Genomic DNA, 72,089 nt, shown 5'->3' on the forward strand with positions numbered 1-72,089 from the left:
AAACCCTGGTGATCCCCGATGGCCGGAACACAGGCACAGCCACCCACACACGTACACTCACCCCTCAGGAGGCAGAAGGAGCTGTGGGGGGGACACAGCAGCAACAGGTCCGACTCCTGCAATAGACAGTCATGGCGCCGGTGGCATAAATTCTGAGTGCGCATGCGTGGGGTCTCGTGGAGGCGTCCTGACGGGATGCATGCTGGTCCCAGCTCGCAATGCACCACTAGGAACGGGTGCAGAAGACAGCATTGGGCTGGATAATAGATTCCATGTACCTGCCGGGACTGTGCATCACACTGCTGAGAAGGAGGACTGAGGAACCACCTAAAAATTCATGAAAACCGGTACATTCGGTATTCTTCTATTTAGCCGGTACAGACTGTTAAAAAACGGTACTGTACCGGCTAAATCGGTACAATTGGAGGGTATGCAATCAGAATCTACTTCTTATTTATTTAGCACCCTCTAGAACAGGGCTGGGCAACACCGGCCTTCCAGATGTTGATAAACTACACATCCCAGCATGCCTTGCATCAGTTTCAGCATGGCCACATAGCAAAACTAATGCAAAGCATCCTGGGATGTGTAGTTCACTAACATCTAGAGGGCCGGTGTTGCCCAGCCCTGCTCTAGAAGATAGTAGACAGGATCTGAGTGGTTGCCCATAGCAACATCACTTGTGAAGTAGAATACACATCTTAGTAAATATCCTCCTCTGTGTTCAAATGCACAATGTGACATATATGCATTCACAGAAATAACGAATCCACTACATCTCACATTGGTAGTGCATGTGACACAGAATCAGCTTCTATATTATCAACGGGATGCAGTTACCATCCCGGCGGTCGGGATCCCGGCGTTCAGAATCCCGACGCCGGAATCCCGACCGCCCGAAATGCCGACACTTTCTCCCTCCGTGGGTGTCCACGACACCCCTGGAGGGAGAATAAATTAGTGTGCCGAGCGTAGCGAGGCACCGGGCCCGCTGCGTGGCGAGCGCAGCGAGCCCGCAAGGCGGGGCTCGCCATGCTTCGGGCTCGGTGGCTCGCTGCGCTCGCCACACTTTATATTCTCAACTCCACTCCGACGTGGATAGTAGGGGTATGAAAAAGTCGGAGGACGCGTACCGCCGCCCCTCGCGGGCTCGCTACGCTCGCCATGCTTCGAGTTGGCGTCAATCGTGGGGTGACGTTCACAATGGGGGGTGGGGGGGCCGGACCTCAATATTGATTTATATTGAGGCTCAGCAAAATCAAAACAAATAAATCACCTGGGCCAGATGAGATTCATCCTAGGGTACTAATGAAATTAAGGGAGGAATTAGCTTCCCCTCTACATTATATCTTGGATAATTCACTATCATCAGGAAAGGTACCAAAAGACTGGAGAATAGCAGAGGTAGTGCCAGTATTTAAAAAAGGAAAAAAGGACGATCCCGCTAATTACAGACCTGTTAGTTTAACATCAATAGTGGGTAAACTATTTGAAGGATTTTTAAGAGATGGTATCCAGCAATATTTAGACCTTCATAGTTTACTCAGTTATAACCAGCATGGGTTCGTGAAAAATCGTTCATGACAAACTAATCTACTTGGTTTCTATGAAGAGGTTAGCAAAAACCTTGATAATGGAAACGCTGTAGATGTGATTTTCCTAGATTTTGCTAAAGCCTTCGACACAGTACCACACAAGAGATTGATAAATAAAATGGAGAACATGGGATTAGGGGCAAATATCTGTAGGTGGGTAGGGAACTGGCTGTGTAATAGAGAACAAAGAGTGGTCATGAACAGTGCCGTATCAAATATGATACCAGTACTAAGTGGAGTGCCACAGGGTTCGGTTCTTGGGCCCATTTTGTTTAACATTTTTATTAACGATATTGGGATGGGGTTACTCTGCAATGTATCCATCTTTTGAGGACGATACAAAACTGAGCAGAGTTATTAAATCATCAGATGATGTCACCACGCTTCAAATTGATCTTGACAATCTAGATGAGTGGGCAAAAAAGTGGAAGATGAGGTTCAATGTGGATAAATGCAAGGTCATGCACCCTGGGAGACATAACCAGTGTGCTAGTTATAACCTAAGCGGGGATGAATTGGGTAATTCAGTACTCAAAAAGGATCCAGGAGTCCAAATAGACAACAAACTGGGGTGTAGTGCTTAATGTAATATAGCAACAAAAAAGGCCAACAAAATTCTCACATGTATTAAAAGTGGCATGGAAACTAGGGACTCAAAAGTAATTATGCCTTTGTACAAATCATTGGTTAGACCGCACCTCGAATATGCAGTGCAGTTCTGGGCCCCGCACTATAAAAAGGACATCGTAGAATTATAAAAATCCAACAAAGCTTATTAGGGGAATGGAGAATTTAAGCTACAAAGAAAGATTAAACAATTTGGGACTATTTACACTAGAGAAGAGACGTTTAAGGGGGGATATGCTCAACATGTATAAATATATTAGGGGCCAATATAAGGAACTGTCAAACACCCTTTTTTCTACTAGAAAGAAGTCTAGGGCACGAGGGCACGAGTTTAGATTAGAAGAAAAAAGATTTTGTTCATCTAGAAGAAAACATTTTTTTTAAAGTCAGAGCAGTCAAACTTTGGAACTCTCTTCCTGGAGAAGTGGTGTCGGCAGACACTATAAATACATTTAAAATAAGGTTGAATAAACATTTATTGGTTAAAAACATCAATGGGTATGAATAAGTAACATAATCTGTCTTTAAAATATCAGAACATACTATACAACAAGGGATAAACTATTCTAAACATAGGTTGAACTAGATGGAGGCAAGTCTTTATTCAGCCTCACCTACTATGTAACTATGGGCCTTATTCTAGTTCAATCTTTCTGACAAAATCCTTCTTAGATGGACAAAACCATGTGCACTGCAGGGGGGCAGATGTAAAATGTGCAGAGATAATTAGATTTGAGTGAGTTATTTTGTTTCTGTGCAGGGTAAATACTGACTGCTTTATTTTTACACTGCAATATAGATCTTACTTTGAAATAAAACCCACACAAATCTAATTCTCTCTGCACATGTTATATCTGCCCTACCTGCGGTGCACATGGTTTTGTCCATCTAAGAAGGATTTTGTCAGAAAGAGTGAACTAGAATAACCCCCTATGTTACTATGTATATACCCCGTTGTCACTGCAAGGAAAATTCCTGGGTTTAGCATGTTGACCCGGTAATTTGCCTTTTAACACAGTTTTTTTTGCAGAGTGAACGGGTCAACCCGTGTCTGCATACCCGGATCTCATACACGGGTAAAACCCTTCTTTTTACGTGTTTGAGATTCGGGTATGCAGACAACGGTTGACTCATTCACACTGCAAAAAAAACTGTGGTAAAAGGCAAATTACCAGGTAGAACTGCTTTACCCGGGAATTTGCCTAGCAGTGAGAACGGTGGACTGTCGCTGCCACTCCTGGCATTTAAATGCCGGGTAAAAGCCGTGGTGTTCACACTCGCAGTGTGAACACGGCATAACTGAACTTCCCTCTTGATGTATAATTAGCATCACCTGTGGTGAAACACCTTTCTTATCAAAGGTGATAGCAATCATACATTAATAGGTGACAGCAATCATACATTAATAGGGAAGTTCAGGGACAGAGCATTGTGTCCCTCCTGGAATGGGTCATGTTGGGACATGTGTTTAAAAAAATAAAAAAAGCCATAAATTAAACTACTGTATGAAAATAAAAAAATTATGTAAATGCATCAGCATTCTCCTCCGACCAGTGACCATTAGGTGACTGAAAATGGGAGCGCGCAGGTAGGCAACACTCCAATCGCTGGTGATATGATCACTCAGCGACCATATTGCCAGCGATTTTATGCCCGTGTGTACGCACCTTTACCTGCACAGTCATAGTAACATAGTAATTAAGGCTGAAAAGACGTTAGTCCATCGAGTTCAACCTAACTTGTAACTACTGACTTGAATAAGTCATATCTATAGGATTCCATTCCATTAGTGTCCAAAAATTTATCCAGTTTTGATTTAAATTCATTAACAGTAGTTGCTGTAATCACCCCCACCGGCAATGAGTTCCACAATACTGCTCTAATGGTGAAGACTCCTCTTCTTAATTCAATACGGAATGTCTTTTCTTTGAGCCTCAGTACATGCCCGCGTGTATAGGCCTGTTAGTGAACAAATCATCTCCCAGTTCCATATGATTCCCAATCCTGTATCTGAACATACAGTACTCATCATATCACCTCTCAACCTTGGTTTCTCCAGTGAAAACATATTCAGCCTGGTTAACCTATCTTTGTATTCTAGTGATTCAAGACTTTTTACTAGCTTAGTTGCCCTTCTCTGTACCTGTTGCAATTAATTGATGTCCTTTTTAGGGTGCGGTGCCCAGAACTGAACACAATATTCCAAGTGTGGTCTCACCAATGCCTTGTAAAGAGGCACTATCACATTAGCATCCCTTGAATCCATGCCCCTTTTAATGCATGCCCAGTGTCTGTTTTGTTTTTGCTGCTGTCATTGAGCAGTGTGCACTATTACCCAATTTTTCATCTATGATGACCCTCAAGTCCTTCTCTATAGCAGAATTCCCTATATAATTCCCTATAGCACCATTTAGCCCAGGGCTGGGCAACATCGGCCCTCCAGATTTTGATGAACTACACATCCCAGCATGCATCAGTTTCAGCATGGCCACATAGCAAAACTAATGCAAAGCATCCTGGGATGTGTAGTTCACTAACATCTGGAGGGCTGGTGTTGCCCAGCCCTGATTTAGTCCATAATTAGCTTGTTCATTTTTGCTCCCATAATGAATTACATTTTCCAATGTTAAACTGCAGTCAATATATGCTAGACAATATTGACCAAGCAGGAGAAAAACTGGGAGATGTTGGCTAACCTTCTATCTAGTCAAAATGTCCTGCCATAATCTCACCGTGTGTACATCCCTTTAATTTCTATCCCTCGTTGAGGTGTAGAGTAAAGGAACATATTTGGCACTTTCGGCTTCAGATGCTGAGTTTTACTGATGGGTGCTTGCTCCCCAGATAGAACCTGGACCTTACACCGAAGTGAAAAGAGGAGGACAAATGAGGGTCCTCCTCTCTTTACCTGTTTACTCTGTACCTTGCGCTGTAGGAGACCTCATAGGCTCAGCGCTGCCTCTGATTTAAAACCCTTCCATGATGATGCCACTGGTGCTGCTGTCCTCCATGGGCATGAGAAGCATGTGATGAGCTCCACCAATCAGAGCTCAGCACAAACCTCTCAGCCTCTGACCTCCAATACAAAGTCTCATGAGACTTATTAAAGCACTGCACACTTGTGCAGTTGGTGTGCTTTGGCTCCCGATGCTCAGCACCATTAATCATTGTCACATTAGCAATTAGGGCGGCCTTCAGGATCTTGTTCAGTGGTTGCAGGGATGCATTGCGCGAGTTTGCAGACGCGCCGGTGACGTCAGTGGCATGCCCACGCACCCATGTAATACACTCCTGGGACCGCTAAAGATGCTGATAAAATCCTGAAGCCGCCGTGAACATCGGGGGACTTGGTATGTATAAAAAAGGGTCAGGGAAAACAAAGAAAAAAATCTGAAATATTCTGAGAAAAAAAACATAGTTTATCCGGATACGGACATATATATAGATAGATAGATAGATAGATAGATAGATATATTTGATAAATGTTTTCAGTTGACATTTTATTTTTTAAATCTCTCTATTTATTACACAGAATAATAAAATGCCACTTTCTAAAACAATCCAAAATATCTGAATATCACTGAATTTGATGTGGGCATTTTTGTAGCGCTTGTAATGCTGGCCACACCTCAGAAAGATATCGTTTCAACCAGCCAACTTCTAGTGTGTGGGAGCAAACGATTATCAGCCGTTTGCTCCCATACGGCCAAAGATGTTGATAAATGGCCCCAAATGGTCGTTCTAACTTGCTGAGAAAAATCAAACCTGTTTGATTTTTCACAGCTAATCGTCCTGATGTGTGGGGAAACTGTCCCCCAACTGCCCGATAAGTAGGCGGACAGTGTCCGGATGTGTCCGCCTACTTCTTCTCACCGGAACCATACCCAGTCCCCCCCGCAACGTGATCCGTGATCTCCGGCACCATCCCCAGTCCCCCTGCAGCGCGATCCCCGGCACCATCCCCAGTCCCCCGCAGAGTGATCGCCGGCACAGTCCCCCCCCCCCCCCCGCGGTGCCCCCCCCCCATCCCCCTGCAGCTTCCACCGGTCCCCGGAATTCACCTCTCTCCCCGGTGGCTTCCCCCATCCCCCTGCAGCTTCCACCAGTGCCTGACATTCACCTGTCCCCCTGCAGCTCCCCCCCCCCCAACAGCATCATCCACAATCCCCACCGCAATCCCCCATGGAGCAGTATCAACCATCCCCGTCCTCCCCCGGCACCCCAGCAGCCTACAACAACCCTCTCCGTCATCCCCCCTCCCTGCCTCTATCACCCGGCAGCCAGTCCCCCCTACCACAGTTATCACCCGGCCTGGCTCGCCTCCCTCCTCCTCCCGCCATGGCAGCCCGGCTATCTTCACTGGGGCGGTATCCCGGACCCCGCCGGGAAGTCCGGCCTGCCTGGCTCGCGTTCCTTCTTCCCCCTGAATACCACTCGAGCCACCGACCTCCCCCCTCCCACTCACGGCACCGACCTCCCCCTCCCACTCGTGGCACCCGACCCCCCCTACCCTATACCACTCATGGAACCCGACCACCCCTGTGCAAAACCCAACCTCCCCCCCTCCCCTTCCCCACTAGCAGCACACGGACCCCCACCCTCACCCTCAATAAACTCACCTTGGTGGTGGTTTCAGCGGGGGTCATGGTCTCCATGGTGGTGATTCGGGTCCCCCTCACCCATTGGCGCAGCAGAGCAGAGAAAATTTTTGAACAGAGAAAATAGCCGTGGCCAGCCAATCACGGCTTGCCGTGTCAAAAGAGCTGCAAAGGCTGCCGGCCCCACGTGAAGAGCACAAATGAAGAGGCTGAAGCCCTGGGAAGCAGCAGCCTTGCAAAAGAGCTTAAAAGGCTGCTGCCCCAGGTGAAGACTCAGCAGAAGCCCTGGGGGGGGGGAGGGGTCATGGGCCCCATGGGTGAAGACAAGATGCAGTTTAATAAAATATTTAAAAACCTGTGTTTGTGTTTTTATTAAATAAAATATTTAAAAACCTGTGATTGAGTATTTATTTTAATATTTCTTTTACAGGGGGGCTATAGGTACTGGCGGGCCTTTAATGCCCCACATGCTGGTACCTGTGCTTCTTCCAAGTACCTGTATGTGGGGCAGGCTTGCTGGGACCTGTAGTCCTATTGTAAAAGACAATATTCCTGTTTACACAAGCTATCAACCCTGCACCCACCGCCCAGGGGTGAAGGGGATAGCCCCGGGTTTCAGCCCAGGCCGGGGGTGCCCTGGAGAGGGGGAACCCTTTTATTTGGATGGGTCCCCACCTCCCCAAAAACTCCCGGCCTGGGCTGACTAGTTAGGGCAGTTAATGCTTTGGCCACGAGACCCCATCAAGCATGTCCCCTGGCTATGGCATTATACCCCCTGCTAGTGGAGGCTGGTATTGGTCTCCAAAAATACAAGGGACCCCCACTCACTTTGTCCACCGTATTTTGGAAACCAGGGCCAGTTCAAGAGCCTTGTGCTGGTACCCAAAATACGGGGGACCCCCACTCACTTTGTCCTCCGTATTTTGGGAACCAGGACCACTCAAAGAGCCCGGGGCTGGTAATGCCTGTGGGGGGGGGGACCCCACGCCATTATTTTTTTAAACTTATTTTTCTATTATAGAAGATGACACTCCACCAGGGGCTCTATTCCAACCCATTATTTCAATTAGAGGACTTTTTTTTTATTCCCCTGAAGTCGCCTAGACCCATGTCGACCTAGACCCATGTTGACCTTGCTGTATATCGACCCAACGGTGTTGACCTAATGACTGTTGACCTAGTTGGGGTCGCCAATTAGTTTGTATCCCTTTATAAATGGTATCATTTTTGAGAATTTAATCTAGTAGTTGGGTGTAGTTGGTGTTCCTGCTGGACAGTATTTAATATATATGCTTTACTCTTCATTTGATAATCTTGACTGACAAATTTTTTATTTCACTGATTTTTTTAAAAAACTTCTAAACAACTAAAAAACTGTGACATCAGAATTTGGACGGAAGTTGGCTGGACAAAAAAAAAACAACCCTTGTTAATAAAGGATTCATTACTGTAGCCAGCCAAATTTATCAGGGAAGACAAAGGAAAGTCAACACATCTTAAAAGAACGCACGTTTCAGTTATGCTAACACAACTGAGATTGCACCTTCCTCTTGATATCAATGCATTAGTTTAACTTGTCAGAGTAAATTAACAAAGTCATGTGTAGCCTTATTAAACATGGAACAAAAGTGAAGTATGTTAAAGGAGATTACATTGCCCATAAATAAGTTAACAATTGTTGTGAAAAGCTTTCAGGACTATTTAGCTAAAGTTATTTTAACGAAACGTGTTTTTCATTTTCAATGAATAGAAATATAATTATTTAACCAAAAAATGTGTAGCGTCTATTCTGCAGCACCACGTAATTGTATGCAAGGCTATGGGATTATGCATTCTGCATAATTCTACATTTATGTCTCAAAAGCATGAAATGAGTCAATGATTACACATAATTACAATGTGTATGACGTAATCAGTAAACGATGGGCCATTTATTTTAATAGCTAATGAGGCCCATATATCAGTGGAGTATTGGGGTAATTCCTGTCTCTCCCGATGCCTGTCCCAGGGGATCAGGGAATTCCAACATGGTGGAACCGCTCAATAGGATCTATAAATCAGGTGTGCAGAGGCACTCCGCCTCCTTGGCAGTGGTTGCACCTCACTTCCAAGCAGTATGGGAACTGCTATCTGAATCTTCAAGTGGCAACACAATGTAGGATGACAGTGATGAGATGATCGGCAACAGGTAGGTTGAGCTGGGACGTGTTGTCACAGTATAAGGGGGCAGTGGCGGATTCAGGGGGGGGGCACCTGGGCACGTGCCCCCTGTCATTCATTTTGTAGCTGAGGACCAGGGCTTTCCAACGAGCCCAGCCCTATGTCTCTAGCCCCCCGGGAACCAGAGATATCGCCTGGCAAAGCTGTAACGTTTTTTCCCCATAGGATAATATGGGACCCGTCAATTCTGACCCCCACCCGGTTCCGACGGCTGCCAGTTTCCCCCTGGCATCACAGAGGCTTGTGGTTGATCTCATTCAATTCCAAATCGCTGGGCCTTCAATATGATACCAGGCTGGTCCATATCGGTCAATCGGTTCCAGAGATAATACGTGTAAACTAATTTGGTACTTATGTAGTAACTGGGCTGCCGATTTTGAAATCGGGTCCATCGCATAGCATCGCACCCGACCAAATCGCATGCGATGCGATGCGATGCGATGCGATGCGATGGACCCGATTTTTCCATAGGATTCAATGTTAAAATGGACTGAGTCCATTTTAACATGGAATTCAATGGGAAAAAGGGGTCCTTTTCATACCCCTACTATCCAAGTGGGCATGGAGTTGGATATAAACCTGTGGCGAGCGTAGCGAGCCACCGAGCCCGAAGCGTGGCGAGCGTAGCGAGCCCCGCGAGGGGACACAGAATACCGTCCCCTCGCGGGGCTCGCTTCGCTCGCCACGCTTCGGGCTCGGTGGCTCGCTACGCTCGCCACAGGTTTATATCCAACTCCATGCCCACTTGGATAGTAGGGGTATGAAAAGGACCCCTTTTTCCCATTGAATTCCATGTTAAAATGGACTCAGTCCATTTTAACATTGAATCCTATGGAAAAATCGGGTCATCGCATCGCATCGCATCGTATGCGATGCGATGCGATATCGCATCGCATCGCATCTGATTGTATGCCTTAACTTAAGGCATACAATCAAAAAATCGGCAGCCCAGATACTACATAAGTACCACTAATTTTTTTATTTTTGAAATGTAATGTCATGGCTGATTATGTTCTTTGAGGGCAGATTACTCTGGAAGCAAACGTTCCAGTTTCACTGGACCAAAATCATTCAAAGTCCACTCAAAAGTTCTTAAATATGATACTTGTCTCATGTTAATGGGTCAGTTGGTTCCGAATATATAGCCGGTTAAATAAGATAGCTGGTTAAAGGGGGGGAGGGGTGGTTTTCTCTCCCCCTAACACCAGAAAATGCAGGGACTAGGCTGGTGTAAAAGGGGCCAACCTGGGAATGCATTTTCTGGTGTGAAAGGGGTATTATTTAAAATAGCCGGGACCTGCAGTGCTCTGAATACAGCCAGGTACTCTCTGTTGGGCCCTGGGCACCCCCTTCCCCAACAATCACATTATATGAGACATGTTTTTGCTGGTGACTGATTAAAGCTGAGTACACCCTACATGATGTGTTTAACAAGAGATGCCCGCAAGAGGGGGGGGGGGGGGCTGCTGAAGGAGCGGTTACATCGTTAATGACCAGCGGTAATGTGTGCATCATTGCCAATATTTTGCATACACACTAAGCAATATTTTAATCAATATCGCTCAGAAGGGGGTAAATGAGCAATATAATTTAAAATAAAAATATTGCTTATTATGTATTGGCCTTAAGTGAGAGGAAGGCCTGAGAGAGGGGGGATGGACTAGAGAGAGAGACAGATAGACAGACAATCCAGAGTCAGAGAGGGAGACCAGGATCAGAGAGAGAGAGAGAGAGACCAGGGTCAGAGAGAGAGACAGATTCCAGTCAGAGAGAGAGACAGACAGACAGACAGGCAGACAGACAGACAGACCAGGGTCAGACAGAGACAAATTACAGTCAGAGAGAGAGAGAGAGAGAGAGACAGACAGACAGACCAGGGTCACAGAGAGAGACCAACCAGGGGGATGGTGAGAGAGAGAGAGAGAGAGAGAGAGAGAGAGAGAAGCTCTAGGGAAAGTGTTCTGTACCTCTGGCTGCTCCTGCTCGGGATGGCACAGCTCCTCCTGATGAAGCCATGCTGTCTGCTTCCCTTCCCCTGCTCTAGTCACTCTGGGCGGGATTCTCTATTACAGAAATGCGGTAAAAACCCAGTTATCGGGGTTTTTACCGCATTTCTGTATTCTCTAACCCCCCTTCGCAGTGTCAGCGCTGCGGAGGGAATCGCCAGAAAAAGCTGGCGATCCCCTGCAGAAGCCTATGGGCTTCTTACCGCAGCGCTGTGTGAGGGATCCATCTCGGATCCCTCCAAGCATGCCCCGCGTCCGGAGCGTCGGTCTGCGCATGCGCAGACGGACTCCCGGGTCATAGACACGGAAGTCCAGCAACGGCGCCGCATCGCAAGGGACAGCTCTTACCGCAAGAGCTGTCCCTTGCGTTAATGACCGCATATTTTAGAGAATATGCGGTCATTAGAAATGTGAATGCCGGCGATACTGGGCTGCGGATTTTAGAGAATCCCGCCCTCTGTCTGAAATGAGCTTCATAGAGAACAGTCTCCGATTGGTCCAGTGTCCTGTGCTGCTGATCACAGTGCAGTCGCTGGGTCCTAGCTAGCTCCTGCACTTGTTTAGGGGTTGGCTGCTTCTGCTCTCCCTGCCAGCAGATCGTAGCTGCTCTGCGTGATGGGGAGAGGCTGCTGATTGCCCCATGAATCTTCTCCTGTGCTGCTCTCCCTGCTCCTCGGCGGCATGAAGACACAGACCACAGGGAAGGAGACACAGTGCAGGGTAATGACTCGGTCACCACGTCTGCAACGGAGCCTGGGGACAGACCAAGTGACAGGGTAATGGAGGGGGGGAGCTGGCTGTGGTATATTAATTTTTACTTGAGCTTATTAATCTTTACAGGTACTGCAGCTGAGGCACATTTATGCCTCGGATCCTTGGGGCCTGATATGGGTGACCCCCTCTGTCGCCGGGCCTGAGGGACTGTGTTCTGTGCCGCCCACACTGATCTCCGGCTGAGTGCTGTAATTAGATCTCAGTGCTGTTACTGTAGCCGCCTATGCTGGGGCAGGGATTGTCAGTGTTTCAGTTGGGCTGTCTGCCGCCACACTAGTAAGCCTGTTATTTTGGCTCACAGCGGGGGAGCAGGCGAGCAGGGCAGGGCAGCCGACAGTGCACGGCTGCGGCGCCATTTGATCTCTCTGCGCCCGGAGCACAAGCTCCGCCCTCCCTACGCCCCTGCATAAAGCTCCAGTGCTATGGCAGAAGAGGTTTTGCAGCGCTGTAGAAGTCTACAACAAAACCATTTTCTGCTTTGATTTTGATATTTTGCACTCTAATGTATATTTGTATTTCACAGAATGAATAGAACTGGAACAAAATTTATAATGCTGTGCAGTGTAGTATGGGATAGGACTGGGAACACGAAAGGCCAAAGTGCACCTGCAATATGTATTGCCCAAACACAGAAAGATACAATATACAATGGAACAGCTTTAAGCAAGATGATAAACTGAATTGACATATAGTAATATAAAGTTTCTTAACAGTTCCATAACAGCTGGTGACCTAGACATATTTTATAGTGGAAATTTGTTAGTGGAGTAACGAGGCGCTACTTCAGGCGATCTGCCTTGAGGTGTATCCCAAGATTCACCCCGCAAAGTCAAATGACAAAATAAAAGTCAACTGATAAAAAAAAAGGGTGTTGGGATAGACAACTGGGATAGACGGTACTTCACATTGACATTTTATTCCACCTTTTCCATCTCTCCATATTTTTCCTGTCATCATCGATTGCATGTGAGGGGGAAAAGACACAGGAGAAAATGTGGAACAGTAGAGCACACTGCAGATGGTTAAGGGAAGTATTAATCCCGTTCCCCTCACACTCCCCCCTTTTTAACAAACAACCTCGTGTCCACTTAAATTAAAAAGGGGAGCGCCCAGTTGTCTATATCCCAACACCCCTTTTTTTTACACATATTTTATAACTTCCTTTGGTATTTTGTGGCTGTATTCATTTAACTGTTACTCTATTTTACAACAATAGTGAAATGGTTAAAACACACACATACAGCTTTGGGACAGATCCAATGTCATTAATCATCTCACTATTTTGAATAACTTGGCAGAAAAAAGTTGTTTTGTAGAGGTGAAACAGGAAACTAGCAATTGAAACACACATTACACGTTTGCCTGCATTCCTCTATTTCCAATCTCTGCAGGCCTATTCTCAGTAATCTTTTGAGAACATTATATAATTATAGAGTAAAAGTAGAAAAAAAAAGATGTACATTATGTTGGATTTCTTTTCTATTCCTCTGCATGTGTAGTAGTGCATTTAGGTCTTTTTTCAGATCTGATCGCAGTACAAATTTGTTTGGAAAATGGGCAAAATCATGTGCACTGCAGGTGGGGCAGATGTAACGTGCAGAGAGAGTTAGAGTTGTGTGAGTTATTTTGTTTCTGTGCTTGGTAAATACTGGCTGCATTATTTTTACACTGCAATTTAGATTTCAGTTTCAACACACCCACCCAAATTTAACTCTCTCTGCACATGTTACATCTGAACCCACCTGCAGTGCACATGGTTTTGCCCATTTTTCAAACAAATGTGTACTGCGATCAGATCTGAATAAGGGCCTTAAGGTGCCCATACACTGCCTGCGACGTCTCGCAGCAGTGTACGGACACCCGATGGACTGCAAGCCGCCGGGACCTTCCGGCGGCAGGGACACATGCGATCCGTTGTGTTTGATCACATGCGTCCCTGCTTAGCGCCCGTCCCAGAACGGGTGGTCGTACAGCCAGCCGGTCCGACCGCCTAGTCGGGTCCGATGCGCACGGGACCGCGCATCGGACCCGACTACATGTCAGGGAGAGGCGATTTGGTCCAATTTAACGGGCCGATTGGTTGCAATCAGCCTAAATCGGACCAAATTGCCTTGATGTATGCCCAGCTTTAGAGCACTTTTATTGCAGTTTTGCTGTTGCTTGTATTTATTTATTTACAGTTTCTTATATAGTGCAAAATAATCTGTTGCGCTTTACAATTGGATTCTATGCTTGTTGAGTTCTCTCCTCCACATATCATGGTTATCTATAAATTAAGCCGCTGACACATCTAAAGGGTGAAAATAGGAAATCTACAAACCAGTCTCAGAATGTAACAGCAATACAAAGAATACCTGTCACGTTCAAAGTCTGATACGGGAAAAAATGTGTGTGATGTGATGGTTTCTATTCTTTAAAGGGAGTATGAACCTTTATATTTTTATTTGGCTTCTGTTTTTATCTAATGTAAATATTAAGGGTTGAATGTATAAAAATAGCCTTCTTTCAAAACTGTGCATAGTTTTACTGATTGCAAGTCTGCTTCCACATCTTATAATTTAGTACAGTTCTATTGTTTGTCTTTTCTTTACCAGAATACCTAGATTTTTTTTTTTTTCATTGTAATAAAAACTTTCTGGGTTAAGATCAAATCCACAATTTTAATAAAATTCCAAGTCGCCTTTGCCTAAGAGCCCCCTATTAATCCTGATGAACTATAATTTTTCCATATTATCTACATTTAATAGGATGAGTTTTAGTAACTTTTCAAAGTCACCCATTATTGCACTTTTTAAAACCGCATTTTTTGCTGTGAATTTGCATATTTAATTAGCTGCATATTCCGGGGGAAAAAAGTGCGATAATGTGCAATTTTTAGTAACCAAAATGTGCAATTTTTATTCATGAAAATGTGAGAGTTTAAGGAAATGTGTGAATTTGGAAATGGTGTGGGGTCCCCCCTCCTGAGCATAACCTCAGAAATACGGGGACCCCTACGCTTTTTGTCCCCTGTATTTTTGGAACCAGGTCCGGCTCAATGAGCCCGGGGCTGGTTATGCTCAGGGGACCCCATGCCATTAAAAAAAAAAAAAAAACTTTTACACATTTTTTAAGACCGGACTGTCAGAACCTGGTCTGAATGTGTGGCGATTTTTAGACACATTTTCACATCTCATTAAATATGCAATTTGTATACTTTTCAATGGGAAAACATCTGGATGCGAGTTCCGGGGTTACTAAAAATACCACCTTCAGAATATCCGATTTCGCGGCAAAAACGCTGTTTTTGCCTTTTTCGCATCTCATTAAATATGCGAATTCAGGAAAGTGCGATTTCGGAAGTTTTTTGACTAAAAATCGCACAAATCACATTTTCGCATCTCATTAAATGTCACCCGTAGTTTCATTCACTGCCAATAGATGGCAGTATTTCGGAGACAATCAAATGGACACAGGGGGTGACATTCTATGCTATGCGCTAAATGCGCATGTTTTATTCACGCACCACATCGCTGCAAATCGCATTTTTCTAAATCGCACTTTTCAGTCCAAATTCGATTATTTAATGTGATGCGCATTTGAGGCTGAAAAGTGCGAAGAGTTGCGATTTGCGGCGAAGTGGTGCGATTTTTAGTCACTAAAAAGTGCGATTTTTAGTAACAAAAACGCGCCATTTCTTCCGCCGGTCATGTGCAAGTTTTGGACCAACCGGAGTGCGATTTACAAACCTGTCTCCGCATGACTAAGAACCCCCAAACCTATTGGCCCACCTATGTCCCCTCCATTATGCATCACACCCCCTATATAAAGGGGCATTGGCGCCATTTCACTCTTTGATAGGAATTAAGGAGCATGGAGAGGAGCAGTGGAAGCGTTAGTTCAGGAAGAGGTGTTGGTGGCAGAGTGAGGAGTGGCAGAGGGAGCAGTGGCAGAGTGATGACTGGCAGAGGGAGCAGTGGCAGAGGGAGCAGTGGCAGAGGGAGCAGTGGCAGCAGCCAGTCAAGTGGGAGAGGCAGCAGTGTGGCAGGCAGCATGGCCACAGCAAGGCCAGCCTCAGCCCAGACCCTGGCCGTCCAGCCCCAGCAGGAGGAGGTGGAGGATCCGCTGGCATCCCCATCCTACAGCCAAGCCCTAGACCATACCCGACACCAGCTGCAGGAGGGCCACATGTCAGAGGTGGAGGAAGATGCTGGTGAGGAGGAGGAAGACACTGGCATGGAGGAGGAGGAGGGCGACATGGCTGGTGCTGAAAATGAGGAGGAGGAGGAGGTGGTAGCTGGTCGCACCAAAAGTGGCCGCATGGTCAGGTTTTCCTATGAGGAAAATGTGGCACTTGTCCGGGCTATCATGCCAGTGTTCGAGCGTCTGCTTGGCAAAACCAATTACAAGCGCAAGCGTGCTATATGGAAGGACATCACCCAGGCGGTGAACGCTGTGAGTAATCACAAGCACCTGGTGCGCAATGTGAAAAAGCGCTTTAATGATATCAAACGCCAGTTAAAGCATAAAATGGCCCTGGAGATGGAGGAGGCCACCAGGACTGGAGGAGGAAGCCCCACCACTGTCAGCTACAATGCTTATGAGGTGAAGCTGAAGCGCATCATCCCACCTGAGGTCCTGCCTGGCATGCATGTGGCGGATTCCGACAGGCCACAAACGCCACCGCGAGCTGGTAAGTGTGACCCCATGCAAACTGTAACATACATGCCAATGTATTATACCTGTCATGTGCACTTGTATTGTTATGCTTTGTAAAGTGCTGCTGTGGAACTACATAGCCCAGCAAGGTCATGCACAAGAAAATGGCTGATCCTGCTTTGAAATTGCTGATAATGCTGGGCCTTGTAGTTCCACAACTAATCTGATTGATTAACAGTGTACCATTCTTTGCAGCAGACTAACATGTATGTGTACGACTTCCGGTGGGCGGACCAAGTGAATGGCCGCAATCTCAAGCCCTCTGCTCCGGTTGCTGCTGAGAGTTACCAGCAGCTAGATAGCCCCGGAGATACGGCCCCAAGAGAACGAGGGTCAAGGAGAGATAAACGCGGGTAAAGGGAGAAGCATCTTACCCCAGGCTCCCCGCACGAACTCTGAGCAACCCCCGGAATCCAGGTGACACTGACTGCAGCCACCCCGTAGCCAGACACCGCGGCTTGTATTCAGACGCCCGCTGACAGCTTCCGCTGGCGACGGAGCTGCAGATAACATCAGTCCCCAGCCGGGAACAGCGAGCTGCCGGCGTATTGAACGGAGCGGCGTCAAGTGTCCATAGTGTGTCTCAAGCTGCGAGGAGGACTCGGCCAGGCACGCAGGAGACGAGAGAGCTGGCGGGGGAGAGAGGCAGGTGAGAGACGCCAAACTCCACACGCCAGACCCAATTGCTGGACGGAACCTGCCTGGCCTCATTAGCCCCAGACAACGCATTGTTCAAGCGGTGAGGAGGATTTGAGCGGACACACATAAGGGGAGAGAGCGGGTGTGGGAGCAAAGCAGGTGAGAGACGCGAAACCCCACATACCAGTCTTCCCTACCAGTCGGAGCCTGTTTAACCCTTCTGGCCCCAGATAAACGCTGGCTTACCTCTAATCGCCGCCCCAGCCCTACACATTAATCGGCTGAAGATAGCTGGTGCTTTCTACCTAGATAAACATTGCTCCATCAGTACTTGCCAGAGAGGCGCTAAAGAAACGCAGATACCAAAGAAGCGCTGCTCTGTTCCTGCCCGATAAGCTATTGGAGCTGGTTGGAGCCCCTCCACTTCAGCCCTATCTATTAAAGGATAATTGCCTCACCACTACCTACTAACTGGTGAGAGCCTGTTGGAGCCCTTGTGCAACGGTTGAGTACCGGTACACCGGTCAGAGTGTTACCCCATCTTTATTAAGTAAATATACTGAAGCCTGCTGGAAGCACTACTTCACCTGCTAAGCTACTAGGACTGGCTGGAACCCCTTTGCTCCGGACCACTAGAGAAGCGCTGCCTTATTTTTATCTATTAACCTATTAAAAACCAGTGGGACTCCTCTCGCTACAGATAATTGCTGCTCCACTGCGGCCCATCAGAGAAGCGTCATTTGATCTCTTCCCAGCAAATTCATCGAAGCCTGCTGAAGCCCTTTTGCCTTAGGCAAGCGTCACTTTATTTTTACTCACTGGAAAAGGGGATACCCCACCTCTACCGTCACTGGCTGTATTTAAAACTCCGGCTACATATATATCAGAGCTTCAGAGCGATACAGAGGTGATCAGTACCTGGCCACGGGAAAGGGACACTCACAGTATAGCATTAAAGACACTGTGGGAGCAGAAGCTATGGAGAAATTCGTAGGGAAGGCAGCCAGGAGTGGTAAAGGAGGTACAGCGGCAAAAGGCAAAGATACAAAGCTCCAGTCCTCCTACATAACCAGCCCACCTGCATCCCCAGATAATTATCATGCGACATCTAAAGGCATGGACTCTCCAACTCAAAAAACAGCAGCGACCATTACAGCCAAAGAAATTACTGCTATATTATCGCCGCTGCTTGACGAGAAACTGGCGGGTATCAAAGAAGCAATTGAGACGGTAATGGTACAGATTAGAGAACATGGCTCTCGAATTGCTGAGGCAGAGCAAAGGATATCTAATATAGAAGATGAATTGAATTTAGCCAAGGCCACAATAGTATCCCATGAAGCCACAATTATAAACATTCAGGAGAAACTAGAAGAGGCCGAAAATCGGAGCCGAAGAAATAATCTGCGCATGATTGGCTTGCCGGAATCTGTAAAGCAAAAGGACTTGATGGACACGGTCTCAAAGTGGCTACCTCGTGAATTACACTGCTTGACAGAATCTGGAAACATGCTGATCGAAAGGGCGCACCGTATTGGCCCAGAAAACCAATTGGAGCGCCGTAGACCTCGACCGGTAATTTTTAAATTTCTGAATTACCAAGATAAAGTCCACGTCCTAGACATGTACAGAAAGAAGAGAGACTTGAGATACCAGGATGAAAAGCTACTTTTGTTCCAAGATTATTCGTCACAAGTGGCAACAAAAAGGAAAGAATTCTCCCCAACTTGCAAACTCCTGTTTGAAAAAGGTATCAAATTTGCACTTATCTACCCGGCAAAACTCCGGATAACTCACAACGAAAAAACGCACATGTTCGAGACGGTCTCATCAGCTCAGATATTCATGGACACGATCCTTGGAAGCACAGCGCCAACACCAAAAGATAAAGGCTGAGAAGAAACGGACTTTGCAAGTATACTCTCTATAGAATAAGTTTTATGACAGAATTTAGAAAGATGGAAGGGTCATGTTGGCAGATAGTCTTTTTCATTATTAGTATAACCACGAGGGATTTAACAAAACCAGTTATAAGTATTTTTGGGGATTACAAAAAGTTAAATTGATGGTAGAAGAAAGAAGAGGGGAGATACATCTCACTGAGGGATTAGAGTATACAAAAATAAGGGAATACACGTTTACAGTAACAAGGTATTGGTTATATAAATATATTCACATGATGGTTCAAGGGTTTAAACTGAAGGGCCTAGTTACAAGGCCTCTGAAAAAGAGAATTTCATATGCTCACAAGACACTAAATTTCATATTTGTTATGTCGCACATTGATTATTTAAATTATAACAGTAAAGGGGAAATTTGGCACGGTAATAATGTTGTAAAAGGTCACATTTGTTTTGTTTGCTATTTGCTTCGGTTGCTTTCTCTATGGTTAAAATCACAGAATTATATGATCATAGTGGGGAATTCTATACATATATATGAAGGATTGTCTGTGAGCCAAATGAATGATTTTAGGGAATTTAGAGGGAAGCTGGCAAAGCTACTTGGGCTCCCGCAAGGGTCAAATATCGGGCAATATCTAGAAGACATAAATGTACAAATGTATAGATGTTTAATGCTTTATTTATTCACTTCTTCTTTTTATGTTTTTTTTTTGGGTTGGACATTTCACTATAATAATAAAGAAACTAGATATTAGTCACATAAAGACAGTCCAACATGACTAGATCCCCTAATAGTTCAGAGAGTAAACGTACATGTTTAAAGTTTGTATCTTGGAATGTAGAGGGAATGAATTCCCCCCTGAAGAAAAAAAAGATAGCACAACATCTAAAGCGACTCAAACCTGATATAGCGGTATTACAGGAAATCCACTGGAAGGAGGGAGACCCCAATACCTTTAGAGATAACTGGTTTTCAGAATATCTCACCACCTGTTTCCCCACGAAAAAGAGAGGAGTTATGTTTATCATAAACAAATCCCTAGGCCATGAAATAGTAGGAAAAGTGCAAGACCCCGAAGGTAGATATTTGTTTGTTAAAATAAAAATAGAGGGAGAACTATTCACGATTGCCACTATATATGCCCCTACAGGCCCTAATACGGAATTCTTCACCAAGTTATATGTACAACTGCAGGATTGGGCGGAGGGACAAATAATAATAGGAGGAGATTTTAATACGACGCAATGTCAATCACTGGACAAGTCCAATGACGACAATAGGAACACGCCTCCCCCAGCTCTGCGGCTGCTGATAAGCTCCCTGGATGTGGCAGATCCATGGAGACATCAGCACCCAGCAGAGAGGGAATACACTTTCTACTCCCATCCACACCACACCTCAACACGAATTGATTACTGGCTCATACAAAATACACTATTAACAAGAGTAGTTCAATCTAAAATAGAACCAATAGTAATTTCAGACCACGCACCAACTTGGTTTAAACTATCATTGCTATCCCCAACTGCCCAGTCTCGCAACTGGAGATTTCCAACTTATCTGGCGGACTCTCCTGAGTTTGGCGCAGCATTGAAACAACATCTCCAAAATTATGTGGAGGATAATATCCAGCATCTAGACAACACAAATTTATTCTGGGCTGCTTCAAAACCCGTCATGCGAGGCTGTATAATAGCATATGTGGCGGCAAAAAAAAAAGCAATACAGAAACGATATACAGAACTCAGTAAGGCGGTGTCAACATCATATGCAGCGATGCTAAGTAACAATACTCGGGAGAGCCGCCAGACGTTTATGGAAACAAAAGCATTATACGACACTCTATGCACTGAAAAAGCCCAGTATTGTCTAGACCTTCAAAAAAAAAAGGTATTTTAGATGGGGTAATAAGGCCGGGAAATTACTAGCATCTGTAGCTAGAGGATATAGACCAGCAACACGTATTTCAAGTATAACTTCGGAGGGGGGGATACAGAATAAAAATACGGAGGATATAGCAGATGCCTTTTTAAGGTACTATAAAGATTTATACTCATCACCCCAAGATCAACCCAAGTTAGGAATGGAATTTTTGAGAAGAGCCAAACTGCCTACTCTAACACAGCTAGAAAGCAACGCATTAATAGAACCAATAACTGAGTTAGAACTTAAACAGGTAATAAAGAAGTTACAAAAAGGAAAATCCCCAGGGCCAGACGGTCTAAGTGCGGAATACTACAAACTGTTACAACAGGAATTGATGCCACATATGCTTGCCCTATTCAACTCTACCATTGAGGGGAATCCACCCCCGGCGGGGTTTAATGAGGCAAGAATAATTGTGATAAAGAAAGTAGGCAAAGACCCAAATCAAGTGACATCGTACAGACCAATCTCATTATTAAATCAGGACCTTAAAATATTAACAACCATCATAGCCAATAGATTACAGCTGGTACTACCGAAACTGATCCATCCATCACAGACAGGCTTTCTACGAGGTAGATCCTCAATACATAATATCAGACAAGCTATAGCGGCCCTGGTACAAACGCACTCACTAGCTAGGGGTAAATCCCTACTGGTGAGCTGCGATGCCGATAAGGCATTTGATCGTGTCTCATGGGCACACCTGCTAAGGGTATTCCACATGCAAAGGCTAGGGGTGGGATTTATCACTTTTTTCAGGAACTTATATGCCTCACCAATGGCCTACCTGACAATAAATGGGCTGAATACGTTTAGGTTTAAGCTGGCCCGAGGGACCCGACAGGGGTGCCCACTATCCCCCCTACTATTTAACCTGGCTATAGATCCACTTATCAGAAGCTTCTATTCCCAAATAGAATGGAAGGGGATACAATTAGGGGAAACGGAATTGAAGGTATCGGCATATGCCGACGACCTTCTGCTATATTTTACAAACCCACAAAAAGCATTCCCGGGCCTGCTGGCGTTATTGAGGGAATTTGAAAGTATATCGGGATTCATGGTGAACAAAGCAAAAACGGAGGCATTGGCACTCCAGAGAGAGGCAAGAATGGGGTGGACATACGATTTTCCATTCCGGTGGGCGGACCAATATATTACATATCTGGGGCTGATCATAACGGCAAATCCAGCAGGACTATACCAGGCGAATTATACACCCATAATTAAAAAAATAATAACAGATTTTCGAACATGGCGGGCCCTACCCCTATCTTATATTGGAAGATGTCAGCTGGTAAAGATGATATCTTTTCCTCGATTATTATACGTTATACAGACACTACCCCTGTTAACTAAAGATTCTGACATTCAGATATTAAATAAAGAGATAAGCAGATTCATATGGGAAGGGAAAAAGCCCCGAATCTCAATGTACAAACTAACCCAACAAGCCTCATTGGGGGGTGTGAATTTACCATGTATAAAGAGTTACACAGTAGCAGCAAACTTTAGATATGCAATAGACTGGACACATGCAACTGAAAATTATGTAAACCTAGCCATAGATCAGGCCTTCTGCCCCGATGTACCACTAACAAGCTTGCTACATATGAAGCCGTCAAAATACCCACTAAAGGTAGCAAGTAACCCGATGCTAGTAGCAACATGCAAAGCATGGAGGCTAGCCCACGCTAGACTAGGAATGTCCTCGCATAACACGCTATTCCAATCATTACTGTATAACACCGAAACAGGTTCACCAACCCTCCAAGATAATAAACTGATTAAAAATTATGATAAGGCAGGAATGAGGTTGATACACCACGCTATGAATGAAAATTGTACAGCTATACTGCCACATCAATTGTTATGTGAAAAATATGTCGATGTATCGATCCCTAGGTTCGTATACTTTCAATTAAGAAGCTACGTACAGAGCACTATTAAAAAAATACCAGTACCTGAAACTGGGAAAAATCTAAGTAACCTGATAAGGAGCACGAGAAATAGGTTAATTACGACTTCATCGATATATCGACATATCAAAAAACAAATAACCCTGGAGGGGGACAATACGGTGTTTTCGAAATGGTCAAGAGACCTCCCGGGTACAACACCTCAAATAATCTTAAAGGCTTTTACGCGATTGAATAAAACATTGATCTCTGCAACATATGCAGAGATGCAGTATAAAATGCTGCATCGCGCATACTATACGCCAAAAAGAAGGTGGCAGATGGGTTTAACACCAGACTCGTCGTGCTTCAAATGCAAGACGGCTGGGGCAGACCTAATGCATTGTATGTGGCAATGTGTAGAGGTCAACACATTCTGGCAGATAATTGGGAGCCACATATGGAACAGATACGGGATCAACATAACACCCACCCCAGAATGGGCTTTGTGGGACATAGATACACAGACAAGGGAAAGGAATCTATCCCAAGGGAAAAAAATATTTTTAGCAAAAATAGCGGCCGCAGCTCGGAAGACAATTCTATCACAGTGGGTGTCAAATAATACATTAAGTATTACCTTATTAGAACCTCGTATCTCGTATCTGTTCCATATGGACTGGCTTGAAATGTCACTAAATAAAGAAAAGAAAGTGGAGAAATTCTACTCCATTTGGTCACCATATATTAAAAATCTTACCTTAATAACAAAAGATTCCCTAAGACAAGCAATAAAATCAACCACCTGGTATAATCTAGAAACAATACGGTTGGGTAGGAACCCATTCTAAATGGAAAAGTAGAAGCGTAGCTAGGATATCATTGTAGAGGCTCCTAAGCAAGAACAGCCAATAAATGAAAGAGAGGAGGTAAAATACACACGACAATTAAGATGATAGATGAGGAGGATGTAATCTAATGCTTGTATAATATGCTGATATGATTGTATTACCATGTATCAATTTTATGTATCATTGTATGTATAATTTTATATTTTTCATTGGAAAAAATTAATAAAGTATTTAAAAAAAAAAACATGTATGTGTACAAAAACCCTGTGGTGTACTGGTGGTTTAGCTGCCATGCCAACATACCACCGATTATCCCATAGTTGTCATGTGTACACTAGTTTACTACTAAGTTTTACATTAAAGATTTGACTGAAAACCAAAAAAAGGGTGGTCCAGATATAATGCTGCCCTTTTCCATTGGGTATTGTCCATTATTGTGAATTCACTGCATGTTTTCTGAAAATGCTTATCCATTGCAAGGTCCATAATGCCTGCCCATCTTTCCTTGTACAGATTGTCCGTCCCGAAGTGCTGCAGCATCCAAGAGAAGAAGGCCCGTTGCTGCAGAATCTGCGGAAGCAGGTAAATGACTAAACAACACCCCATTACACATACAGTACACACACTCATGTCACATCAACAATATCTCACACTACATTCTGCTCCTGCTGCTACATTGCTACGGAAATTAGTGTAATCTGAGCTAGGCATGTGACATATTATTAATGTCAATGTTGCATGCTGTATCGGGGTACATGTGTAAGTGCATAACACCCCTAGGTATGGGCGTCAGCCATCTATAGCCCTATGTAACAACGTGTAGACGACAGTGTGGCCTATATATGCATCAATACTTACCTCTTCATCTGTATCCACAGGTGCTATACAACTAGGGAGCAACACAACAGATTCTTCAATAGTGGTGCTAGACGAAATGGACATCATTCTTGATCCGGTCGACACCTTTGCGGCAGAGGAAGAAATGCAGACCTCGTCCCAGAGTGATCTTCCCCCAAGTGGGGTGTCTCCCAACCCACCCCCAACCACCCAGCAACCCCATACACCAGCTACAGCTTCCCAAGTAGCTAACTCCTTGGTTAATTTCAAGGACAAACAGCTAGAATTCATGGCCTCCCAAAGCCTCCAAATTGGTAATATACAGGGGTACATGCGTGACACCTTCCTTCAGTTACGCAAAATTGCACGTAGTGTACGGGTAGGTGTAGGCACTCAAGTGCGCATTGCCAACAGTATTGACACCCGTTTTGCAGAACTAACTGCTGCAATAAGGGAGAAGAATAGCCATATTGGGAGCCTGGCCCAAAGTCTTACAGCCCTAACCCAAACATGCACAGCGCAGACCAATGCCCTACTAGCTATGCAGGCCCAAATACAGCAGCAGCAGGAAGGCAACGTGGGAGGTGGCACTATCTCAACCCTCAGCAGTGTCTCCAGCACCCCAATAAGTGTCTCCCCCACTTCCCCACCCCGTCGTAGTGTGAGGACCCGTGGTGGGCTTAGTGCCGGCTCTAAAAGTGGTGTAGGGCTGCCTGATGCTGGCCGAAGGTAGCTGCTACATCAGTGTTTATACATATTAAAAAGCCAAATATCTTTGTACATGGCCCCACAGTTTGTATTTTGCACATGTAAAAATGCAGAATGGTTTACACCAAAAACAGTAAAAGTTGCTAACCGCATACCATTGTGTTTGTGTCTTTTTCTCAATATAAATTAATGTGTGAATTATAACATATTGTAATGGTATATGACTATGGGATTGCAGTCAAGTAGTGTGGTATAACTCCTTGCCTGGCAAAGGTTGTGGATGTACATTTTCCAGCAGCCTCTGACACTCATGGTTTGGACTGTAATGGTTGTAGTGTGTCTGGGCATGCTGGCACATGTAGTTCCACAACACCAGTGAGCCATGTTTCACTGCAAACTTCATTCATACATGTACCAAGAGTACTTAGAAGGTAGATATCAGCAAGGGATAGGGCAGCACCACCATGTGCATCCGTTGTGGACTGGTGTTAGGTTAAATGTGGGTGGAAACAGACGGTATTGGTCAATAATTTGTTAATGAGTACACTTACAACACTGGTACATTTTGGAGTACAGGCCACATGTGCTTCCCAGAAAAGTTACGCCTGCTGATGTATGTCCGCAACAACTTATTTATAGCAAGTAACAGTTGAGTAAAATGCTTAGACAAAGTGGCCTGTGATACCACCAAGGCCCATGAGGTCACAGACTGAGTGGAGGCTGTGGACAAATAGTAGAGGGCACACATTAATTAGTGCTGGCCAGACACTACATAGTTGCCACCCACAAAATGGGACAAATCATCTCTCACCTGCTCATATAACTCCTACAGGGTAATGGGGTTCAGCGTAACCATCCCCACAACCTGTTGATCCGACAGGTAGTCCAGGTACAGGTGAGCACCATACATACGTGGGGTACCCAGTGTTGGGGGGGCTACCAGCATCTTTTGGACACCTTCCTCCCTCCTGCGTTGCTCCTCCAATTGGGACACATCACAGATAAGCAAGTTTAAAATAGTCATAAAAATCTACATGATTTAAACCCTCACAGGTGTCCTTACTGATGTTGGGGTTAATGTAGGGGGGTTTGGGAGTGATAATGAAGGCACCTGTGTTGAAATTAACCATGTGTGCACTTGACCAAAATGAGTTCTGTGCAAATGCGCCAAACAGAACCAGGTCTGAAAAAAGTGCGATAAATAGACACCGCAAAAGTGCGAATTGCAAATGCGCATAGCATTAAATAAGCGGTTTGTATAGTTTTGCATTGGAAAACATCTGGATGCGATAAAAGTGCGAATTAATCTCGCACTTTTGTTAAGCATACCTTTACGCACATAATATGCGATTTCTGTCACTTAACGCATCACGTTAAATTGGCGATTTCACTGAAAAATGCGATAGCGCCATTTTGTGGTCTAAATAACGCCAAAAAACGGAAATCGCATAGCATAGAATGTCACCCTATACATGAGATGATCTTTTAAACTCAACTTTAACCATAGTTTCCTGAAATACCTTAACACAGTGGATCACAATCTTTTTGAATCACGGCACCCTAGAGTATCAGAATTTTTTTTGTGGCAAAAATATAATTATGGGTACTTGTGTATTTTGGCGGCGCCCATCGCATCGCATACCATAAGGCATACGATGGTATGCGATGCGACGCGATATCGCGCGATGCTGTACAATGTCATACAATTTAAAAATTGTATGACATTGTACATGGCATACAATGCCATACAATGTGATGCGACGCGATTAAACATTGTATAAGCACCCTAATGGGTGCTTACAATGTGAAATGCACCCCCACGCCACCCCCCCCCCCCCCCCACACTATAAACGTGAACCCGAAGCGTGGCGAGCGCAGCGAGCCCGCGAGGGGCGGCGGTACGCGTCCTCCGACCTTTTCATACCCCACTATCCACGTCAGCGTGGAGTTGAGAATAGAAAGTGTGGCGAGCGCAGCACGCCCGAAGCGTGGCGAGCGGATGCGGATACCTGTGAAGCCCGCGAGGGGACTCCGATACCTGTGAAGGTATCCGCGTCCCCTCGCAGGGCTTGCCACGCTTCGGGCTTGGTGGCTCGCTGCGCTCGCCACACTTTCTATTCTCGACTCCACGCCGACGTGGATAGTGGGGGTATGAAAAGGTCGTAGGACGCGTACCGCCGCCCCTCGCGGGCTCGCTGCGCTCGCCACGCTTCGGGTTCACGTTTATAGTGTGGGGGGGGGGTGGCGTGGGGGTGCATTTCACATTGTAACCACCCTTTATGGTGCTTATACGATCTTTCATTGCATAGGGGAAAAAATCGCGTCGCATGGCATGCGATGCATGGCATGCGATGCATGCCATGCGATGCGACGCGATGTAAACATCAGGGGCGCCGCTATAATACACAAGTACCTAATTATGTAATGTATAAAGTTAAGTAGATTGTGATTCTTAGGTTAACTTTTGTGGTAAAGGGCAGTATTTTTCTCTGTTTGTACACATATTTTATGATTGGCAGCCACTAGCACTGGTTTTGTCCATAAATAATTTGAATTAATCCTGGACCACCAACCCGTGGCATCCCTGCAAGTGTCCCGAGGCACCCCAGGGAGCCACGGCACACAGTTTGGGAATCACTGCCTTAACACCTTCACACTTCCATAAATTATCAATAGCTTAAACAACTATCACACATGGAAATCTTTTTACAATAACAAGAAAAAAGCAAAAGCAGCTCCAAATAGAAAATGGTTGAACAAGTGTTTGATATAAAAATTATTTTTTTAACTTAATGCATAAATACATAAACAAATAAATACATGCACATACACTTAAAATATCAGATCTCACACTGGCAGGAAACAAAGAATGTGGATGGCGAGTGTGGATTGGGGGGAAAGGGGTTGTATTAACTTATTGGTGGGCAGGTAAGTGCTCTTTACCATGGGATATTACCAATGGAGGAAAGAGTCTAGAGTCACATCCCAATTATCCTCTATTGTTTGTGGCAGTTGGAATTCAGCCGCTGGAGGAAGTTGATGAATTAGGTGGTCCTGGAAGGTGAAAGCCTGCAGGCTAGGGTGTACAGTCAGGCTCTAATATACTGTATGTGAGACTTGGGTAGTTGAATGCTCTCAGCCTTTGGCACACTGATAAGTGCATTATTATTATTATTAATATTATTAAAAGTTTCTTATATAGCGTAGTATATTCCGTTGCGCTTTACAAAGGAGACAGTGATACAAAAAACAGTCCAGCCATTAGCACGCCATTTCTTTGAGGCGAAACATAGTATTGCATCCCTTAAGAGTGTCATTATTGATCATATACCTGTCTCACTGAAAAGGGGGGATAGATCTCTTAAATTGCTTAGGGCAGAGGCAAGTTGGATTCAAAGATTGGGCACCCTTTCCCCGGGTGGCCTGAATGAGTCCCATGGGCTACATTGCTTCTTATGATATATACTAAGCCTTGTCAGAAATTCTATTGGAATGATTTCATGTATTGATGGTGATTTGACTCTTTACTATCCTTTGTATACTGAACCGTTATGGGTGACTCGTCAAATATATTGCATCTAATATTCTAAAGTACTGTAATGATTTATGTATATAGTGTATAATTGCATTAATTTCCATGTAAAGTCCTAATTTTTAAAAGTATTTGGGTGTTGTTATTGTAATATTGCCAGGGATGGGCCCGATGCACAGCGTGCGTATAGTGCTGGGGTTGGCTGCCGTGGCTAGCTAGCGTCATATTACCATGGCGATGTGCTGCTGCGGAGACTCCCCCAGCCTGACGTATTTGCGTCCTGGGTAACAGCGGGGACGCGTCACTTGAGCGCCGAATGCTATGTGGACACCATAGCAACGGCAGCATGGGTGATGACGTCCGTACGCCACGTGACCCGGAAGAACGTGCAGACGGCGTCTCCTTTTCGCGGGGATCGGGTATGTATAAATTCTGTCACTGTATGCACTTGTTTTATGTATCCTGAAGACGAAGTAACCTATTAAACTTCAAAACGTTGATGATTAAACTCCGACTGTGAGCTGTTTTTGCTGTGAGTGCCGCCCTACAAACCTGCTGCCACATTAAATGATATGCACAAAAAATATCATCGATGGTCATTAAAATGTATATAATTCATTTTATCATCTAATATATACGCACCATAAGGATCAGATAAATATTGGCCAAATCAGATGTGTTTTGACATACGAACCAATGTGCGTTCTGTGTGCATCAGATGGAATCCAGAGATCCTGTGTGTTGCACATAAGATCTCCGTATTCGGCCTCCTCCTGGCGGCAGGAATGGGGTTGGTTGGATGCAATCCATTGCATGCGATCCTGCCGCCCGGGAAGGCGGACACACACTGCTGTGAGACATCCCAGCAGTCTATAGCCACCACCTTCAGAACAGTGGGCCTGAAATACAAAAGCTATTTCCTCATGTTGCAGATTAAAACATTATATAGCAGTAATAATAATTAATAGTGGAAACATCTATTCCAACTACTTCCACTGCCTTTTAGATACAAAAAGTATTCTAGAAAGAATTCCACAGGAAATATTGCCTTAATAGCTTAGCCGTTTCAGTTTGTTATGATACACAGCTGTTATGCTGAACTTTCCACAAGATAAACCTGGTCTATTCAATATACTCTATCAAATGATCTTTAAGCTAAACTGACACTGTCTCTGTGTATAGTTCTATTGCTGATCTCCACTATCCGTGTGACAAGAGTGTATTCTATCATTTGTAGCGATCAATCTTTATATCTATCACATTTATCACAGTGAACTGCAAAGCAACATCATATATGGTGACACTTATACAGATCTTTAAAAAAAAAAAACACAAAACATTACTTGATGTAACCAAAGAATGAAGGAGTCTCCAGGTTACTGAAGTTCCCACCAGTGATAATACAGCGCGACTGATGTCATAGTAATAATAGTAATCTTAGGAAAGCCTAGAGTTGGATAACAGTATAGAAGCATCACTGGGGCACTTTAAGCCTGTTGGCAGTATCAGGGCCATCTTAACATATAGGTAAGCTAGGTAGATTTCCCCATGATTCTAGGGACCTTCAAGCAGGGCAGGCTGGATCAGACAGCATCTGCCTCCCAGGCTGGAGAAACCAGAGCTTCTTAGAAGGCAGGTAGAGAACGCTGCCCAATTACAATGGTCAGGCAGCATTTTCTACCTGCCTCCAGTCAACAGCCAGATGGTGAATGGCTGTCAGCTTGCTAATTGGTCTATTTATAAGCCCAACACATTACCTATAGCAACAAGCAACCATCAAGAAAAGCAAAGCAGCTTCAATCCAGCAGAAACAGTCCGTAAATGATACATTGCTCAATTTTTATACCAAAAGTCAGTAATGTACTGTAATGCATTGTCTGAATAGCAAAGACACGTATAACAAGGTGGCATGGCATGTGTTGCTCACCAAATTGCAGAATTTTATTGTAGCCTATATATATTTTTTTATTTTATTTTAACCAATAGGTTAAATACATGCTTCTTCTATATTCCGTCAAGCAGTACACATGCTATTATTTATGTCTTAGGTGTGGATGCATTAGTAAGTGCACATAAATCAGAATCGGCTTTATTGGCCAGGTATACTTGCATATACTAGGAATTTGTTTTCGGTTTGCTGTGCAGCAGCCAGGTGGGTAACAAGTAAACAGTATACTGTAATATATATATATACACACACTGAGTAGCTCCACGTATGTGCATTTCATGAGGAAGTGCTGTAGTATGAAAGAACATTAGTACTGCTCATTCTCTGCCCGGCAGAAAGGGAGGAAATGTGCATCCACATTGAAATCCCGGATAAAAATGCCCAAAATTCCGGATCTCGATCCCAGGATTGCCACCCCTAGTCATACTATTATTAACTTCTATTTATACAGTAAATAATGATTAGTCATTCACATCTATCCCTGACCCAGTGGATTCCAGTATATTTTAGTGTATTGAACAAAACACAAGCATCTAGAGCAGTGGTTCCCAACCTGGGGTACTAGTACCCCTGGGGGTACTCTGCAGACCAGTTGGGGGTACTTGAAAATAATATTGGTAATGGCGGAAGATGAAAAAGTATTTTGATGGCAGAAGACCCATTGCCATGGAGAAGAACCATGTTGTGTCACTTATGGTTCTGTCTTCAGCATCATCAGCGTCTCATTGTGCTTTTGCCTGACCAGCAATACACTGGGAGCTACCCGTGCTGCCCTCAGACATCAGCGATCATCTGCCCTGCACTGACACAGGTGGAAGAAGCAGTGGCATTAATCCTACAGGTGTTAGTGGGAACCCTGGAGACAATACACAAACAGCGGCCAGACATGAAAGGGCACAATTCCTGTCCGCTACTCCTTAATATAAGGACATGCATAAGGATACGCATACCGCTCACTTCCACTCCGCTCATAAGTACTGTCTATATTTTAAATTGAGAGGAGGGGGTACTCATCAATGAAAAGCCTAATCAAGGGGTACGGGAGAGAAAAAAGGTTGGGAACCACTGATCTAGAGCAGGGGTCCTCAAACTATTTTGCTCTGGGACCCCATCAGACAATATAAATAATTACAGGACCCCAGCAAGTTACTGCAGAAGGTCATCACATGTGTAGTCAGCAGACAGCACATACATGGCAGCATTGTGGAGGCACAAAATGATGGGAGTAGTCTAAAATAACAGACAATTCAACAGATTTTTTCAGACTCCTCGAATCACTGACTGAGATTACAAAAAATGATCAGCCTGATGGTCAGCAACATGGAGTCGTGACCCAATGCTGAGAAGGTCAGGACCCACTTTGGGGTCAGGACCCACAGTTTGAGAACCACTGATCTAGAGGAAATACTTGTGGAGGACATACAAACTGTATATAGATAATGCCCTGGTTGGATTACGCAGCCCATACACGCTGCTATGAGTGCTGACCCGATGTGTGCTTTGAGGTGTGCGCTCCCGCGGCACCTCATCGCACAGTACAAAAAGTATGTGCTTGCACATACTTTTTGTACTTAGGTTTCATCACATTGCATCGCATTGCATGCACAACGGATGCACATGCAATGCAATGTGATCCGTGCTAGTACAGCACGGAAAGCACCTTCACAAAGCAGCGTGTATGGGCAGCTTTAGAACTCAAAACCCCAAAGCTGTAGCAAATGTACTTAATCTTATTTAATAGTGTATGGGCACATTTTGGTCCTTGAATGTATGCATTAATCTATATACACTGCTCAAAAAAATAAAGGGAACAATTAAACAACACAATGTAACTCCAAGTTAATCACACTTCTGTGAAATCACACCGTCCACTTAGGAAGCAACACTGATTGACAATCAATGTTGCATGCTGTTGTGCAAATGGAATAAACAGGTGGAAATTATAGGCAATTAGCAAGACACCCCCAATAAAGGAGTTGTTCTGCAGGTGATGACCACAGACCACTTCTCCGCTCCTCTGCTTTCTGGCTGATGTTTTGGTCACTTTTGAAAGCTGGCGGTGCTTTCACTCTAGTGGTAGCATGAGACGAAGTCTACAACCCACACAAGTGGCTCAGGTAGTGCAGCTCATCCAGGATGGCACATCAATGCGAGCTGTGGCAAGAAGGTTTGCTGTGTCTGTCAGTTTAGTGTCCAGAGCATGGAGGTGCTACCAGGTGACAGGCAAGTACACCAGGAGATGTGAAGGAGGCCGTAGGAGGGCAACAACTCAGCAGCAGGACCGCTACCTCCAACTTTGTGCAAGGAGGAACAGGAGGAGCACTGCCAGAGCCCTGCAAAATGACCTCCAGCAGGCCACAAATGTGCATATGTCTACTCAAACGGTCAGAAACAGACTCTGAGGATGGTATGAGGGCCCGATGTCCACTGGTGGGGGTTGTGCTTACAGCCCAACACCATGCAAGACATTTGGCATTTGCCAAAGAACACAGATTGGCAAATTCGCCACTGGCACCCTGGGCTCTTCACAGATGAAAGCAGGTTCACACTTAGCACATGTGACAGAGTCTGGAGATGCCAAGGAGAATGTTCTGCTGCCTGCAACATCCTCCAGCATGACCGGTTTGGCAGTGGGTCAGTAATGGTGTGGGGTCGCATTTCTTTCAGGGGCCGCACAGCCCTCCATGTGCTCACCAGAGGTAGCCTGACTGCCATTAGGTACCAAGATGAAATCCTCAGACCCCTTGTGAGACCATATGCTGGTGCGGTTGACACTGGGTTCCTCCTAATGCAGGACAATGCTAGACCTCATTTGGCTGGAGTGTGCAGCAGTTCCTGCAAAACCAAGGCATTGATGCTATGGACTGGCCCGCCCGTTCCCCAGACCTGAATCCAATTGAGCACATCTGCGACATCATGTCTCGCTCCATCCACAGACTGTCCTGGAGTTGGCGGCCACCTCATTCATACAGGCATGTGGAGGCCACACACACTACTGAACCTCATTTTGACTTACTTGTTTTAAGGACATTACATCAAAGTTGGATCAGCCTGTAGTGTGTTTTTCCACTTTAATTTTGAATGTGACTCCAAATCCAGACCTCAATGGGTTAATAAATTTGATTTCCATTGATTATTTTTTGTGTGATATTGTTGTCAGCACATTCAACTATGTAAAGAACAAAGTATTTAATAAGAATATTTGGTACTTGTTTCCTAGCACGGCGCCACCGATTTTAATTGTATGCAATCGGGTTGCAAAAATCGGGTCAATCGCATGCATGCAACCAAATTGCATGCGATGCGATTGACCCGACCAACCCGATTTTTTTTACATTGGAACCAATGTTTAATGGTCCCTGAGACCCGATATTACATTGGCCCCATGTTAAATGCCCCCCAGACCCCATTTTTCATTTTATGCCCCCCCATTGTTAACGCCACGATCAACGTGAACCCGAAGCGTGGTGAGTGCAGTGAGCCCGCGAGGGGAGGCGGTGCGCGTCCTCCAACCTTTTCATACCCCCACTATCCACGTCGGCGTGGAGTTGATCTTATATAGTGTGGCGAGCGCAGCGAGCCACCGAGCCCGAAGCGTGGTGAGGGGACGCTCATTACTTCAGTTGTGTTACGCGTCCCCTCACGGGGCTCGCCACGCTTCGGGCTTGGTGGCTCGCTGCGCTCGCCACACTATATGACATAGAAATTACCCATCAGGGTGGGTATACAATCAAAAATTGGGTATGGGGGGCCATTTAACATTGGTTACTATGTAAAATCGGGTCCATCGCATTGGTCGCATTGTATGCCATTATAATGGCATTCAACGGACTCGATTTTACATAGGAATTTAACATTACATACAATGCTTACAATGTAAAATCGGGTCGGTCGCATTGCATGCCATTATAACCTAAAAAAAAGCCCGAAAATCGGGTATGTCAGGTCCCATCGCATACCTTAAGTTAAGGTATGCGATGGGACCCGATGGGCGCCGTACTAGGAAACAAGTACAGAATATTTAATTCATTCAGATCTAGGATGTGTTATTTTAGTGTTCCCTTTATTTTTTTGCGCAGTGTATATCTGTGACTCTCATCCAGTACAACAATAAGCTCATGTTGCACTTTCCAGCAAAGACACCTACAGCCAATCAGGGCTGAGTGCTTCTATAGCACTATGACAGTGGGATCCCCACTGTCATTAGTGTGGAGGAAGCCACCTCACCTCAGAGAGTCCCTGCTGGAGCCTGGAATGATAATGTATGCTCGTGCAAAATTAGTACCGCTCACTTTCATGTAAAAAAAGAAATCGCACATTTTCTTTACTAAAAACTGCATATTTTCTAAACTAAAAATCATACTTTTTCCTTACTAAAAACCCAGATAGACACTTTTAGCAAAGTGTGTTGTGTCCAGGTTGGTCCACACACCGCACACTCTGCACCCATTTAATCCTACTCCTCTCTCCAGTGCTGGCAGCGAAGTGTATGCGAAGCGTTCCCGAAGCCCTGCACATGCACAATAGACCCTGGCACAATGCCAACTGCACTACCAGAGAGGAGGGGGCCAAATCAAAGCCTGCACAAGGTCACCCTCCTCTATTAAAGCTCCTGTGCCTTTTAGGCATAAGCCAGATTTCATATAAGATATCATAAGCATAGTACTGGGGCAGTACGGATGGTGTAATGGTTAGCATTACTGCCTCACAGGTGCAATACCTCTATAGGGCCTTTAGGTGTCACTATTGTTAGTGTTCTTTAGGTACTTGTTTCCTAGCACGGCCACAATCGTAACTAATCGTGTCCCTTAATTAAGGGACACGATTAGCCCGATGGACCCGATTTCCTTTGAAATCAGGTCCATTTTGCCGGCTAGGAAACAAAAATCGGGGGCATCGCGTCGGTCGGGACCATTAACATTGGTCCCGACGCGACCGACGCGATGCCCCCGATATTTGCATTGACTTCAATGTTAAAAAAAATTTTAACATTGAAATCTTGTCGGGAACTGTAAAATATCGGGGGCATCGCGTCGGTCGGGACCATTAACATTGGTCCCGACGCGATGCGACGCGATGCACCCGATTTTTACATAGGATTCAATGTTAAAAAATTTTTTAACATTGAAATGGTGTAAAAATGTTAAAAAATGTGAAATGGGTCAATATGACCCATTTCACATTAAAAATGTCCCCGTCGTCGCCCCACGATAGACGGCAACCCGAAGCGTGGCGAGCGCAGCGAGCCCGCGAGGGGCGGCGGTACGCGTCCTCCGACCTTTTCATGCCCTACTATCCACTAGGGCGTGGAGTGAGAATAGAATAGTGTGGCGAGCGCAGCGAGCCACCGAGCCCGAAGCGTGGCGAGCGCAGCGAGCCCCGCGAGGGGACGCGGATACCTTCACAGGTAAACGCGTCCCTTCGCGGGCTTCACAGGTGTCCGTGGCGACGCCGACAACTGTGAAGCCCGCGAAGGGACGCGATTACCTGTGAAGGTATCCGCGTCCCCTCGCGGGGCTCGCTGCGCTCGCCACGCTTCGGGCTCGGTGGCTCGCTGCGCTCGCCACACTATTCTATTCTCACTCCACGCCCTAGTGGATAGTAGGGCATGAAAAGGTCGGAGGACGCGTACCGCCGCCCCTCGCGGGCTCGCTGCGCTCGCCACGCTTCGGGTTGCCGTCTATCGTGGGGCGCTGTGTACACGCTTCAATTTGGGGGGGTTTGGAATTTTTTTCATTCAATCCAATGTAAAATTGGGTCCCAGGGACCCAATTTACATTGGATTTAATGAAAAAATCGGGTCAAAAATCGGTCGGATCGGTCGGTCGCATCGCATGCGACCAAATCGCATGCGATGCGACCGACCGATTTTTTTCAGCACGACCACCCCGATCTTAATCGGTGTGGCCGTGCTAGGAAACAAGTACCGTTCTTTATTAAGAGAATTTAGCTGTTATTATTTTAAACAATCCTTGTGAAGTGAAGTAAGCCTCCAGAAAATATATATGGTACTTATGTAGTATCTGGACGCCCGATTAAGAAATCGGGTCCATCGCATCACATCGCATGCGACGCAATGCGATGGACCCGATTTTTCCATAGGATTCAATGTTAAAATGGACTGAGTCCATTTTAACATAGGATTCTATGGGAAAAATGGTCCTTTTCATTTCCCCACTATCCAACTACGCATGGAGTTGAATATAAACCTGTGGCGACCGTAGCGAGCCATCGAGCCTGAAGCGTGGCGAGCGCAGCGAGCCCCGCGATGGGATGCGGAATACTTTTTAACAAATCCGCCTGCGCTCGCCACGCTTCAGGCTCGGTGGCTCGCTGCGCTCGCCACAGGTTTATATCCAACTCCATGTGTAGTTGGATAGTGGGGAAATGAAAAGGACCCTTTTTCCCATAGAATCCTATGGAAAATCGGGTCCATCGCATCGCATCGGATGCGATGCGATAATCGGGCGTCCAGATACTTCATAAGTACCATATATATTTATATATTCACATTATTTCTTATATAGCACATACATATTCCGCAGCGCTTTACAGAGAGAAATTTTATTTTTTTCTGGAACATTGACATCAGTCCCTGCCCCAGTGGAGCTTACAATCTATATTCCCTACCACATGTACATGCACACTCATTCATTCTAGGGTTAATTTTTGTTAGGAGCCAAATAACCTACTAGTATCAATATCATTATTGCTACTTGATGGTCCAATAAAAGTATGCCAAAAAATGTTTTCTAGTTATGTATTTATATATTTTTTATTAATTTATTCATTCATTCATGTTATGCATATTAGTCATAATGTATGGAGCTGATAAAGTAAATAGTAGACGGTTTATATTAATATAAATACATAAACTAAATTGAGTGTAGAACAATGTTTCATATTTTTTGATTTAAAAGTGTTTCTGAAATTGACGCAGACTTCCTAAATATAGAGAAAACGTATACAATAGAACATGCAAATTCACCCCCACCTGTCAATCCAAACTGTGATGATATCAAGAGGAAACAAAGCTGTTTACTCAATTATATTAGCATTACTGATAAGGTACTGAGTGCTCATTTGGGCTCATCTCAGTCCTTTTATGTGACATGAGTGTTTTAACTCACACACATTCCTGCCCCCTCCTCACTCTGAAATTCACTGTCCCAAGTAATTTAATTACAAGACTTGCAATCAATTAATTTGATGATATAAACTAATTACTATAATGTAATAAATAAATACAAAGAATCAATAGTAGTGTGTGTGTCTCTCTCTCTCTCTCTCTAATTTACAAATGTATAAAATTGTTTTTATATTAATTGCATTAGTAGTATGAAGCCATATTTACAAGCATGAAACCTTCTGTGTAGAAAAAAAACGCACTATCCCAGCAGAAAGGTTGGGTGAATGGTAGTAATTAGCATATTTACCTGGAAAAAAAAGTTGTTACAGTGAAACCAATTAGGTTCTATAACATTATCAAAGTAGCACTTTCCATTTCTATGTAGATCAGTTTCCCTTCCGGCAGTGAAATAGTTAGCAAACATGAAGGAAGTATCTCTAGCAGCATTTCCGAAATGGGTGGAGTGAGGAATGATCTCACCCTCCATGCTAATGGCTCTGTCGCTAGGAATGCATTCCCCACATGCCCACATTGGGATAGATAGCGAGGCCGGGCTCCCCCTAGCGGCCGCACAGTCTTCAGGCTGACTGCTATTATTGACACTTAGCTGTGTGGGGGAGGAAGAGAGGTCGCATAATACACTTCACACCATTTCCTGTGTTCCCTGCTTGCTGCTGTCCTACTATTATGTAAATGCCTGCAACGTCACTTTTGTTAATAATACACAAACGCTGTCAGGAGCAGCAGTGCAGAAACTGGCATGTTATATGGTTATGAGTTTGAATAACTTAACTTTATTGCACGTTTTTACTATTGAATGACATTCACATGATTTATTTAATCATTATGTACAAGTTCTTGCCATGTACACGTCACTTTTTAGGGATAAGCTTTTTGCACCATTATAGAATGCTTTTGTTTTTACATTGCAAACTCTTGTGATTTAAGGAGTATTTTTATCAAAGCTCAAAAAGAGACAAAGGGGCCCATTTATCATTATATATCTGTGGCTATATTCATGAAAACACCTATTTTCCAGGGTTAGCCCCCAAATATTATGTATACCCCGAATGTAAAGAGGAGATCCCTGCTGTGATCCCACCATTGCCGCACATAGTGGCATCCCCCCATAGGTTTCTATGGCATCCCCCCTGGCAGCCGGAAGAGCACCGCCTCAGTGATAGATAGTACCGATGGTATCGCATACTGCAATGCGATCCTGGGTGGTAAGATCACGCCCTGATCGCATTAATATGGAGTCCATAATAAATGGGCCCAAAAATTTTGAGTACTAAAGAACTGACCAATCAACTTCTGCCTTCATTTTGCAGCCTGTGTTTAAAAAATGACATTGGCTGGTACTTTATCTGTTACAATTTTCTCTTTTATCAAGCTTTGATAAATACCCCCTTATTAGACAGGCATTTGTATCCCATTACTTTTATTGTTCGTAATGTGTGGTTTCATATATGGCAAACTTGATGGATCGAAATTTTAGTTCTTATTTGATTAAGGATTTTGGTGAAATATGTTTTCTTCATAAAAAAAAAGTCAGAGCTTCTATTATACATGTGTCTGATTCATATGGTAAAGTTATAGCATGATACACGTTTGGTTCTACATCTGGGAGCTCACATGCATTCATATATACTCTAGTAGTCTATGGGTCATTGGGTCGACTGCATTAAGGCCGACCACTGAAAGGTCCATAGTGCTCACGTTGACACCTGAAATCGGTTGACATGGCTAAAGTCGACACGGTTGGAAGGTCGATGGAAGCATTAGGCCGATTAAGGGAAGGTCGACCTTGAATATGCCGAAAATGAAATTTTCCCTTTTTGTTGTCGCAAATGTCAACTTAGTCGACATGAACACATATAAGTGTACCGCGTCTGCTCGCTATCAGTGCCGGTGCAAGGCGTCGGAGTGCCCCAGGCGGGGGGGCGACCCGGCACTCACCTGCTCCACGGGTGGGGGGTGGGGAGGAATACGGACGCCATGCTGCTCCTGGGGGGGGGGGGGGGGGTGATGCATGATGCGGCCGGCGGGCTGATTTTGGGGGGGGGGGGAGAGGGATACGGCCGCCGTGCTGTTTCGGTGTGTATATATAATTACTCACCCTTCAGGAGGAGCTCGGGTCTAGCTCAGCGGGCGGGAGGTTGAGCTGGAGGTCTGGCTTAGCGGGCAGGAGGGAGGCCTCGCAGTTCAGTCCCGGCGCAGTATGACTGACATCTTCCTCCACCCGCACCGTGTACAGCCGCTCAGCCGGGCAGCTCTGAGCACTTGGCTCACCCTCAGACGCTGCCCGGCTGAGCGGCTGTACGCGGTGCGGGTGGAGGGAAATGTCAGTTAACATGCACCGGGGTCCGGGACTGAACTGCATACAGCGCAGCGAGCCCTCCCTCCTGCCCGCTAAGCCAGACCTCCAGCTCTCCCTCCTGCCCTGCTCCCAACTACCGCCCCCCAGTGGCCGGCGCCCTAGGCAAATGCCTAACACTGCCTAGTGGTGGCGCCAGCCCTGCTCGCCATGCTTCAGGCACGGTGCCTTGCTGTGCTTGGCACACTATTGTATTACTGCCACGCCTTTGTGAAGGGTAGGGTGTGAAATACAGCCTATCAGCACATGACTCCGTTTAAAAAAAAAAAAACACCTCATGTCGACCTAATGGTTGTGTCGACCTTCTGACCCTGTCGACCTTAGCCATTTCAACCTAAGCCCTGTTGACCTTGAGTGGTCAATCTAACATTCCATATCGCGCTTGTAGAACATGTATAGAACATGTATAGAACATGTATGTGCATTATTGGCACAAATATTGTTTTCCTCAAAAATACAAGCCAGTGACTTCAATAAATAAAAAAAAAACGAAATAACCATAGATAGATAGATAGATAGATAGATTTTTAATCCTATTTACCATATTAATTTGACACTTTTCCAAACTAGACACTGACTTTCCTTTGTCCTCACTAATTACAGGCTAGTTCCCTTCCTGCACATGGCAGCTGCACAACAGCCATTTATCACTACATGTATGAACAGATTCCTCATACACATCATTTTACAGAAGTTTTGAGAAAGTTTTTCGTGCATAGCTGCAGTTCAAAATTGCAACTGTGGAACTGATACAAAGACATTGGCTACATGCATGTATCATTTGTTGGTGTAGATTTTACTGTGGTTCACAAATCTCCCATATGGGTTATGTGTGACAGGTATAATTTAGTTACTAGAGTTTGCTACAAACCTCCCAAAGCAAGTGCAGCAGAGTTACAGAGAGACAGATAGAAAACATGTGCTGCTAGTAGTAGTAGTATAAGTGTGGGTACAGAGTATAGGTCAGTGCTTAGAAGTATCCTGTGCTATTAGTCACACACAAGTGTGTGACACTGAGCAGGGCTGATGTACACAATAGCTGCATGGGACAGTAACCATACACCAGTGTACAGTCACTGAGTGCTCCCACCCACCGCACTACCCTGAGCAGCAGCAATCAAAGGCCAGTGCCCTGTGAGATCCCTCCTGCGGCTCAGAGCTGGGAGTGTGAGTGAATGTAGCCCCGCAGAGCCAATGAGCAGGGACCGGATGCGATATATCCTCTGGGACAACAAATACTCTGTTCTTCCTCAGTTCCACATGACGCCATTTACTGCTGCTGCTGCTGCTGCTGCATATCGCCAACCTCTCCTGAGAGCCAGAGAGCGCTGCACTGAGCACACTGCCCGCAGCAGCCACTCACCCGCCGCCTAGCCCCAGCCTCGTCTCCCTCACAGCAGCAGCCAGCCCCAGCAGCACTTCTGCAGTTGTGGAGGAAACTTGTGGCTGCCCCCGGAGTACTGTGCGCTGCCCGGCCGTCTGCGCTCTGCGTCCTCCGCTTGTTCTGTGCCTTGTTGTTTGGAGCGTTACTTCCTACCGGACTGTGCACTGCGATCCCCGGAGCGGATTTACTAGCGGGACCTGCAAACTTTCCGGGGCGAGGAGTTGTTGGGCAGCTGCGGTTACGGTACGTATGGGGTTACCCCTCATCTGGCCTGAGTCCATAGCTGGGACAGGGATTATTGGGTACCAGGTGGTGCCCTGCAAATCTGGGGGGACCCACTCATTGTGTGTGTGTGTGTGTGTGTGTGTATATATGTATATATATATATGTATATATATATATATATATATATATATATATATATATATATTTTTTTTTTTCTACCTTTCTCGACCCTAGATTTTTGCTTTTGACCTAATTAGCTGGTATTGTGCTTGCTCTCCCCATGGGCAGTATAGGGGGTGAGAGAACGTGGCTTGCTATGGAAAGTAGTTGGATGCAATGTTTATTACTTTGATACAATGTTTTACCAAGTTGATCACTGTTTATGTAGAAGAGTTTGCATGTATGGTTATTGCTGGGTCTCTATGTAATAGTTTCCATATGGGGATTGGGGGGGTTACCCTGTGAGTTAAGGAATAGGATCTGGCTTGTGGGCTGCTTGGAGGAAACCTGTTGATATTTTAATAAAAGTGCATTTACTTTGTGATTGTTGTTGTGAAGGTTGCGTTCTGTTTTCTGCACAGAGTTTCCACTCTGTGGTTTGCATTGAGTTCTATTTTGAATATAGAAGAGGATATATCTTGTGGTGTTGAGCAGCTTCGGAAATGTTGTGGTCTAGTTTAAAGAGCTATTTATGTCTTTTCACCCTGTCCCCACAGTAAACTCCTTGCTCCCCCTCCCCTAATCCTCAGTCTGATCACACACTCGGCTTCTAATGGGGTTTTCAGAGGAGGGGATTGAGGAGGGGGGAGGCTTGCAAAGGAAATGGAGAGACAGCAGTAAAATTCATAGTGCATCATACAGTACAGGAGACAAACAAAATGAAGTCAAACGTATGTTTATTGCCTATCCTCTACAACTTCAAACTTTAGAAGTTTGATGCAACAACTATAGCTACACAAAGTAACACATTTCCTATTTAAGAGTCTTCCATGAATATTTAAAAATACTGTGTGTTCGTTAATTTAGAATTTTAAATATTCTGTCTAGTACCTGGGAAAGTGTGTAATAGGTGATGTAAACAGTGTTGTGTTTTCCGTTTCCCAATCATCGGATGTTTGCGATTATACAGAGAACATAGTCAGATATGGTAGCTAATGATTGATGTGCACAACTAGTTGACATCTGTTAAACCCTCTTTGGTAATACATCTGTTTCTTCGGGAATTGCTTCAGCTTGTTGGTCAAGTTAAAGGCCTATATCGAAGAACTACAGTATGTAAAGTTGTACGTAGGAAGAATATAGCTCAGTGCTAAACCATAGGTATTGTTCGTGTTAGGATTAGCCAACTAAGGAAATGCTGATACACAAAATCAGCATCCGATACCAGAGCGTGTACACTGTTCTGTGCAAATGTAGCATGTGGCTACATTTGCACATTTGTTTTACTGTTTGACGCAAACCGAATAAATTTAGACCATAAAATTGGGGATATACTTTGAGACTTGAAAATTCACTGGTTTTCAGGCCATATTTTGAAGGTTTTCGGTCTCTAGAGCCAGGAACTACATATATCCTGAAGTTTGCAAACTTATTAGTGAACACCTATTTCTGAAGTGAATTCTGGTTAAAAACAAAAAGTGCAGATAAGATCTGACAGCAGTTTCAATGTTGTTTCTCTACAGATGGATGACATTGTCGCTTCAGTTCCAGTCTTCAATTTACTTCACTAGCCTAAGGGATGGCTAGTAACTGAAACATTGGCTTGTTGCTCATGGTACCTGCAATCTAAAATGTAATTTTGACATTTTATTATAGACAGTAGAGTGCAGAATTTGTGTAGTTTCTAAATGCCAGTTTACCCTGCTTTTTAATAGTATTCAGTGTTTTAGAGTGCTGAGTGATAAAAAGATTTATTCATCTGGTCTATGATGCTAACTTTTCAGTGATCCTGCTGTAAGTAATATATATAATTACACAGCGGGAAAATAAATATGTCCACATAAATAACAAGTAGAATATGTCCGCAAAGTAAACTTTTTGAGAACTAGACTTTCAGTCAGTACATGCATTGGAAACTCTCTTGCACGTACAGTACGTTGTAACCTAGCCAAAATCATGTATTGGTTTACGTGTAGTCAAAATCGTTGTTTGCATTTTGACGTGAAATGCTTGTACAGTGTTTGCAAACAGTCACATCTTAATTTTATCATTTCTTTAAAGTGAAGTTGTACAGTGTGATGGTGCTGGCTTTTGGCAAACCAGATGGTCCCCATTACGGTGTGCAGATGTGTTGAAACGCATACCTAATGTATTGGCTGTAGCCATAATTGTGTGCATTTATCAGTTTCCAGTTTCTTATATAGTGCAGTAGATCCCGTTGCGCTTTATGATAGTAGAGATAAAACAAACTGGGTAACAACAGACAGACTTGGAGGTGAGAGGGCCCTGCTGCAAGCTTACAGGCTATAGATTGTACATAGACATAGAGTGGTTGTGAGGTGTTTTTTTTACACACTGTGCTAATCAATGCTACGATTAAATAGGTCTGTGTTCAAGAATCCATGGGTATGTCTAGAACAGTGACTACTTTTTCATATTAATAAACTGCTGATGTAACTTTATGAATGGATCTAGTGGATCCTATAGGAGATTGTCTGTTCCGATTCAGATAGCCTGTGAATAATGTTTGCACAGCAATGATCTCAATCCCTTCATTGTCAAATAACTTAACAGAGAATGTGCTGTTTGCGGGCTGGCTGTTCAGTTAAACAGGCCCGATTCTATAGATCTCTGCAATTAAAAGGGCTCTTCATCCAGAAATGTCGTACGGATGATAGCATCCTGTTTGCGAGACTTGCAGTAAATTCCATGAATAATGTGCATTATTCAGCCCATCCTCATTTAGTTTAGTTAGCAGTCCCTTTGGCAAATGTATCAAAGCCATCAAACCATAAAGACTTGTGCTGTAAATGCAGGTACTGTTTGTTATGTGAATAGCAAAGTGTTCTGGCCATTGTCATTCACATTGTTGTGACCTGAGTAAAGAGGGGACAGTCTCATTATTGCAGCTGGTTTCCTGTTACTTGAATAGCTGTTAATGCAATCTAAGAGGAACCTGGTTTCCATACACCTGTTGTGACATGTTCCCATATGAGAGGAAGGGATAAGCTGCTTTTGTCATGTTAGCTGTGATTTGCGGTGTTCTAGAAGTTGTTAACCTTATAACACATCCCTAATCCATATATATATTTATATATATTTACACTTGTGCAAATTTTGCATTAATTTATTTCAGTACATGTCTAATTTATTTTAGTACATGTCTGTATTACACCATCACCCTATAACCCCCAATTTTGGTAGATTAGTATGAATTTGTCACGGTTTTAACTTTTTTTATTATTATTATTTTTTTGGCTACAATGCATAAAATGTATTCTTTAGTGTATGATTTATAGTTGAACCCTTTGAGTGCAAAATATCCGCTTAAACTTCCTGTGTCTCTCACGTTTGTTATATAAATTCAAATAAAAGATACTTCGTATGTATGGTAAACATTATAGGTCATTATGAGGATTTAAAAGGTTTGCTTGTCAATTTTCACACCTATATTGATTGGCACTCAAAGGGTTAAAGTTCTAGTGGTGGGTTCTTCTTATGACTAGTTTTCACTACAAAATTTATAAAATGGTTTCTGGGAAATGTATAGATTTTGTGAAGCAGTTGGTGCATTATATAATATTTGTATTTGCTACATACTTATTTAATATTTGTTATATTGGGTAAAAAAAGTTATACATATTCCGATCTACATATGACATCCTTGCATTGTGGATTTACACACAATATAATCTTTGTTGCAGTTTAAAGAAATACTACAACAGGTTATATTGGTTTAATGCTAATGAATTAAACTGGTTTATGCAGCAAAGTTATGTTAGGTGACTAAAGTTACCTAACAACAACTTGGGGATTTGTTGTATGAATGCTTTTGCGTAGCTATGAAAGGGTTCATTAGAACATACATTTATTTCTTCTTCTGTATAATGTTTACAGCATTACAAGTACTAAGCCTGGTGTCAATAATGTGTATATGTTTGTGTATTTTGTTGCTTTTATTGAAGATTTGGAAAATAGTTGAAGTATTTAAAAAAAAACTAACTCATGCTTTTAATCACTAAGGTGGGTATTTATCAAAGCAGGGAGATAGATAAGATTGTGAGAGATGAACAACCAATAAGGTTCTGTCTTACAATTTACAGTCTGTATTTGAGAAATGGCAACTACAAGCTGATTGGCACATTATCTCTTACAAATGTATTTGTCTCCTAGCTTTTATAAATACCCTCCCTAATGGTTTATAATAATGAGAAATTATAGCAAAATTTATGACCTAGGGGTGAATTTACTAAAGTTTCTTAAAAATTAAGAGGAGATGTTGACCAGTCAGATGCTGTTTATGGATTTTAGGATGCAATAGAGAAATTATAGACCTGGAGAAACATCCTCTTTTTCATTTTTAGAACCTTAAGTAAATGTACCCCGTAATGTCGGGAAACTTAATGCCAGCGCTGTGAATACGTGCAATGATTTCCCACACAGTTGGAAAAAATTATTTTAGCCTGCATGTTTCCATGGCCTGTTTGAGTCATTTGTAAATGCAAATCTGAATTGCAATAGTATTTTTATAAACTAAATTGAGTAACTTTTTTTTTTTTTCTTTTTCCCTACCAGGATTTCAGATGTGTTCTCGGTCTACTGGAGTGAAAACTCTTCAGAGTACTGATGGAAGCAAGAGTACAAAATGGCAGCGTATCCCAACCTTTACTCCAGACTCGGCGTGACAGTGGGAGAACAAATGGTGAAATCGACCCAAGGGATATTTTGACCCAGCAAGTTCATGTTTTGTCATTGGAACAGATAAGAGCCTTACGGAACACTAATGAATATACCGAAGGACCTACCGTGGCTCCCAGACCTTGGGTTAAGCCTTCTCGTCAAACTACCCAGCATAAAAATGAACGAATACATGTGGTAACAGACCAGAGGCAGTTTAGTAGGAGTCCCCTTTCACCAATGTATTCTTCATCTCGGGCATCCCTGTCACGGTCCATTAGTACAGTAAGTACAGGATCACGGAGTAGTACAAGGACAAGCACAAGCAGCAGTTCAGAGCAAAGACTTTTAAGTCCATCCTTCTCTTCGGAGATGGGTGCTGATCAGATAATTCGAGTACAGCCCAAAATTGAGCTGAAATCAGAGGAGTTAAAGCCCTCCAGCAAAGAAGACTTGGGCTTACATGCATACAGGTGTGAGAGCTGCGGGAAATGTAAGTGCCAAGAATGCACTTTACCCAGGACTCTTCCCTCTTGTTGGATATGTGACAAACAGTGCCTTTGCTCCGCACAGGAAGTGATTGACTATGGAACTTGTGTTTGCTGTGTCAAGTGCCTGTTCTATCACTGCTCAAACGATGATGAGGACAACTGTGCGGACAACCCCTGCTCTTGCAGTCAATCGCATTCCTGCACACGCTGGTCTGCCATTGGTGTTATGTCCATGTTCTTGCCTTGTTTATGGTGTTATCTTCCAGCCAAGGGTTGCCTTAAGTTGTGCCAGGGCTGCTATGACCGGGCAAAGAGGCCTGGATGTCGATGCAAAAGGTCAAACACAGTATGTTGTAAAGTCCCACAATTACAGGCCAGAAATCTGGGAAAGCCTGCATAGCACAGATGGAATTAAACAAAAGTAGTTGGACTTACTTTTAACACACACATGCAATCATTTAAAGAAGCCATCTCCGCACACTTTGCAGAGAACTGTGGGATGTTTTTCCTGTTTGCGGTGAAATCTTTATGCCATCTTACTTGATAGTCTTGTTAGAGAATGGGTAATCAAGCTCCGACTAAGAGCCAGTGTTCTGTGACACGTATTATATAAGCTAAAGCAACACAGACACTACTACATAATTGTTGGTGAATAATATTTGCAACATTGCTAAATTAGCAAAAAAAAAAATTTTTGTTTCTGCAGAGATAATGTCCTATATTTTTGTACATAAACAATAATATTTACAACTGTGAAAAATAGTGCCACAGTAATGGCGCAATCACAAAATGTACTAATATACATTGAGAGGAATGTGAATCTATCCAAAGGGTTAGGTTGTGCTTCACCTTATTGAAATCGTAATATTTCTACTCTTTGGGCTGTCTGTATATTGTACAGTTACAGTAATAGTAAGCCTTTATTTTCTAATTTTTCAACATAATGTTTAGTGTAAAGTATATTTATTTGAAGTTTTATTATTTTATAAAAGAGAAATATTTATTTTAAGAGGCATCTTACAAATGTTCCCCTTTTTGATGATGTCAGTTTATGCAATTAGGGGTAACTGATGCATATGTTCACTATAAAATAGAAAATATATTAACGTTTGAAATTAAACTTCATTGGTGTTTCGTTATTTTGACATGAATTTCTTAGCATGGAGTGGCTGAATGTTAATGGATGTGAATGTGCGTGATTGTTGTTTCCCAATATATAGTATTGTTAAAATGCTCTCCGTGCAATGCTAACTGTCGTGTACCGGTCAGTGAAAGGACTTATGAAAGTTTATTGCAAATATTTAGAAGGTCACACACAAGTAAGCTGGACCGGTGTCAATTACTGCCATAAGTTTTGTACAAATGCAAGTCTGCCCATACTTTTTAATGCAAAAATAATCTAAATGGCAAAACCAGGTTGCCTTGTCCATGTAAAAGATTGCCACTTTCAATATACTGTACAGGCAGACAATCTCACAGCCTATGCAATTTCACCCAATGTGTTAAGTATAATTTATATTTCTTCTACGATCCCATGGCAGCCTTAACATTGGGATTCCATCCCTCCTCCTCGTAATTAGACAGGTTACTTTTTTCCCAGGGACCTCCCCTTCCTGTATAAATCCCTGCTCCTCCCATACCCTGGTGTCTTTTTTTCCTGTCTCCTTGTGTAGTTAGAGGCAGGAGTGGTTACTTTATTTTGGGCTCACTTCATAGATACAGGGGGTCACTATGGGGAAGAGCAACATGGAAGCGTGGCTCTAAGAGTACTGTCCATGTAAAAAGGTCAGGAGCGGATGGGTAAGTCTCCTTAAAAAGCATATATGTATATCACCTTAAACCGCTGCGGAAATCCAGCATGATACTGCTACTGAGAACGGCGGCGTCCAGGCAGCGTGTGCGACTACAAGCACCAGGATTCAGAGCGCCGGAGGCGACTTCCGCCAACGCCAGGCTTTCAGAGTGGCGGTGACGCGCTTCCGCCGCGGCAGGACTACAGCGTCCACAATGCATTGCGGGACGCCATTTCCGGCAACAGCACGCACGGCGCGCTCTGCACAGTTAAAAGCCGCTGGACGGGCGGCACTATGGCAGCTTGTATGAAAGCAGAGGGATCTCTGAGCAAGCGGTGGACAGCGTTTTCTGAGAGGCCAGTGGCAGTGACTTGTTTTAGCCGGTTTAAGGTAGGACACTTCCTTACTACTCAGATACCTCATATGCTTAGAGGATATCTCTCATGGGAATATGTTCATTCAGGTCCTTTGACAGTATGGAACAGCAGAATCTGCCTTCCCCCACTAGAGAAGAGAGTGCCCCTGTGAGGTGAGCCTTGTTATTTTTTTTATGCTAATAGGAATAGGGTTTTTTTTTTTTTTTTTTTTTTTTTTTTTTTTTTTTTGTTATAGCATAGTGACAGGCTTTCTTTCTCCATAGTGTGCCGGATATTGAGGTACAGACTGGAGCTAGGAAGAAAACAATTAAGAAAAAGCATAGAGAAACATGCTGCATGAACTGTGACAGAAAGTTTGAATTTGTACAAGGCAAAACACTATGTGGACAGTGTGAAGTACGACCTAAACAGGACTCAGGAGCAAGTAGTGATAGTCATACTAAGATGCTTAAGGATTTGATGGACTGGATGAGAGACTCTTTCGTTTCTAAAACAGAGTATAGGGAGGATCAGGGCTCTAAAAGGTCCAGAGATCAAGCAGGTCTGCCATATGAGGATCCCAATACTTCTGATGAGCAGGACGGGGCACAGGTTGCCGATGATGAGCCTGGTGAAATCAAGGAGGACACTAGAATATTCAATTTTGAGACAGTTGAGATTATTCTGAAAAATATATATAAAACCATGAATTATGAGGATCCGGTAACTCCCGTGGAGGGGGCGGATGTATTATTTGAGGATAGGTCGAAAAAGACAAGATCCTTTCCGGTACACCGTGTAATCAAAGAGGTCATTAATAAAGAATGGACGAATGTGGAGAAAAAACAGGGCAAGTTGTTCCGAGTCGACCGGATGTATCCCATTAAGGATGATGATTTTGTTAAATGGTGCGGATTACCAAGAATTGATGCAGCTGTGGCGGAGGTTACATCTCGCACTACCTTACCGTTGGAGGACGGAGCCTCCTTCAAGGATCCAATGGATCGAAGAATGGAGAACTCATTAAGAAAGCTACACTTCTCCACGGCTGTATCTTTGAAGGCGGGTGTATCCATGGCATCAGTAGCCAGGGCCCTTAGGGTATGGTGTACCACTCTTCATAATGACATTGAGGAGAAAATCTCCAGACAATATTTATTAAAGAATTTAGAGGTGATCCAAAAATCGGTGGAGTTCTTATGCGAAGCCTCATTGGATGTGACAACATTTGCAGCCAGGGCTATGTCAGCTGGAGTAGCCACAAGAAGAGCTCTATGGCTAAGGCCCTGGGCTGCTGACTCCAATTCAAAGAACCGTCTAGTATCGTTACCTTTTGAAGGAGCATTCCTATTTGGGACCAAACTGGATGCACTAATTCATAGGCTTACGGGAGGTAAATCCTTGAAATTACCTCAAGATAGGAAGACTCGTTTCCAATATCCTTCAGGCTCCAGACAAGCGTTCAGAGAAGCCAAGTCTTATAGGCCAGGTAGGCCATACAGTCAGAGAGGGGCTTTCGCCTCTTCTCGCCAGTCCTTTCGTCAAAACTTCCGAAGAGGTGGCAGGCAATGACAGTCAGCAGTTTCCCCCGGTAGGAGCCCGGCTGTTACTATTTACCAACATTTGGGGGAATTCAGTTCAGGACATTTGGGTTCAGAACATAGTGTCCGAAGGTTATCAGCTGGAGTTTGCTCAGATACCAATCAAGAATTATTTTATGGAATCAAGAAATCCGAGATCAAAGTTGGAAGAGACAGAATTGAAGAAGATCATAGTCAATCTGCTACTAATAAGAGCAATAGAGCCGGTTCCATCAGAACAGAGGATGGAGGGGTTTTACTCCAATCTTTTCCTAGTCAGGAAGAATACAGGAGGTTTCAGAACGATAATAGACCTAAGGCGTCTGAATCAATACCTGGAAGTAAGGAAATTCCAGATGGAGACTATGAAGACGATCACAGCAGGAGTAAGAAGAGGAGACTTCATGGTGTCTCTAGACTTAAAGGACGCCTACTATCATGTTCCGATCCACAACAGTCACAGAAAATTTCTCAGGTTTTCAATCAAGGGAAAACACTATCAGTTCACGTGCCTCCCCTTCGGGTTAGCCTCATCCCCGAGGGTATTCACCAAGGTGCTAATAACAGTGATAGCGAATCTCAGGAAGAGGGGGATTCTGTTATGGCCTTATTTGGACGATATTTTGATAGCTGCTCCCTCCAAGCAAATTCTAATGAAACAGCTCAAGATAGTAAAGGAGCACTTGCAGTCGCACGGATGGCTGGTGAACGAAGGAAAGAGCCAGCTGGAGCCAACACAAAGAATAAAGTTTCTGGGAGTGATGATAGATTCCGTGAAGTTCACCATTTCCCTGTCAGAGGAAAGATGTTTGAAGATAAGAGAACTAGCGGTCGCCTTGGCAGGAAGAAGAGTTGTAGTTCTCAGAGATTGGGTAAGGCTTTTGGGAATGATGTCATCCACGATCGGGATAGTTCCATGGGCTCAATGGAACATGAGAGAATTACAGTGGGCAGTGTTGCCATACCTAAAGAGAAGATGGACAAAGGCAGAGAAGGTGTCAATTCCGGACAAAGCAAAGAAATCTCTGTCATGGTGGAGCAAGCCAACCCTGAGGGACAAGGTGACATCGTTGAAGATGCCCAAATTTATAGTCATTACAACCGACGCGAGCCAGTTAGGCTGGGGAGCCCATTCCGAAGGAGAGACGGTACAAGGGCTATGGACAAAAGGAGAAAGTCGGAATTCATCCAATTGGCGAGAGGCCGAGGCGGTATGGAGAGCAATCGAGTTCTTTTCTCCAAGAATCAGGAAGTCAGATTTAAGAATCTTCTCCGACAATACCTCAGTCGTGGCCTACATAAATCATCAGGGGGGCACGAGGAGCAAGTCCCTAATGAATGTAGTTGCGAAGATAGTGTCATGGGCAGAGGAGAATCTGAATTCACTATCAGCCTTATTCATGCCCGGGAAACAGAATGTGCTAGCAGACTTTCTCAGTCGAAAACAGATCCTCCCAGGCGAGTGGGAGTTGAATGGGGAGACCTTCAGGGAACTAACCAGCCGGTTTGGAGTTCCAGAAGTGGACCTCATGGCGACACATTTGAACAAAAAGGTAGAGAAATTCTTCTCCAGATTTTGGCTACCCCAAACATCAGCAGCGGATGCCTTGTCAGTCCAGTGGACGTTCCGACTAGGGTATGTGTTCCCACCATTTCCATTGATTCACAAGGTGTTAAAGAAAATAATGGAAGATCAGGTAGAGGTGATAATAATCCTTCCTTTCTGGCCTCGGAGATCCTGGTTCTCAACAGTACAGAGATTGGCGATTCTGGGTCCATGGACCCTCCCACTGAGACCAGATTTGTTAAGACAGGATCAAGTGCTTCACCCAGATCCAGCTACTCTAGCTTTGACGGCTTGGAGATTGAAAGGAACTCCTTGAAGCAGAAAGGTCTGTCAGACCAAGTGGTGGCGATCCTGCTACAAGCAAGGAAGAAAGTTTCTTCGAATATCTACTATAGGGTATGGCGTACCTTTATTAACTGGAGAGGGGTAACATTACCAATACAAGAGACATCCACAGCAGAGATTCTACAGTTCCTGTGTAGAGGGTTCTCCGAGGGTCTGGCCAACTCTACATTAAAGGTGCAGATCTCAGCCTTGAGCGTCCTGGTGGAGAGAAGGCTGGCAGAAGAACAATTGATTATAAGATTCTGTAACGCAATTAAGAGGATGAGACCTCCAATTAGAGCGCTAGTAGCATCATGGGATCTGAATTTGGTGTTGACGACCTTAATGAGACCTCCATTTGAACCCTTGTCCGAGACTTCGTTGAGACATTTAACATGGAAAACAGTATTCTTAGTTGCCATAACATCGGCAAGAAGAGTCAGTGAACTACAAGCCCTTTGGGCTGAAGAACCATATTTAAAGATACTTCCAGGAAGAATTGTTTTAAAGACAAATCCACATTTCGTTCCAAAAGTGGTTTCTGAATTTCACCTCAATCAGGAGATCTCGCTACCTTCATTCTATCCTGACCCACAGAGTGAAGAAGAAGAATTGTTACACAGACTAGATGTGGTAAGATGTATTACCATTTACCTACAAAGAATGGAGGATGTTAGGCAATCAAGAAGCCTGTTCATCATCCCGGAAGGAGCCAGAAAGGGGCTCACACCTACCAAGCAGACCATCGCTAGATGGTTGAGAGAAGTTATCTCATTTGCATATAAATTGGAAGGAAGAGAAGTTCCGGCGATCATTTCGGCACACTCCACGAGGGCTACGGCGACTTCCTGGGCTCTGAAGGCGAATGCATCAGTCAAGGATCTGTGCGACGCCGCTACTTGGTCCTCAGTCCATACCTTTTCAAGGCATTATGAGCTAGATGTTTCAAGAACTCAATTTGGGAGTCAAGTTTTGCAGAGTGTGTTTAAAAAGTAAAATATTATAGAACATGCTTTCGTGTCCCTCCCTTTCTTATTTGCTTTGGTATTTCCCAATGTTAAGGCTGCCATGGGATCGTAGAAGAAAACATCGGATTATACTCACCGATAATTCCTTTTCTTCTTAGAGACCATGGCAGCCATGGTTTGCCCTCCCTTTTGTGTTCTTTTTTCCCAGGAATGGAAGGAGACACTCGAAAAGACACCAGGGTATGGGAGGAGCAGGGATTTATACAGGAAGGGGAGGTCCCTGGGAAAAAAGTAACCTGTCTAATTACGAGGAGGAGGGATGGAATCCCAATGTTAAGGCTGCCATGGTCTCTAAGAAGAAAAGGAATTATCGGTGAGTATAATCCGATGTTTTTTCTTTTCTCACACCTGTTCAGATGCTGTAATTGTGTGCAAAGTCCATTGAATTGAGTTGCAACTTTAAACTTATTCACACCCTTTTACAATCCCCTGCACCATATATGATGTCATTGCAGTATACACCACTCTACAAAACTGCATATGTTACTATGTGGCAGGGCAGTGGTGAGTTCTAATCAGTGGCGGTTTTTAACTATGGACTGCACGCCCCCCCCCCCCCCCCAGGTAAAATCCACCACTATACTCTGCTCTTCTAGTGAAGCCAGGTTATTTATTAACAGTTTCTTATGTAGTGCAGCATATTCCATTGTGATTTACAATAGTAGACAGTGATAGAGCAAACTGGGTATTTACAGGCAGTCAAAGGTATGAGGGCCCTGCTCCCAAGCATACAATCTACAGTCTGAGACTGCACTGGCTTCACTGTGACTGGCAGTGACTTCCTATTGGAAGTCCAACCTGCCAGTCACCCAAGGCAGTCCCACTGGGTGGTTGTTCCCTCCCTCCAGGATGCCTCTATGGGCTGCTTCAGCTGCAGGCCATAGAATCTGGGGTATGTGCATGTGCAGTACCGAGGACAATAATGCGCTGGTCCGAGTAGTCTGCAGTGTACAGGTGCCTGGACAGTGATTTAGCTTCTATGGGCTGCTGCCAAAGCAGACTATAGAATCTGGGGTTGGGGCGCGTGGGTCAGCACACCCATGGGAACACCCAATGTTTCATGGGCGTTGAAAATGCTGGGTGTTCCCATGGTAATCACCCAGTGATGTGGGTGCCGGGGGTGGGAAGCTGACATCCCCCTTAGGAATACGTGCAAAGCTAAGACACAGCAGAGTGTTTTGGTTTAGCGTGTTCCTTCCACATCATTCGATGGTTGGCGATTCTCCCTGCAAAGGGGGACGGCAGCATATGCGAATGGCAGGCGGGCGAAAAATGACACGCAGCTGTGAAGACAGATTGGAGGTAGGAGTAGATGGGGACTGGGGTGGGGAGTTTGAGAGTTAGTCACAGCTCAAAGTGACAGTACACTGCAGATGCTGTAATTTTGACATGCTTCATCAGGCATTCCCAACCACGGTCCTCGAGGCACACCAACAGTGCAGGTTTTGTAGATATCCAGGCTTGAGCACAGGTGACCTAATTAGTATCTGAGGGATTCTGATTAAACCATCTTTGCTGAAACCTGGATGTCACCTTGTCCAACCTGCACTGTTGGTGTGCCTTGAGGACCGTGGTTGGGAATGCCTGTAGTACATGATGATTTGTCAGACAAATACATTGGTGTATTCATAAATCGTGAAAATCAAAGAAAAAGTTTAAGCATAGACAAACATATGCTAAATGCGTATTGAATAGCATTTAAACCTGGATGTATAACAATTAGCTTACTTTTTCAAAATATCTATTGGGAAGGATTCATAATAGAAGATGTAAAAGTAGCTACACATTTTGGGATTTACGAATGTTGCTTTTCAAATCTGCCACAATCTCTGCCACTGTATATATGGCAGTGATATTAAATGAAGAAAAACAATGCATCTGGTTTTCGTGTACTGTCCCTTATATATTCTTTGGCCAAAACTGCTAAAGGTGCTGTGGCCATGGAAAGAGTCTTATAAAATGTATCCGCTGGGCTTATTTATTCACTATCCGTAAATGTCTATTACATGCTGCATGAAACATGGCCCCAAGCTGTTTATTTCCATTATCGAAGGTAATAAATGCCTTTTCCTTTTTCAATCCCAATGATGTACAATGTAAGGTGGAAAGAGACCAATATTTTTATCACCTGCATTCCAAATTGTTGTATTCACCTCTGGGGTTGTCCTGCATCCATTGGTAATTACATTTGTGTTTGTAACACTATGTAGAATGTTCACATATAACATTTACACTGAAGAAATTTGATCTCATTAGAATTCTGAATCCTCTTGTTATCATGCTCCTGCTTTTCTCCAGTCAAGGGACAATTAGTGCTTAATATGTCTATTAGGTTAATTTGAAAAATATGCTAAGTATGGGTAATGTCAAATGAGCGATTAAAACATGGCTTTTAAGTGTGGCATTTAACCGCTACAGCATAAATACATGCTAATGATTGGTGTCTTAGAACTAGCACAATTTAGGTGGGGAATGCACAATGACTTCATACAATTAGTGGATCATACGAGACCGTAGGTGAAGGGGGGGCCCACAGGTAGTGGTAACATAGTATCGCCAGATATACGCTGCTATTGCACCAAGCTACAGATCTAGGTGTGTAAAGTATAATTACTTGTTCCGAGCTTCCATGTATTACTATGTATCAATGCGTTAGTGACTATCAACATACTTTTAAAGTCTACCTTAAATCGCAAACCCTGTGTTCCAAGGCAGTGTCCTTGCCTTTCACCAGAGAAAGTGTTTTTCAGCATGTCATTTTGGTAATTTTGTTTGTAGTTGATCTTTAGAGGCCTTTTTCTAATGTTGATCCATTTAAAGATCCAATATGAAAACCGGTCTTGTGATATTAATTCAAAGAAAAAAATCCACATTCAATGGCTGGAAAGTTAAAGTAGGCAAAATATTATTGCATGCATTGCAGGTATTGACATAGGTGGGTGTGATAACCTCTGTTATCTGCTGTTTGAGGCTGTGAAAGGTTCTCTGACATGTTCTTACTCACAGGAAGCCTGCTATTCATAGAAAAAGAACTCAATCAAACTTACCTTTGACAGTTTCCTACAGAGGTGTGCAGGTTACTTGAAGCTCATTTATATGAGGCGAAGAAAGGAATTTGGGTGGCCTTTAAGGGTTTAGGTATATATTACTAAATTCTAACATGATTTGATAAACCGGACAACAGATGTGCTTTTTATTATTTTATTTATTTATTAAGTTTCTTATATAGCGCATATATATTCTGCAGCGCTCCAGTGGAGCTTACAATATATAATCCCTACCACACGTACACGCACACAGACTTACTAGGGTTGACTTTGTTGGGAGCCAATTAGCCTACCAATATGTTTTTGGATTGTGGGAGGAAACCGGAGTACCTGGAGGAAACCCACGCAAGTATGGGGAGAATATACAAACTCCGCACAGTTAGAGCCATGGTGGGAATCGAACCCATGAGACAGTAATGCTAACCATTACATTATCCGTACTGCCCCATGCCATGTATTCCTTCATTATGGAAATCTACACCAAAATCAACTATATATAATCAACTATATATTTGAAGTACGTACGTATGTGTAGAATTGTCCAAGTTTTTGTATAGTATTTATGCTTAATGCTGTGGACCTCCCAATACCAGTTAAACTCTACCCAATGCATTTCTATGTTTTATTCATTTAAGTGTTTTCCTAGTGTGAGTATACAGGTCGATAATACCTTTATCCGAAATGCTCGGAACCACGAGAATTTTGGATAAGAGATATTTACGGTTTTTGGAATAATTTAGCTTTTTGGTCCCAGGAGCACATTGCGCGAGTTTTCAGGCGCAATGCACTCCTGGGACCGTTGAAGACTATCCTGAAGGCCGCCGTGGACATTTGAGTACTTGGTAAGTATGAAAAAAGGGGCGGGGGAATAAAATCCGAAATATTCCAAAAACCCATGGTTGTTTTTTTGTTTTTTTTTATATCTCTAAGATATCTACGGATACGGAGACTAGACCTGTATTTACAAAGCATTTGTAAACTACTGCATCTCACTGAATGTGCCCTCAAAGTTTAAAGTGCAAAACACACTGGACTTTGCCATTAATATTAATTCTGCTTACAAATTTGGGTTCATATCCCATAAGAAGCAGTGCCATGTAAAAGTCACCACTTCATAAATCTATCCCCATGAATGTAAGCTTATTTGGTGGATGTGATCATGCTTGGAGCACTCCAATTCTTTTTATTATTTCTTTTTATTTTATGCACTTTAAAATTCGTTCATAGAGAACACGCTTTACATTTGTTTATAAATGCAAGTGAAATCTGACATTTGTTTCCAATATGCCATAGACGACTCAATTTTGTTTTCAGTTAAGCAAGTGTGTGTATGTGTATATACAGTGTGTGTGTGTATGCATGTATAATTCTAGCCAGAGAGAAGGAAACAGGCATGCGTAGGTCTTAGCAGCAATGAACACACAGACACTGCGGTCTTAAGCAACGTTTGGTGTATTGTCAAACCGCTTCAAGCTCAAAACGGTTTGACAATACACCGTAATGTAGCTTAAGACTGCAGTGTCTGTGTGTTCATTGCTGCTAAGACTTGTGAGTGCCTGTTTCCTTCTCTCTGACTACATTCTGTGCGAGAGCACATGACAAGGCACCGAGGCTGGTGAATTTACACTACATTTGTGGAGTGCAGATCAGAAGGTGTGTGTGTGTGTGTGTGTGTGTGTGTGTGTATAATATAATATAATATAATGTCATTTTTTTTTTCAAATAATTCAACTATATATGGTTACTTTAATTGTGCAATATTTACATACCAATCTATATATTATAAGGATGCACACTAGTCCATATATACTGTGAAGAAGCGGTTTCTTTAAAGTAGAACTTTAAAAATAAACATTTTATGGCACTTATTAGGAAATGCTAATAAAAATATTAACTGTTTGCACAACACTATTTAAAAATGTAATGTTTTTTTTCTTAACCCACTGGTAGTTTTATAAATCTTTTACTGGTGTAGAAGTTCATATGCTCATCTTTACAATGGCCTGGCTGATTTGAACATACTGAACCACATGAATTGCGAACTAAAAGAATAGCAGACCTCTGCAAATGACACAGGAATGCAGTGAAGCCATTTGTGTCAGTGTGTTGATGTGACTCACTTAATACAAATAGCCTGTTTTCAGGATGTCTGTTCTGGAAAGTTACCTTCCACTGAGGTCAAAATCTTGCCACTGCCAAGTTTCCCACCAGAAGTCTAGGAAATTATTTACCTGGCTTATTAACAAACCATCGTTTCCTGTTCTTAACTTTTGTCTCAAGTCTTAAAGCAGACTTACAAAAATTAAAGGTCAGCAAGTACACAGTACAACTCAATCTCTGAACGTATTTAAAACTTCATCCAACAAAAACAAACGGAGATCAATAAATTCGGAACTTTGGGCAGGAAGTTCATTCTTCGGACCATTCAGACTTGCAGAAGATTTAAATCTACTAACCACCTCTGTGTGTGGGCCGACAGTGCTGAAAGCTTTAACCTGAAATTTTATATTGGAATGTTTAGAATATATCAAGTGAGAGATTATCGGACCAGGAATACTTTCCATTAAATAACCTGTTTAGTTTGTTTCCTGTTTCATTTAATTACCTCTAGTTTGCCTAATACACTAGCATAAAACGTAATTGTTTAATAGTGTTAAATATTAGTGCAATGTACAACAAAGTATTTGTAACCTAGATTAACTAGAATTTTTTTTTTAGCCCCATACACATGATACACTTGGTGAGTGATATCTTTAAACGATATAGGTGGAGTTCCTGGACAAACCAAATAATGCTTACACACCTTATGATATCGTTCAGTGATATCACCTGGATCCTGCTTGAACATGCAGGCATTGACTATATGGGATGCGGTCAGAATCCTGACCTCCGCAATAACGGCACTTTGTCCCTCTATGGGTGTCCATGACAACAATAGAGGGAGAATAAAAGCCTAGCGAGGCACCGGGCCTGCTGCGTGGCGGGTGATCCACGGCCCCCCCTTGGTCAGCATTCTGTATGGCTGTCAGACTAGTAACACATTACATCCTGCCCATAGTGTTTTGAGACACCTGTCCTCATTACCATAAACATTTATTATAAGATGGTGTTTTCATTTAAATAAAAGCAAAATTGTGTTACTACCACTTTACTTCCAAGTGCTCCAGCCAGCGCTGAAGATGGGATGTTGCCCATTGCAACCAATCAGAATCTACTTATTTATTTAGCACCTTCTAGAAAAGGGGTGGGGGGCCTTATGCGGCCGCCGTAGCCGGTCTGAGTGGCCCTCCCGCCCGGCGGCATTGCCGATAGTCAAGTACAAAGGAATTTTTGCGAGAGGTCGGTAGTTCTAGCAAGATTCCTCTTAATCTATAGCAACTGGAGACTGTCAGTCCTATTCAGCGGCAGCCGCAGGAGCGTGGGACGGCTGCAGCAGGACAATTTGTCAGGGACATTTTTACATATGGCTCCCGAAGGATTTTTCCCCCATACAAACGGCCCTTGGCACAAAAAAGGTTCCCCACCCCTGTTCTAGAAGATAATATAGAATCTGATTGATTGCCTATATGGTCATCCCATCATCAATAGAACTGAGCGTGGTAGCTGCAAAGTTAGGAGGATAAACCACATGAGGTTCCTCCCAAAAAGATGCTACCAGCATTGGACTGAGTGAGGTCCTCATGCTAAAAGTGCTAAGGATTCTTTTCACAAATGTCAATAGTTTCATTGGATTCGGTATGAAATCTCGACGGTCATAATACCGACAAGGACAAAATACAGACATATAGAATGTACAGGTGAAACCGTCAACATGACTTTGGGTCGTGAGGTCGACATGGGTTTTTTCAGGTTTTTTTTTACCCCTATGTCAACACAGTCGACATGGACACAGTTGGAAGTGAACCGCAGCCGCTCGCTATGCTTCGGGTGCAGTGCCTCGCTGTGCTCGGCACACTATTTTATTCTCCCACCACGCCCTAGTCGGCACATGTCGGTTCGAAAAATAGTGAAAAAACTCATGTCGACCTCGCGACCTGTCGACCCAAAGTCTTGTTGACTGTTTCACCTGTACATTCTATATGTCGGGATTTTGTCCTTGTTGGTATTTTAAATGTCGGGATTTTGACTTTGTCAGGATTTTGTCCTTGTCTGTATTATGACCCATTCGGGATTTTGACCGTCGGGATTTTGACTGCATCCCGTTTCATTGTTGTCCAACAGGTATGGAAAAAAAAAAAGCTGCTTTGGTTAGAAGCAACTAAATGGATGTTAACTTACAGAACAAAGTACCGTATATACTCGAGTATAAGTCGACCCGAATATAAGCCGAGGGACCTACTGTAATTTTACCAAAAAAAAAAATGGGAAAACTTATTGACTCAAGTGGGACCCTCACTCGAGTATAAGCCGAGGGGGGCTTTTTCAGCATAAAAAACATTCTGAAAAAGTAGGCTTATACTCAAGTATATATGGTACATGGATTAGTGAAAAGCAGCTAAATCCAAGTTGTAAATGTAAAGGTGTCAATCCAATTAGGTGTGAGTTTATATCTTGAAATGTGCATACATTGCCCTATTAATGGTTGAAAAATGATAGACAATAAGGGTGACATTTAATAGGATGCGCTAGTTGAATTTGTGCAATATATAGGCAACAAAATGGCGTTTTTGCACATTTTGGCGAAACCTCTTACTTAATGAGCTAAGTCACATAAATCGCATATATTGTGACGGTTTTAATTCACATTTTTTTCACATCCAGATGTTTTCGCATTGAAAAGTATACAAATCACTTATTTAATGGAATGCGCTAACGAAAATCGCATTTCAAAAGTGTCTAAAAATCGCCACTGATGCAGACTAGGTCCTGATGAGCAAATTGACCCAAAAGCAACTTTGTACAAATGCAGAAATGGTTAATTTTCACACAGGTGTCCAGAATTTTATTCATAAACTCCCCTACATGTACCCAAACATTAAGGACACCTGTGAGGGTTTGAGAGATGGAGATTGTGCAGAGTGGTGTTGAGCTGGCTGTTTCTGACTTTGTTCATTTGGAAGAGCTGCGCAGGAGGAGGGAGGCTGCTGCGCGCCAGATCCAGGTACCCTGATTACTGTGAGTTTCACGTAGGTATCGTGCTAGGCTGTACCTGGACTCCCTCTCTGATCAACAGCTTGGGATGTTTCGGCTGAACCGCAATAACTTCTTGAACTTATATGAGCAGGTGAGAGATGATTTTGACCCTTATGGGGGTGCCAACAATGCAGTGTCTGCACTGCAGAAATTAATGTGTGCCGTCTACTTACTGACCACAGGCTCCACTAAGGCGGTGACCTCATGGTCGTTAGGGATCTCACAAGCCACTTTCTCTAAGCATTTAACTCAAGTGTTACTTGCTTTCAAGAAGTTGTGGCGCACATATAACGGATTCCCATGTTGTTAGTCTGAGTGGCAGGACCTTAAGTTGGCTTTCTATAGGCTCTCAGCATTCCCAAATGTGCTGGGAGCCATAGATTGCAGCCACATTGGGCTTCGGGCACCGCACGTGAGGGGACATGTCTAAGTCAATCGGTGTGGGCGTCACTCTCTGAACGTGCAGGTGGTATGTGATGCCAACCTCAAAATACTCAGTGTGGTTGCAGGCTACCTGGGACCAATTCCAGGACCATCACATGCCGGAGGGCTGGCTACTTGGTAAGTACATTTTAATTTATGTAAATGATTGGGCACTATGCATAGTGCTATTATGTGTTCATTTACATATTATACATTTATTGCACTCCTGTGTAGTATGAGAATAGTGTGTAAAGTTTAGCCAGAAATGTATCTAACCCTAAATCACTTTTAAAGGAGATGTCACTCTGGATAAAATATGGGTATGCTTGTTTATAAAACCACTAATTACCAACAGTAAGTGTACCCTGTACTATAGTGCATGTTTTTTTTACTCTGAAGTGACACTTTAGTGTGTTGTGTCTTTTGATATGTCCAATATATAGGTGTAATCAGTCCCTCTATTTTACCATACTTCTTTAATATAGTTTTTTCCCTGTTTTTCCCCTTGCTCATTTAAACCAAATGGACACATGCTACCATATACTGTACTGACCTCATTTTTTCTTTCAAGGTGACTCAGGATATGGGTGTCTCCTGTGGCTCATGACACCGCTGCATTCCCCGCAAGGCGTTGCACAGCACCGCTATAATGAAGCACATGTTGCCGCCCTTCGGGGTGCTGAAAAGTCATTTCATGTGTTTGTACAGATCATCAGGTATACTGCTTTACCACCCAGCAAAAGTAGTGATGATTGTCCAGGCTTGCTGCATGTTACATAACATTGCCCTCTCCTACCACGTTATGTGGATGTTGGCAATGCAGCAGTCGTGCAGGAAGCTGAAACTACCCAACCTACGGTAGTTAGGAGTAGGCAGAGGGAGATCTGATGCGTAGGGAGATCATAACGCAGTATTTCTCAGGTAATTGCATTTCTAAAGAATACTACCATGTGCCTTTTGTGTAAGTGTGTTTACATACCATAAACCATTTGCCATACATTATCACCAATATTTAGGGGAGTAGTCAGAGCCCAATGAAAGAAACTGCTTAACCTGAAGTATCCCTTGGTGATGACATGCTGTTAAGTAAATCTTTAAAATAGTGTATGGCAATTAAAAAAATGACCTAAAACACCTATATATTGTAACCGATTCGGTATGAAATGCCGATGGTCGAAATACCGATGCCGGAATCCCGACCGCTGAAATGCCAACAAGGGGGGCTGTGGATCTCTCCCCCTTGTGGGCTCGCTGTGCTCGCCACACAGCAGGCCCGGTGGATCGCTATGCTCGGCACACTATTTTTCTCTCCCTCTATGGGTGTCCGTCGGGATTCCGACCGCCGGCATATTGACCGCATACCATTGTAACACCCTAACTGCACATTACCATAGGATTACACCATTTAAGTTTAATTATTACAAATCATTACGATGGAAAAAAACATAGACACATGTTACTGTAAAGGAACGTCTTTACTAATGTAAGCAATGCTTGGTTTGTGTAATTACTGTTCCATAAATTGTCAAGAACACATTATGCATTCCAAAACTGTACTATAACAAAAATAAACCTTTGCATCTTTCAAAATCATTTTTTGGGAACCGGTGTATGCGCACAGCCCCCTTTGCCCCTGACCCCAGGCCACCCCTGGTTTGCACACTCCTACGTGGGGGGGAAGTTGGTGAGCCACTCAGTGGGGTACTTGACACACTGCTAATTGTGGATGTAGCTACACCTAATAAATTGAACTCTTGGTTATTTAATTGTGTCTGCAGGGCAACCAATGCAGTAGTTTGTGCTAATATAGCTTGTGTTTGACCATGTACATTTAGGATGGCTACATTATTGATTTGGACCCATAGGGCCTGGCTGATCTTGCCGAGACATGTGTCCAGGGTGGTAGCCGTTCTTACTTGTGTACCCACACTTACACGGACACTGTTGCCCATTTTTTTAGTTGCTGAAAGATATTTCTAAGGTATCCTTGCATATTGCCCATTTGATGGCTTTGCATCTCCATGAACTCTGTTTGTGTTTAAATGTATGTAATGAGGTTGTTAACTCATCTGCTGTAGATGGTGTATGGGGTGGTTGGGTGGGTGTGGTTTTCTGGGGTGTTCTCTTCCTCAGGTGAGAATTCTTCCACTTGACGAAGACTAATTTCAGTTTCATCTTCCATCATTTGTGTTGTGTCTGATGGTTGCACCAGAAGTTGCGATGATCCTGTGGAATATGAGAAATGGGTAAGTATACCACCATAATTGTGTAGTATGTGTCATATTGCATTTAAGGTGTGTTTTGGGTTATGCCACATAACAATGGGTACTGTACAGTAACACATGTACCCCTGCAAATACTTTTATGCTATGATTTTAGATTTGTCTGGTGGGTTTTTCACAGTATATAAAAATCCGTTGCTATGTAGTTGGTATCAATGAGTCCATGCCATGGGCAGCATATCTGCCATCACTGTAATGTGCTATTTTGGCCACCATTACCCGATATTACATTTGTTGAATGAGCATGTATTAATACTTAAACATGCTTCATAAAGTTATTTGAACAATGTAGTTGACATTGAACCTATATTTGGTTTACAGTAGGGTCCTGGAGTACATTGTAGTATAGGCTATTGTGCATGGTACCTGGGCGTGTGTACTGTATGTGTAATGGTTTTGCATTCATTTAGTTGCAGCCTCTGAATCCGGACATATGCCTCGGCCTGTGTGGGGTGTGCACGCACTTCGGGAATGTTGATCTGCAAACAAAATGGTAGACAGCCGTTACATATATTGCATAGACAGCATTTCTTACTAGCATGCAACATAATATGAATGCTGGTGTTTTACAGCAAATAAAAACCTTTTCAGCATTTTTGGGGTACATAAATCTATACAGTATTTTTTTATATATTTGTAAAAAGTTGGAATAAACACTTTTACTGTAGCTCTCATCTGCAAGTTTTAAAATCCCCTCTCCCATCAATACATGTCTAGGTACCTTAACTCGCGGCACATCAAGCAAGATTTGTCAAGTCCCAAAAACGCACAGGCAGTGGCCCCAACATAAACAATCATTCATACTGTCCCACAAAGAACACAAAAATAAAATAAATACACATTAGCCCCCAGGATGAACAAAGTACAGTGTCTGTGCCAGGCTTATCTGCTTGCTGAACACAAGAGAGACCTTATGCCAATGCCAACTCTTTTCATTGTGGAGTGCCCCAGGTTGTTAAAAATGTATCTCTGTCTCCGGCTGGAAACACTTGAGAACTGCTTAGTTGAAAAATGCTAATAATTTTGATCTCTTTAAGGTGCTTACACACTATACGATAATTTTAACCAATATTGTTCTTTTGGCCCTTCTGTAAGATATTCGTCAAAATATCTTTCATTGTGTATGCTACGAACGATGATGCACGTACCCGCCGGTTGTTCATCAAGGTTGTTCCTCAACTACTAGATTGTAAGCTCCTCAGAGCAGGGCCCTCTTCCCTCCTGTTGCCAAAGCCCTCTTCTCTTTACATTTCACTCACAGCTCTCCTATACTCAGACACTTAGCGACCATCTTCACCCACATACTCCTCTCCATCTTTGGCCACCTACCACTAGTAGTTCATTGATCAAATCCTCACTACAGTACTTACATTTAAGCTGTAATGTATATTGAATTGTGGCGCTCTTTTTACCTGTGCAATATTTTTGCTATTTATTTACGGCTATGTTAAGTTTTGTCTCCCTGTACTGCTCCTTTGTATGGTGTTGTGAAACACTTGTAGCTTCTTATAAATAAAACTATAATAATAATAATAACTGTTCAGAGCAGGGCCCTCTTCCCTCCTGTTGCCAAAGCCCTCTTCTCTTTACATTTCACTCACAGCTCTCCTATACTCAGACACTTAGCGACCATCTTCACCCACATACTCCTCTCCATCTTTGGCCACCTACCCCTAGTAGTTCATTGATCAAATCCTCACTACAGTACTTACATTTAAGCTGTAATGTGTATTGAATTGTGGCGCTCTTTTTACCTGTGCAATATTTTTGCTATTTATTTACGGCTATGTTAAGTTTTGTCTCCCTGTACTGCTCCTTTGTATGGTGTTGTGAAACACTTGTAGCTTCTTATAAATAAAACTATAATAATAATAACTGTGCGGGCAGGTCAATTTCGATATAAAAAAAAACAAAACCTTTAGACTGTAGCTAGATCTTTCATCTTATTGTTCAGTGTGTATGCTCCACATCTTTCGTTCAGGACACTGGGGAAGTTCAAAGAAAATTGGGTATCAATGTCTTCAGTGCACACATCGTCCTATGTGTATGCCCTTTTACAGAAATCTGCCTAACAACTGATCTGGATTTATTGGCCAAAATGATTATATTTGAACCTCCCTAAGTACCGGATTGTTCATCAAAAGCACCAGAGGTTTTTCATTGTGTCCAGATTTTCCATGCTACTTAGGAGGGTGCATACATAAAAAAAACCCTTCAACTTGAAAAGTATGAGTTTTGAATTTGATCGCAGGTGTACTTCACAGTGTAGTTTCGCCATGATTAAAGCTAATGTGCACCTGATTGGATGGAATGTGGGAATATCTCTGATGATCAGATTTAAGATAGTTAAGGTAAATGGCTGGAGAGGCACTGGCTAGTATCAGAGACACAGAAATAATTTGGTTGTGAAGTTTAACAAAAAAAAAAAGATATTTACACAAAAATCATATTTATAAACCTTTTTGTATTCTAATAAATTGATATACTCAATAATTTGGCATCTATTGGAGTACTTTAATATGCTTTGATTAAAATGTCCCTGTGGATTCATAGAAAACTGCAAAGAAGAGGACCACTTTTTATTGAAAAAGTAGGTCTTTATTGTACATAAAGAATGCAAAAACAGATGATAACAATTCTAACATATATAACGTGTTGCAGCACAGCCAAAACACAGTACACATGCAAACAGTATAGTACATATTATAAAATGCAGTACAAGATAAACTCACACTAAGGACCATACTATGCATTATAACATTAACATTACACAACAGTATACAAGGCTATGTGTGTGGAGGGTGAGGGAGGGGGAATCACAAGCCAGAAGCTTTTTTGATCAGACAGACACATAATAAGGGGAGGGCAATAAATAGAAAGACATCAACAAAACATCAGACATTGTGAAGTGAGGGGGAAGGGGCAACGGTCCCAAAGTCTTATAAAATAGTTCAAACAAGGGGAAAGGACCAGAAGAAGGAGGGTTTAGCACTCTACTCTTCTTCCTCAGGGCTATCCCTAATGGAATACTCTCTGAGTAGGCTGTGAACAAGACTGTGGCAGTCCTGTTTGGACATTCTCGACCTCCTCAGAATGGCAAACCACTAAGGGTCCTTATCACATTAAGGTGCCAGGCCTCCAGGGCTGCCCTATATGTATGGGTGCCAGGGAATAGTCCAAACAGTACTGAAAGGTATGACAGACAGTTCCTGGGCACAGAGTCTTTGAATTCAGTCTCTAGGGCATCCAAGAACAACTGTGCATAGGAGCAGTCCCCCAGAAGAGGTGCATAGATGTTTCCTTGTGACAGAAGCATCAGGGACAATGTCTGTACCTACACAAGATTTAGGAGTGCATGAATGACCATTGAGGCAAGCCCCCCTATATGGCCATCCATGACATGTCCTTGTGTCTATTTATAAGCCTTTTGGAGGCCACATACTCTTAAATCGGTTTCATAACGTCTTTGGCTCTGATGAGCTTGTGGATAGTTTTTGTCTTCCACAACTCGGGTTTCAATCTCTCCATATGGTGTTCCCTCACAAACTTGGACACATCCAGGTAGAACCATGGAATAGGGTAAGAGGAAGAAGCGGGATATGGAGTTTCCTGCAGAGCTGGCACAATTATCTAACAAAGTTCTGCGGATACAGTTACACAAAAAGAAGGATCTCAGCATAGTTGGAATATATGGAATGCCTTTTCCGCCTTTGAGGGGATCTTTTTACATAACAATCCACTTCATTCTGTCCATTTTTGAGCCCCAGATGAACTGGAAAACGGCCTGGGTGATGGCCTTGCAGATCATGGCCAGGCCTGGGTGGTGTACTGAAGAACGGGAAGAATCTCATCCCACAGCACAAGTGTTTTCCCTTGGTAAGGTCTCTTAGACTCCACAGTCCAAGTTTCTGATGCATCGTTGCAAGTCGGTTAGTTTCTACCCAGTTTGTTTAATCATTGTTGTCTCCAATTGTCTACAATGGAATATGCTGCACTATATAAGAAACTGTAAATAAATAAATAAAAGTCTTTCATCCTAGCACTTCAGGGCCGCTCCATCTCCACCGAACCAGACACCCAGGATTTTGATGATGTCTGGCTTGACAGCAAAAGGGAATGGAGCGGAGGACGTCAGGTGCCACTTTCCGAAGAACATAGCCTCTGACTTCCCAAGGTTGACCTTTGCCCCTGAAGCACGGCCAAAATCTTCAAAGAAGAGAACACCTCCTTCCCAAAATTTAGGCATAATTTTTCAGACAATTCCTTCTGCTGCCGCTAAACTCCGGAGGGTATGTATTACAAATATGGGTACAGTGTGCATGGTATGGGCCACCCTTGGATTCAGGGGCCCATGTGCAACGTGCACACTGCACCATTATAGATACGCCACTTAGGTTGTCATAATCTCTTTAATATGGAACAACTAAGCATTACTCAGGTTCTGTGGCTGGTTACATTTGTTTTTTTCTGGTTTTAATTAGCCAAAGCATTTGTGATGCTCAGGTGTCCTGCCGTAAAGTGATATTATGACTGCACGTTAACTACTCATTAGCTTTTTGGAGCAGCTGAAAACTGTAATTCTGAAGACGATCCTAGGGTAAAATGCAATCTATACTATACATCTGTGTATATTTTTATTGGAAGCAATATGTAAATCTAAAAATAAATATATAATCTACATAATGATTTTTTGCATTCAATACCCTAATGTGGACTTCCTTATTTCTCTATTAAAAAATATTTGAAGTTAGCAATTTATAAAACAAGTCAACTCATTGCCATTTGAACTAACTGAAAACTAGATATAATGTATTCATGTACAATGTGCATGCCTTTTACTTGCATGCTGTTTGGATATCTTCTGGCATGTCTTGATAATGACCCCTTGGGGTCGAAACATTGTGATTGGTGAGTGCCCCCAAAGATTCCTCAGCACTTTGCCCAGCAATCACATATATAGAATGGAGAAGTGGCACTCACGTTCTTTGTAGGAAAAAAGAAGACAATGCTTACTGCAGCTTCATATCAACGACCGTTTCGGTTCTTTTATTAACCGTCATCAGGAGAGAGAGAGAGAGAGAGAGAGACGATATAGAGGTGCGCTTCAGATAACCAATATAGCAGTAAACATAATTATTTGCTTTATATACCAAATAAAATATTTGGCTTAAAAAAATACTGTATTTATTTCTCTTTGTTCATACACTCCTAAAACATGGTGTCCACAAGTTTATCCACAGGTGGTTCGCATAAGTATTATAAGGATTATCTATTCATAAATTATAAAAATGGCGAGAAGCAAAAACCATACGTGTTTTGTCCTTTAGGACTTCATCAGGGGCAAGGTCAGTGGCTGATGAGTAAAGGATTTATTTTGTGAAATAGAATACTTCAAAGATAATAATCTATATATTGGTTCCATCATGGCCCAAAAAAGCAATAATCAATAAAAGAGACATTTCCATAAAAGGAACTCCTCTATAGAAGTCGCAAAAACACCTTGATTGGTATTATATTTAAGGAGGGATAAATTAGACAGAAAGGAGGACCACATGAGGATAAAACACAATTCTGGGCGATGCTATGTGTCCATTGATAAAGATCCTTCCTGCAACGCCCAAGGCCAGGAACTGTGTGGACTAATCATCTAATATATATTATAGAAAATATATTAAAATATAATAATATATTAGACCAGTGGTTCCCAAACTTTTTCAGTCCAAGGTACCCTTTGGGTCTCCAAGACTTTTACAAGGCACCCTTAAGCCAAAATAATTACCAAACTGTCCCTTTTTTTTTTTTTGTTAGGTCAAAACAATGCAATGTATGCAGTGCATACCTGGTCACTTGGACCCATTTAACAGCCCAGGCTTTCTATCAAGGTCGTGCACCAAGCTAGCTGTTTAACGCCACCCTGCTGACCTCAATACCCCACCCCTGTGCATGGCTGCGAGCGTGTTTGCAGACATGTGCACAGGGGGAAAAAAAAAACACTCACCATCTAATGATTTTTCCCCCTGCTCGAAAGTGCAGAGTAAGTCTAGACTTAGGGCTGCTAAGGCAGTGGTAAGAAGGAGGAATATGACTGGTTACGGCGGCAGGGTGTCAATCAATTTGCTGGTTGTCTTCATACAGACAGCTCGCGTATGCACACAGCGTACGTGCGCATGTGACGTCATCTGATTATTACACATGCAGCGAATTTGCAGCAGAATGGGTAACCCAGGTCGAGAGACCCGGGTCCTGTTCACTTGAAAGAGGCAGCAGCATCTCCTTAGTCAGAGCCGGCCTTAGGCATAGGCAAACTAGGCAATTGCCTGCCCTAGGGCATTCTACTTAAAATATTGCGGGTAGGAGCACCAAAATGATGATTGCTATGATGAGGGTTGATGGTGCTGGGAAAGGGGAGCAGGGTCAGAGGAAGAACTAGCGGCGATGCTAGGGGGCACCAGCCAAAATCTTGCCTAGGGCGTCATTTAGGCTAGGGCCGTCTCTGTCCTTAGTGCTGCCTCCTCCCCGACCCACCAGGTGAACGGCTGTGAACCCCCATCAGCACAAATGCTGGGTCCCACCCCAGGGTGCCATGGCACACCAAGCTAGCAGGTTAACGCCACCCTGCTGAGCTCAATACCCCCACCCCTGTGCATGGCTGCGAGCGTGTTTGCAGACATGTGCACAGGGCAAAAAAATCACCATGGAATGAATTTTCCCCCTGCTCGCCAGCGCAGAGTAAGTCTAGATTTAACGCTTAGCACACAGTTTGGGAACCACTGGCCTAGGGTCATCCCAAGCCTTGGGCCTGCCTAACATAACAGCAGTGCTATGTGGGGACTGGGAGACATGGGGCCAAGACACGCTGATGGGAATGACAATTCCTCCGATTCGGGTGGTGGAAGCCTATGACCGGTAATCTCTGATGTCATGTAGCTTGCACCAGGTAATGTGTGAATGCTGGAGCAGGGAGTGTGGTCATTTGGTGCTCTCTCTCTTCCCCTGCATTCTCCAGCAGCAGAGGTATCACCAGTGCCTACACTCTCCTAGTGGACACAGACCGTGGTCACTGCACATTAACAGCATGTCTGTTTGCCCAGGTCAGAGAGGAGAAACAGTGGAGAAACACTCCCTGCTGCCTCCGTGCACCCGCCCGGCACTCACACTCCCTCCCCGCCGCCTCCCGGTGCTGAATTGCACTGTGGACACCAAATTATACATGCGGCTGCTGGCTGACAGGCTGCATCTACAGACACTGGCTGCGGCACCCCAGTTACAGCGCTGCGTCACCCCAGGGAGCCACGGCGCTCAGTTTGGGAACCACTGTATTAGTTTAATCATCTATTATACAATAATAT

The 72,089-nt window shown here is 43.6% G+C and overlaps 1 protein-coding gene across 2 annotated transcripts; it reads left to right on the plus strand.

Annotated features, from left to right (window-relative positions):
• The first annotated feature begins 41,405 nt into the window (after nt 1-41,405).
• SPRY2 (sprouty RTK signaling antagonist 2) lies at nt 41,406-48,327 on the plus strand. 2 transcript variants are annotated; one of them, XM_083168805.1, is made up of 3 exons: nt 41,406-41,898; nt 43,563-43,672; nt 46,615-48,327. In XM_083168805.1, exon 3 carries the CDS (start codon nt 46,666-46,668, stop codon nt 47,605-47,607), a length of 942 nt encoding a protein of 313 aa, XP_083024931.1. In that variant the 5' UTR covers nt 41,406-41,898; nt 43,563-43,672; nt 46,615-46,665; the 3' UTR covers nt 47,608-48,327. The 2 variants fall into 2 exon arrangements, with proteins under 2 accessions (XP_083024931.1, XP_083024930.1); XM_083168804.1 differs by lacking the exon at nt 43,563-43,672 and having other exon boundaries at nt 41,408-41,898.
• The last annotated feature ends 23,762 nt before the right edge of the window (nt 48,328-72,089 follow it).

This window comes from Crinia signifera, chromosome 2 (assembly GCF_055691185.1).
Source record: "Crinia signifera chromosome 2, ASM5569118v1, whole genome shotgun sequence".
Lineage (NCBI taxonomy): Eukaryota > Metazoa > Chordata > Amphibia > Anura > Myobatrachidae > Crinia > Crinia signifera.

Excerpts from the sequence above, each read along its gene's own strand:
- SPRY2 (XM_083168805.1), top strand. The coding sequence starts at position 46,666 with ATGGAAGCAAGAGTACAAAATGGCAGCGTATCCCAACCTTTACTCCAG.